The sequence below is a fragment of the Helianthus annuus genome, chromosome 1, assembly GCF_002127325.2.
Source record: "Helianthus annuus cultivar XRQ/B chromosome 1, HanXRQr2.0-SUNRISE, whole genome shotgun sequence".
NCBI lineage: Eukaryota > Viridiplantae > Streptophyta > Magnoliopsida > Asterales > Asteraceae > Helianthus > Helianthus annuus.
The window spans coordinates 79,065,520-79,137,608 of record NC_035433.2 but is presented as its reverse complement, the minus strand read 5'-3'; the positions used below and the strand labels follow the sequence as shown (position 1 = coordinate 79,137,608).

Below are 72,089 nucleotides of genomic sequence, written 5' to 3'. Positions count from 1 at the left end.
CAGATGCGGCGCTCCAGATGTTTGTGATATGGAGAATTAGGGTTTCATTTATAATGGTGTGTTCATGTGAGATTTTTCACTTTAACCCCTTGCCTGTTAATTATCCTTTGGCCCTTTCACTTGTATTGTATGTTTATTTGTTTAACACTAAATTAATATTATTTTCTTTTTTGAGTGAGTAAGACTATAAATTATATAGTCGTACAAATCATATGTGGTTATGATATAAAAAAGGGTCTACATATTTACACACCTTATTGCCTATTTGGACACCCTTTAAGACGCCTCGTATAGACCTATACGAGGCGTATAGCCTTTTTCAATTTCCAAGAGAATCTCTGATTATGTCATATTTTGTCTTATTTGCCTCGTATACGCCTCGTATAGGCCTATACTGGGCGTCTAGGGGAAAAAAGACCATTTAGCCCCTGATTTAGGCCTATACTGGGGGTAAATTGGTCTTTTTTGCCTCTCTTATATGCCTAGTATAGGCCTATACTAGGCGTATATAAGGGGTTTTTTTTTTAACAAACATTTTAACAATATTAATCGTTTTAGCAAAACTTTTATACAAAAACAAGTTTTTTTATTTTAAATAATTAATATTAGGACCCCTCGTTGGTTTTTTTTTAGTTGAAAAATGGATGTTTTGGTAGGGTAATTTGATTGTTTTTGAAGGGTGATGTTTTTTGAGTAAAAAAATGGGTGTTTTGAGTTGTTTTTTTAAAAAAAATTTTATTGTTTTTGTATAAAAGTTTGCTAAAACGATTAATATTGTATAAAATGTTTGTTAAAAAAAAAAAAAAAAAAAAAAACACCCTTCAAGACGCCCAGTATAGAGCTATACTGGGGCTATACGAAGGGTCCAAAAGACCATTAAACCCCTGAATTGCCCCCAGTATAGGCCTAATTCAGGGCTATAATGGTCTTTTGGACCCCTCGTATACGCCCAGTATAGTCCTATACTGGGCGTCTATTATTATTATTTTTTGTTTTCTTTTTTTAATATTTAAAAAGAAAAAACAAAAAAAAATAAAAATAGACGCCCAGTATAGGGCTATACTGGGGCTATACGAAGGGTCCAAAAGACCATTAAACCCCTGAATTACCCCCAGTATAGGCCTAATTCAGGGGTATAATGGTCTTTTGGTCCACATAGACGCCCAAAAAACATCACCCTCAAAAAACAACCAAATTACCCTACCAAAACATCTATTTTTCAACTAAAAAAAACCAACGAGGGGTCCTAATATTAATTATTTAAAATAAAAAAACTTGTTTTTGTATAAAAGCTTGCTAAAACGATTAATATTGTATAAGATGTTTGTTAAAAAAAAAAAAAAAAAAAAACCCCTTCAAGACGCCCAGTATAGGCCTATACGAGGCATATAAGGGGCAAAGGGTCACATATGAGGCCTATACGAAGGGTCCTATACGCCCAGTATAGGCCTATACGAGGCGTCTTGAAGGGGTCAAACCAGAAGTGACATGAGTCAGGCACTGATTTTGATGTAACCCTATACGCCTCGTATAGGCCTATACGAGGCCTATACGAGGCAAAGGGTGTCTAAATAGGCAGATAAGGTGTCCAAATAGATTGACCCTATAAAAAATTACATGTCTACGTTGGTTTTTAGATTACATAGTAGTGTATCTCTCTGTCATATTTTACGGAATTAGTTTCAAGCCCACATCCACGTACATAATTACATGGGTCATGGGTGGGATAGCCACTCTCATCACACGATTATGCATGTGTTTCAAAATCACATAGGATTATAGGAAGTTTATTTTAGCAACTATATATAACACATACGCCTGAATTCTTAGATGCTTCGTAAATTTTAAGAATTCAAATATAAAGAAGATTCTTATTTAATTTTATCTTCTGAGTGAAAAGAATAACACTGTGTTCCCGAGTTTCATTAAATGAGAGAAAAGAAAAGATTTGAAAGGAAATAATTTTTAGCTGTGTTCCAGAGTTTCATTAAAGGAGAGAAGAGAAGAGAAAATGTGAGGTTTTTTGCCTAAATTTGATCTTCCCAATTTGGAAAGAAACGGAGAGAAGAGAAAAGAAAATGAGAGAATCATTTCTTTTCTCCCCTTAACTCAACTCGGGAACACAGCGTAAGAGAGGAGTTTTGTGGTAAATTTTAAAAGGAGAGTAAATATGCTCTTGATGTGCTTTGACGTTGCCAAAATCTAACCTTATATGTTCTTGCAAAAATATGACAACACTTAAACATGTTAACAGCTTTTTTCCCTTGTGATACTAAATGAATTTAATTTATAACAAAAAAGTGTAATAAAAATAAAATGTCCAAATTTAATTTATCACATATCTTTAATAGTTTTCAAAAGATACTCTACTAGTGATTACATTGATTCTTCATCAGAGGCGTCTCTGAGAATTCACGTAGCCTGTTCGAAATTGAAAAAATGTGCCCTTCTGTTATGTTTTGTTATTATTTAAAAAAGATCAAATTAGTATTGGGCTTAATAAACTTAATTCCAAGTGTGCTAAATTCTAAACCATAAAAAATGATTTGTAAATTGGGTAAAGATTACAATACCAAGTTTTAGATCTTGTCGGGATTCATGTTTTCGGCTTGAGAGTGACGGTGGGTAAAGATTACAATACCAAGTTTCGCACTTTATGCTTTTGTTTGGATTTCGAGGTTCATACTTAAAGGAGGGGAATGCAATCATGATGTGTTATATGTGGTGATAGAAACAGATATGCAAAATCAAGGTGTTATTGAAAAAAGTAACATCACTTCATTTGAAGTTCCTTGTTAAAAATGAGTGCCAATTGGTTGTACACATGAACTTCTTTAAGGGCTTGAAGGGGAAATCAAGTATAAGGATAAACCTATTCTCTTTTATAAAGAACAATTCTTCATTTTAGAAAACCCTAGTAATAAACACATCATATACTTTAACAAAGAAAAGAAAACTATCTTCTACATTTAAATGTGGTTCTTCAAGTGATGTTTACTTTAGTTTTCATATAACATAGTTGTCTACCTTTATCTCAATTTTAATCAACTTTGTTAAAACACACATCCATGTATATAAAGGAGCACATTTTTGTGACATTCGCTTCTTCTACACGATTTTTTTTTCCAACTCACATGTAAATATGTATTTTTTGAGTAATAATAGAACATGTGCTAGGTCGAGACTAAGGCATTTTACTATAGTGACAACAATGAAATTAAGAAGCACCCAAGCGATTCTTAGATTCTCCATAGATTTGAAGATTGCAAATTAGATCCTATTAAGATTCGTGCTTTCCTTTTCAGAGTGATAACTTGTAAAGATTGAGTAGCATGTCGGGTTTTAGTGGTGTCAAGATTACTTTTTATCAAAAAGGGTTCCATATATATGTATTAATTAGATCTATAATTAATAAAAAACAAAGAAGAATAATATATTTTATCAATACAAAAAACAAACCAAATAGGATCATGGTTACAAATGTGTAAATACCGTACTCTAATTAATTTACCAATATGATAGATATACGGTAGTGATTAAAGATTAACCTATTTAGACATTGAGGTACAATGAACGCGCGCTAGACACGAACACGGACAAAGCGAGTGGTAGCTCGTGGCGGTAGCCGGTTTGAACAAAAAAGGGTGGTCACCCTTAATTTTGGTCGGCCAGAAAAAGCAAGTGAAAAAGGTGGCGTCGCTTTTTTTTTTTTTTTTTTTTTTTTTTTTGCGGTTGTGATGTTTTCTTGGGGTTTTGTTTGTAAAGGTTTTTTTTTTTTATTAATAATGATTAGGTTGAACATAATAACCCTATAATCATATGTTTAATAACCTTTCGGCCCAAGCTCAATTCACCTTGACTAAATCCAAGACATGATACAAAAGCTCGGTAGTTTAATTAAATAGTAATTAAATATTATGTTATTTATAACGTGTATAAATCATAAACCATGTTCGACAAGAGTATATACCTATTCCATATAATCATATATTTCGTTTCGTTAATCGTTGGTGATTACTAGTTAATCGAGTTAAGTTGATTTAATTTCGTTGCCCAAGATGTAATTCTTGTGGATCATAGCTCCGTCATCAATTGACTTATCGAACCCAAACATACAAATCCAACAATCTTCCACTTGGAGGCCCTTCGATAAAATCCTCAACGCAGATAGTCAGCGGTGCTCTAGTTGCACATGCTTCTCTCGAAAAGGTATGACATTTTATAGGCATTAACCAAGCATCTTGTTTTAGTAACAACTTACTATGACAAGATAATAGACTTATGGAATCGTTGTCTTTCGTCCTTCGTGTAAATAACATCAACTAATCAACTAATCAATGAGACATGGATCAACTTCATTCATATTCATATATTCATATATGGGGTTCAATTATTATTATTCTTGATCAAGCTTCATAGCGGTTCAATCAAACACACAGTTTGTTTGTTAGGGTAAGGCCTTGCATTTCACTAGTTTCAAGCACACATCCACGTACATAATTACATTGGTCATGGGTGGGATAGCCACTCTCACCACATGATTTTATGAATGTGTTTGAAAATCAAATAGGAACTTTATTCTAGATACTATAACACCTACGCGTGAATTCTTAGATGCTTCATAAATTTTAAGAATTCAAGTTCAAATATAAAGAAGATTCTTGTTTAATTTTATCTTCTGAATAGAATAGGGGAGGAATTTTGTGGTAAGTTTTAAAAGGAAAGTAATATGCTCATGATGTGTTTTGACGTTGCCATAATCTAACCTTATATGTTCTTGCACAGATACGATAACACATAAACGTGTACATTTTAATAGCTTTTTTCCCTTACAAAAAAATGAATTTAATTTATTACAAAAATGTTTAATAAAAATAAAATGCCCTAATTTAAAGATATGATTTCTAATCACATATCTTTAATAGTTTTCAAAAAATACTCTAGTAACAACCCAGAGAGAAGCACTCGGGTGATCACTTTGACTCTTCATATATTTTAAGATTTCATTTTAGATCCTGTCGGGTTCATGCTTTCGTCTTGAGAGTGACAGTGGGTAAAGATAACAATGCCAAGTTTGGCACTTTTTGCTTTTGTTGATTTCGAGGTTCATACTTAAAGGAGGGGAATACAATCATAATGTGTTATATGTGGCGATAGAAACACATATGCAAAATCAAGATGTTCTTGAAGAAAGTAACACCACTCATTTGAAGTTCCTTGTTAAAAATGAGTGACAATTTGTTATGAACATGAAGTTCTTAACGGGATTGAGAAGGGGAAATCAAGTATATCTATAAACCTATTCTCTTTTATAAAAACCATTTCTCTTTGTAAGGCCTCCTAATCCAAGATCTCACTTAGCTAAAGCAACCAACAGGTGTGCGGAATCCACCTGATGATCAGCCACTGTAGATGAAACACTAGAATGCAAAGATTTTGTGAGAGAAATCAAGAATACATAGAGTATTCTTGATGAAGAAGATGAATGACGTCACACACACAGTAGCCGCCAGACAAACACACACACAATGATTAGGGTTAGGTGCACAAAATTTCACACAGAATCGCCGCCTTGTCTATTCCACATAAAGGTATATATACAAGGCAAACCCCAGACTTTCAAGACAAACTAGAAAGCCCGGACAAAAAAAAACTACACAAAACTATGACTTTTGTCCTAAACAAAAACTCAGACAAAAGTCTAGCCTAAAACTTGGACAAAATGTCCAAGGTTAAAACTTGGACTAAGTTTCAATACATGAGCAATAAAGACCCTACAAATTGGAAGGCATGCACTTATCACCTAAAGTGCATTAACAAACTCCCCCTTGATCAGTGCATGGTCTTCATTGGTCTTGAGATCTTCATCCTTTCTTCGAGAATTCGCTTCCTGCCCATACCTTGTTCTTCACACAGAATTGATCTACCTTGATGAACCGATCAGCTAGCACACGATCTTCTTCAAGGTATTTCAGAGGCAGGCGTCGAAGCTTCTTCAAATCTTCCATCTTGAGATGAACGATCCAGACGCACACAGCTTCTTCAAATCTTCCATCTTGTGATGAACGATCCACACGCACACAGCTTCTTCAAATCTTCCATCTTGTGATGAACGATCCAGACCTAAAACACTTAACACCAGATTAAGAATCTTAACCCCGGAGACACTCAGCCCAAACCTGGATCCCAAAAATAAATTCCAATACCCCAGAATCAACAATCAACAATTGAAATATTAAACAACCAACATTTAATAATTTGTATTTCAAAACACGATCATTCAGAACAAGTTACTTCAAAACTTATACTTTTGGAAAAATATCACAACTTGGAACCAAATGTTATCGAACCCTTTTAAATTGACGAAGTTTCCCACACACACTTAGATGTATCTTACACGACCGATTTTCCATGAGAAAACTTATTTTAACTTACCGAACTTGATATTTAATATCTTATTAAATAATTTTCACAACCCTAGAGTATTCTTTAAGAAAGATAACTTGCACATAGAAACACGAAACCAAAATCTTTTTGTTGTTTTTCAATTTAAACTAAATTAACGAGGTTAAACCTAAGAATGTATTTACACTAATTATCTTTTTGTGAAGTCGGAGCAAAGGAATCATATCGGTTTTACTGTCAGTATCCGACACAAGAACCATAACATTTAAGTTTAATGTTTTAGAATGATATTGACAGTTCAAGACGTTCAACGGTATTGTGGTCCACTTAAGTTTTAGCACGCTTTCGAACACTGTTTTCGAGATATGGGATTAAATGTATTAATAGCTGACAGTAACTATGTTTACCAACCTCAGAATATACTCCCGTATCAAGGTATGCACAAGAGATCATCTAACTGGTGAGTATACCATTTATCATCTGTTTTGACGTATAAACTGATGTGAGATACTCACTTATTTGGAATTGAAAACAAGCCCTTTGTGATAGAATCACTTATTGAGGAGGAACTTGATTTTCAGATGCATAAAGGCACAGGAGCAAGTCCGTGAACAGGTTAGTATCATCGTACAGGCAAAGAGACGAACTTGACTCCCGCATAATTTTGTGGGACATGTGATTGTTTATCACTTATTGGGGTCGAATGCATCATGTATTAATGATATTTACACGTATGTATGGTATCATGGAAGATCTAGACTTGCGTCCCCGTTATTTTCGATAAAAGAAACAACCATGATACCCAGATGATTAACAGCATAAAGACCACGTATCTCAGAACCTCGGCAATCTGTCAAACGAAATTACGGTACCAAGACCATATATCCGAGAGATGTGCCACACAAGTTACACAGTTCATTATGTTTATATACCAAGAACAGGTTCTTATTGACGCGTAAAACCTACCGAAGCAACGTATAATGAAGCTGTCACAGTTAACGGTTAATTTTATATATAACCATACTCATGCACCAGATACGACTAACCGATGTACTATCATTTCCCTTATCTCTCAACACGACTTCATTTTAAATTTTTCATATGTTTTTGTATTTTTCTGAAATTTATCCTACAACTAAGTAAAATGTTTTTGGAGTTTTTCAGTTTTTCGAAAGCGGTAAGAACTGTACAGAAAAGATAAAATAAAGTTTCTATGCGAGTTTAGAAAAGCATTTTACTCTGGGTTGATCATGCCAATCATTCGGACCAGATTTTCAAATCTAGCCCGATCGAATGCCTTTGTTAACAGGTCGGCAAGATTATCCAAGGTGTCTACCCTAACCACTTCTATTAAACCCTTCTCAGCACAGTTGCGAATAAAATGATGCCTAACATCTATGTGCTTAGTGCGTGAGTGATTAACTGGATTGTTCGTTATGGAAATGGCAGAGTTGTTACCGACAACAATAGGAGTTCGAGTAAAATTCAAACCGTAGTCCCTCATTTGCTTCTGAATCCACAAAACCTGAGCACAACAGCTTGATGCAGCAATGTACTCGGCCTCGGACGTGGATAGAGAAACGGCAACTTGCTTTTTGCATTGCCAAGAGAGAAGACGATTCCCAAGAAGTTGTGCGCCGCCAAAGGTTGACTTTCTGTTCATCGGGCACCCTCCGAAGTCTGCGGCAGCATATGCCATCAAGTCCAGACCACCTTCAGCTGGATACCACAATCCAAGCTTAGGCGTCCCTTTCAGATATCTGAAGATACGCTTGACCGCTTTCAAGTGAGACTCCTTCGGAGTTGATTGGAACCTAGCACACACACAGACAGAAAACATAATATCTGGTCGTGAAGCAATAAGATACATTAGTGAACCTATCATTGCTCGATATAGAGTCGGGTCCACTTCAGGATCTTTCTCCTTATCGGGTGAAAGCTTGTGATTTGTCGGGAGAGGCGTGTCATAGGGTAAGCTATCTTCCAATCCAAATCTTTTGAGAATCTCGTGGACATACTTTGTCTGATGCACGTACGTCCCGGTTTTTCCTTGACTTACTTGAAGACCTAAAAAGAAGGATAACTCACCCATCGCGCTCATTTCAAATTTTGACTTCATCACCGCCTCAAACTCACGACACAATTCTCCATTTGAAGAACCAAAAATTATGTCATCAACGTAAATTTGCACGATCAGAAAATCTCCCCCTTTCTTCAAAATGAACAGTGTGGAGTCAATCGCACCACGCGAGAACCCATGCTCCAATAGATGCTTTGACAAAGTCTCGTACCATGCCCGAGGAGCCTGATGGAGACCGTAGAGAGCCTTGTCCAACAGATAGACTTTGTTGTCTGACCCTGGAGCTTCGAAACCCAGTGGTTGGGATACATACACAGTTTCATGCAATTTCCCGTAAAGGAACACGCTTTTCACATCCAACTGATAGACTTTGAAACACATGTGTGCAGCAAAGGCTAGAAACAAACGAATAGCTTCCAGTCTTGCCACCGGAGCATAAACTTCGGTATAATCAATCCCTTCCTCTTGATTGAAGCCTTGAACAACCAACCGTGCTTTGTTTCTGACAACGACACCCTTATCGTCTTTCTTGCACTTGAAAACCCATTTCATGTTGATTGCATGTTGGCCCTTTTGAAGATCGACCAAATTCCACACCTTTAACTTGTCGAACTGAGCTAACTCTTCTTGCATCGCCTCACACCAAGAATTATCCTTCAGAGCCATTTGATAGTTCTCCGGCTCTATTTGAGAGATAAAACATTCATGTAGGCTAAGATTGTAGATTTCTTCTTTCTTGATAGCAGAGAACAGACACTGCATCTCTGAAATACTCCTTTGCGTTTGCACTCCCGCATTTGGATTCCCAATAATATTATCAACAGGATGATGAATATTTGTTCTTGGAACTAGGATTGCCGGAGCTTGAAGATTGTTTCCCAAATTTGGTTGAATCTCCCCCTCAGCATTTGCATTACTACTAGAAGCTTGATCATTTCCAGAAGACGCATTAACATTTGGATATGCTGAAAAGTCAACGTACAGATCACCACTTGTAGTTTGAGCAGCTGCATTGGGGATCTGCTCAGCAACAACTTTATTTACGATCGAAGAATCAGCGACTGGAACATTCGAAGACACATTAGTAGGGATACTTGCTCTCCAGCTCGCATCCACTTCATCTTTGTTCACAAGATGTGAGTACACAACCTCCGAATCTTCTTCTGAAACATCAGGAAAATCAAACGAATCAAATAATTTATCATAATCATAACCGCTTTTGGGACCAAATTCGGACGGTGGAGGATCGAAACTCAAAGGAGTTATATCAACGCGGTTGTTTGGAGTTCCATTGGCATATCCCAAAAAGAACCCAACTTCACCAACTTCCCCCATTTTAGGAGTATCCTTGGTGCGTTTGATAACACACTTGATCCCAAAAGGTTGAAAACCAGATAGGTTCGGTTTCCTGTTTTCAAGCAATTCATAACACGTTTTATCTTCTCTTTTGACCGTAAGCACATGATTTAACACATAACATTCAGTGTTTACCGCCTCAGCCTAGAAGAAAATTGGCAATTTTGTTTCAGAAAGCATAGTGCGGGCCGCCTCAATCAGGGTACGATTCTTCCGTTCTGCAACTCCGTTCTGCTGAGGAACATATGGAGCGCTGAACGGATGAACTATTCCCATTTCCCGACATAACTCATCCATAAAGTGATTTTTAAACTCAGTGCCGTTGTCACTTCGGATTTTCTTAATAGGAAGTGAATAATTTTTCTCAAGTTGTTTGAATAAGTCTCTTAAAATACCAGCAGTTTGGTCCTTTGTTTTTAAGAACAATACCCACGAGTATGGTGAGAAATCGTCAGTGACAACTAAGCAATAAGACATCCCACCAATGCTAGCAACATGGATCGGGCCGAAAAGATCCATGTGAAGCAATTCAAGTGGTTTTTGGATTGAGTTAACTGTTTTCGGTTTATAAGGCTTTCGTTTGATTTTTCCTTTTTCACATGATTCACATTTGTTGTGCATATTGAAACTATGTAAAGGAACCCCCAACACTAAGTTGTTTTTCACTAAGTGGTTCATTTTTCGCAGATGCACGTGGCCCATTCTCCTATGCCAGAGATACGATTGATCTTCAGTCGCCTTCGAAAGTAGACATGTCACTGGAGCAGACGAGTTAACCAACGGGCGCATGTCCATGACATATGTGTTATTCACCCTTGGAGCCCTCATAACGATCCAATCTTCAGGAACAACAAATCCCGGACGCAAAACGAAGCAAGCTTTATCAGTGAACAACATCGTGTACTTGTTATCACAGATTTGAGAAACCGACATCAAGTTATGCTTCAATTCTTCAACGTAGTTCACTTTATGGAGCGTAATTTTTCCATTTGACACTGAGCCTTCATCGGTGATGTATCCACCCTTTTCACCGGCAAAGTTCACATAACCACCACGATTTTGTTTAAAATTGTTCAATAACTCTTTATTTCTTGTCATGTGTCTGGAACAACCACTATCGATATACCAAATATAGATAGCCCTCTTCAGCTGCTCCTACACTCCCCAACAAGATTTTTTAGTTAGAGTGTGGGACCCAAGCCATGATGGTCTTGGGTCGTTCCGATTCATCAACATAGGAAAACTCTTTGAAATAACCATCATTGCCTTTGTGTCCTCCATTTCCATTTCGGAAATTGTTGGAATGACTCCCCGCAAATCGTGGATTATATGGAGTTGATGATCTGTTGGTATAACCAGAGTTTCCATAACCTCGGCTTCCATAGTTTTGGTAACTGTAATTTTGATTCCTGGGTGGCTCAAAATTCCTACCAAATCTAGGAACATCATCGTGTCTTGAGAATGATCGTGGATGATTATCCGAATGCGGTCTTTGATTTGGAAATCGGGGGGGGGGGGTGGGGTGGGGGTGACGCATTTCGATCATTCACGAATCTGTTCTGTGCATGAGGTCTAACATAGTTGTTGTTCGAACCTCCAGAACGTTGGACATTCTCAAGTGCTTGGAAAGTAACATGATTTTGTCGTCTGTGAGGGGTTTTCTCACGAGTATCATGTCTTTGAGATGTACTTTCCGATCTGTCCCCACGGTTAATAACAACTGGTTTCTCCTCATGATCCTGATTTTGTTGTGATTTAACATTTGGTTTGACAACTGGTTTTACTTCTTGTTTAATCACTTTGTTTTTCTCAACCTTCTGACTTTTACCATTTTTCTTTTCAACATTAACTGCTTCATTTTGTGGTTTTTCAACAAAAGGTTTCTTTTGATCAGGATCAACAAGAGATTTACCCCTGTCATCTGGACAGTCTGCTGCTAAGTGTCCTTTCCCACGACACTTATAACATTTGCGAATTTTTGCAGCATTCTTTGGACGTTCCTTATGACTGGTCGAAGATGATGAGGCATTAGTGGAATTTTTCAAAATTTGGTTCACAAACTGAGAGTTGGAACCTGTTTCGATTTTCACTTCTTCTTTGATAAAATCCTCCCCTTTAACAAACTCAGTTTTAGGGATGTTTTTCAAAGCCTTTTTAGATTTCCCACGTGACTTTGGTTTTGACTTCACATTTTGAACTTGATTAAAAATTTCCAAAATTTTATTACTTATCAAATTCTCAATGTTATCAAGGTTTAGCTCGTTTTTCTTTGTAACTTCACTCACCTTCGACTGTTCTGAGTCAGAAGCCTCATCTGGCTCAGATTCTGACTCACTTTGCGGTTCAACCGTCAGAGGGGTCTTTGGCACAAAATTTGCCAATTCAGGATCAATGTTTGGCATCGATGTATAATTATGGTTTACCGGTGGAGGCACTTTCTTATAACCGATGCCGAACATCTCTTCCTCAGATTCTTTGAGACGTTGGCTGTTAATACAGAAATTCATCACTTCAGATGAATCCCCGAACTTTTCAATTTTTCGTTGCAAATCTAAAATCATATTATCTTTTTCCAAAATGATTTTGTTCTTTTCCAAAACACAATTTTGGTTCATTTCAAGTTCAGATTTTAATTCCTGATTTTTAACAGTTCCCTGAGCCACAAGTCTCTCAAATTCAGAGATATCATTTTTCAGCGCTTTTATCTTAATTCGGTGTTCTTTATCCGAATCAGACAAAACAACAATGAGTTCTCTGGATTTTTCTAAATCTGCAATTAAGTTTGTGTTATCAAGTGCATATCTATCAATCTTGGTGACAAACTCAACACATCTAGCACATCGCTTATCTACAGAAGGTGATTTTACCTCAATGCCAGCCATGAATGCACACGCTTCGTTTTCTCCGGAGTTTTCTTCCAACCTTTTAGCTTCTGCATCCGCAAATTGCTACATTTCAGCTGTGGAGATGTTGAACTCAAAGCGTTCTCCCTCTTCTCCATCTTCTATTTTGTTAGACTTTTCAATGGACTCTTCATTCGAGGGATCTTTATTCTCAGCAACATTCCCCGAGTCCAACTTTTCCCCAAAAACCTCAGCAACAACCGCAAGTTCCTCAATGCTAGTCTCTTCAACAACCTCTTCACACACTTCTTCGTTCACAATTTCAGCTATAAATGCTTGCGGCACAATAGCTCCTGAAAATGTCTTCCAAAGCATAACCCCAGTCATAAGGCTTAGTCACACTCTGTAGAGGTTGAGCCACCATAGCATTGTTTGTCGAAGGTGTAAGATTTTCAGACCCACTTGAACGAGCACTTGAGTTAGAGGTAGCAGTTGATGCATTGTTGTGAGGTCTTGAATTATTTCCTCGAGAGTTGTTTTCTCTATCAGATCTTTCCATTTTCGGCTTTCGACAATCACGTGCGAAATACCAGTCGATACCGCAGTTGTAACATTTTACCTTTGACATGTCGACTCCCATTCGAGTCTTTGTCTGACCTCCTATGAACTTCCTACCCGTTCTCAACAGAAATTTCTTCGCTCTACGGACTAAGAGTGCCATATTGAGTTGTAGATCAAGTTCTTCCATTTCGTCTTGGTCTATCTGATCAAAGTCCTCATCGAGACTTGACGGTTCAACGAGCTTTCCAAGACAGAAGTTCTCGTAGGCTGTCATGAAGGACGTCAAAAGACTCATGTTTTCTTCAGTCAACTTCAAACAGCTTGCGTCTATCTTAGGAATGTTCAAGCTTGTTCCTTGAGATTTCTTAGCTCCACTAGAAGAGTACATCCCTTGATTGGAATTGGTTGTTCCACTTGAACTGACATTGTTGCTTATAAAGGCGTGTTCACTTGTAGAATCTTCATTCTCCGAATACAAAGCAACACCGACTCCACCATTACTACCCTTACCCATTGGTTTTGAAGCCTTATATAACTGAGGATCTTGGATCTTCTCGAAATCAGATGCTTGATCTTCCATATTCCAAGCATAACCCCTTAGTTTTTGGACAGCTTCTTCCATTGAGAGCTCCTCATAGAGAACACCCTCTCTAATCAATGCGGTGTACATATTCCATTCTCTGGGAAGACAATTCAGAAACTTCTCAACCTTCTCAAATTCAGTGTAGATACCCTCTTGACTCCTATCAAGTTCGCTCACAAGGATGATAAAATCGGTTCACTGTGTCATCAGATGATTCATTTCTTAAAGCTTTGAACACAACGAATTGAGTCTTCAAAAGTTCGAGACGTCGCTTCTTGTATATTGCATTTCCTTCAAAGCGCTCGATCATACTATCCCACAACTCCTTCGAGCTACTTCTCTTACGGAACGTACGAAGTATAGATTGGGTCATAGCCATCGTTATCGTTATCATTGAGATAGCTTTCTCTTCACAATCATAAAATTTCTTCTGGTCGTCGCTATCATTGAGAAAGCTTTCTCTTCACAATCAATTGTCAACGTATGTACTGGAGTAGCTCCACATCCTTTAACGATAGACAACCAGATTTTGATGTCTTTTGCTCGTACATACCTTTCGAAACGCTCCTTCCACTCAGGAAAATCAAGCTCGTTTATCAACAAAGGAGGTTTGTCGTTACTCCCTACCTCAGCATTGTTCTTGAGGTTTTGCACCATTGCAGTCAGATTGTTGTTTGCCATTTCAGAAAACAATAGAAGGTTTCCAAGCAAGAACTGTGTAACTGAAAAGGTTTTCTAAGTCCAAACTCGGAGAGAAAACACGGAGTGAAATGTCTGAGCTTTAATCAGAGTGTAAAACCCGGATCAAAAAACCTGAAATAAAATACAAACCTCGGACACAACACTTAGAGTTTTAAAAGTCGGACAAGTAGAATTGTATAACACAATAAGCTCGGAATAAATTTAAATACTAAAACTCGGATCAACACCAAGAAAGTTAAACTCGGTCTCAGACACCGAATTTAAATACTCGGACCAAAGTAGAATTAAAATTCGGACAGTAGGAATATAAAATTCGGACTAAGTAGAATTAAGAATTCGGAGAGTTAAATTCGGACTTAACAAAAAATTATAACTCGGACCTAATAAAAAGGAAAAACTCGGACTCTGAAAGAAACTAAGGTAAAATTCGGAAAACTTGGACACAGGTAAAATTCGGACTACCTAAGAGACATAAAATTTGGACTAAGTTAAAATTTGGACAGAAGTTGATAATCGGTCAGGAGTTGAAATTCGGAACTTGTGAAACTCGGACAGGCGTTAAAATTCGGACATGAGTTAAAAATCGGACAAGAGTTAAAGATCGGGCAGGAGTTGAAATTTGAAACTCGGAACAAGTAAGAGTTTCTCAAAACTCGGATCCAGTAACCAATCTCCGGACTATCTCCCCAATGTGACTTCACACTGGTTCAACAATACCCCGGAAACCCAAACACCAAATTTAAACCACGGACAATGCTTCCAAAGATCAAACTAGGAATCTTTTTCACCCTTCAACACCGTATGAACAAGAACCAAAACCCCTGTAAAAACCCAAATGAAGATCAACACTAAAAATCACTAAACTACTCAAAATCCATCACCAAATCACTAGAAATGAACGAGGAATCATGATTAAAACACAAAAACTCACTAAACACTCACTAAACCCTATCAAAGTTTGAACTTTTCTCACAAAAATCTTCAAACTAAGAAACACCTACAGTAGTATGAGCACACTGCTCTGATACCACTTGTAAGGCCTCCTAATCCAAGATCTCACTCAGATAAAGCAACCAACAGGTGTGCGGAATCCACCTGATGATTAACCACTGTAGATGTAACACTAGAATGCAAAGATTTGTGAGAGAAATAAAGAATACACTAAGTATTCTTGATGAGGAAGATGAATGACGTCACACACACAGTAGCCGCCAGACAAACACACACACAATGATTAGGGTTAGGTGCACAGAATTTCACAAAGAATCGCCGCCTTGCCTATTCCACATAAAGGTATATATACAAGGCAAACCCCGGACTTTCAAGACAAACTAGAAAGCCCGGACAAAACAAAACTACACAAAACTCTGACTTTTGTCCTAAACAAAAACTCAGACAAAAGTCTAGCCTAAAACTTGGACAAAATGTCCAAGGTTAAAACTTGGACTAAGTTTCAATACATGAGCAATAAAGACCCTACAAATTGGAAGGCATGCACTTATCACCTAAAGTGCATTAACACTCTTTTTTTGAAAACCCTAGCAATAAACACATCATATACTTACGCAAAGAAAAGAAAACTATCTTCAACATTTATATGTGGTTCTTTAAGTGATGTTTAGGTTAGTTTTCATATCACATAGTTGTCTACCTTTATCTCACTTTTAACAAACTCCGTTAAAACACAGATCCATATATATAAATGAGCACATTTTTGTGACATTCGCTTCTTCTGCAAGATTTTTTTTTTCAACTCACATATAAATATGTATTTTTTGGGTAATAATAGAATATGTGCTAGGTGGAGTCTAAGGCATTTTACTATAGTGACAACAATGAAATTAAGAAGCACACAAGCAATTTCTTAGATTCTTCATCGATTTGAAGATTGGTGCTTTCATTTTCAGAGTGATAACCTGTAAAGATTGAATAGCCTGTTGGGTATTAGTGGTGTTAAGATTACTTTTTATCAAAAAAGGGTTCGATATATATGTATAAATTAGATCTATAACAAATAAAAAACACAGTGGAATATCATATTTTATGAATACCAAAAATAAACCCAATAGGATCATAGTTACAAACATATAAATACAGTACACTGATTAATTTACCAATAGGAAAGATATACCTTAGTGTTAAAGATTAACCGATTGAGACACTAAGGTACAATGAACGCGCGCTAGAGACGAACATGGACAAAGCGAGTGGTAGCTTGAGGCGGTAGCCGGTTTGAACCGAAAAACGGGCGGTCACCCTTGGTTTGGTTGGCAGGAAAAAGCAAGTGAGAAAGGTGGTGTCACTTTTTTTTACGTTATGATGTTTTCTTAGGGTTTTATGTGTAAAGGTTTTTTTATTGATAATGATTAGGGTGAACATAATAACCTTTTAGTCATATGTTTAATAACCTTTCGGCCCCAAGCTCAATTCACCTTGAGTTGGTCTAAGACGTGATACAAAAGCTCGAAACCATAGTTTAATTAAATAAATAATTAAACGTTAAGTTATTTATAACGTGTATAAACCATAAACCCTGTACGACCAGAGTATATACCTATTCTAGATAATTATATATTTTGTTTCGTTAATCGTTGGTGATTATTAGTTAATCGAGTAAAGTAGATTTAATTTTCATTGCACTAGGTGTAACTCTTGAGGATCATACCTCCGTCGTCAGTTGACTTATCAAACCCATACAAATAAATCCAACAATCTCCCATTTGGAGGTCCTTCGATAAAATCCTCAACGCAGACAGTCAATGGTGCTATAGTTGCGCATGGCTGCTCCTGAAAAGATATGACATTTTAAAGTCATTAACCAAACATCTTGTTTTAGTAACAACTTACTATGACAAGATAGTAGACTTATGGGAATCCTTGTTCGTTCTTTATGTATATAACATCAACTAATCAATAAGATATGGATCAACTTTATTCGTATATGGGGTTCAATTATTATTATTCTTGATCAAGATTCATTTTGTTTCAATCAAACACGCAGTTAGTTTGTTTGGGTAAGGCCTTGCACTTTACTAGTTTGAATCAACGATGGGGCCATGATGTCTAACTATTATATATCATGTAAGATTACAAAATCGCTTATATGATGTCAAATCTATTGGAGGAGGTTACGTCGGGTTTGTAGGAAACCAGGGAGGTATGATTGTAGGTGAAGGTACGTTAACTAACTGGGTGTTATCGTTCTAAAAGGAAACCAGGGAGGTATGATTGTAGGTGAAGGTACGTTAACTACAGCTGTATACCCAATACACAAATCCCTTATGAAAATCTTGCTCCATTTTCGGCACTGGAATGTTTTTTTATCGCTCTAGGTTTCTTTACATGCAAGATTGTTTCTTCAATTCCAGTCACTGGATCTACCCTCTTCTCTTTCTTTGGATAGTGTGGTTTCCAGTGTTTGTGTTTGAATCCTCTGAAAGCTTCAAATTTCATCAAACCCCAAATGGGTACATCATGCTTTCTTGAATCCTCTGAAAGCTTCGAATTTCATCAAACCCCAAATGGGTACATCATGCTTTCTGACAGGGCAATCCAAAGTTATAACTTTCGAAAGTTCTTCAACATCCCACCAGGGTAAAGACATGATATCCTGAATGTATTCAAAATATTGCACCCCATATTCTCTTCTGACTGTATACACATTAACTTGTTTCAAAAAGCCCCAACTAATAATATCCCCCAGTGAAACACCCATGTCTCTCTTATAAAACTTCAACGGCCTTTTAAACTTTCGTTCAGTTCTCTTTCTAAACCACTTCTTCCTTTCTTCATGACTTTCATCTTTCGTCGTTCCATCAAAATTCTTATCTTTCAAGCATTCTTCCACTTTCCATCTTAATTCATCGATGTTTTCTTGACTGAAAAACTAAACCAGCGTTGGAAAGTTAGACGTATCAGCATTCACACTTTCTTCATCACTACAATCCTCAACCTCAACTCTATCCTAATTGTCAGCCTCTTCAACATACTTGTACTGATAATCTGGCTGTTGGTTGATATCAAATGCATTCAATTCATCTTCAAAGTCAAACTTGAAATTAGGATCAACAATCTGCGTCATCTTGATAATATCAGCCATTGTATACGTATGCCTGATTTCACCTTCCTCAACATCAGGCTCTAAACGCAAAATCAATCTTTCACTTTCAACATTTTGATCATCAACGTTCTCCCCCTCACCTTTAGCATCCTCAGTCTCTTCATTCGCATCATCACGAAGATAATCATCACCATTTCCTTCATTCGATGCTTCAGTAACTTTAATGCTTGTACCACCTTGACCGTCGTCATCATCATCATTATCACTATGACTACTTGCAGAAAATACATCATCTGCATCATCTACTTTATCTTCATCATCATCCTCTTCATCATCATCCTCCTCGACATCTTCCTCATCATCAATAACATCATCAATTAACACGTCTTCTTCAAAAATACCAGACACTGCATATATAGGACGAGGATTCTGAACAGGTGATTCAGAAACAACAGATGGAACAATCGCCCTTTTAGTAACTTCAGAAGTACCTTCAACAATTTTACCCTTATTTTTCAACTCAGCATCAATCTCAGCTTGACGATGTGCTCTCACTTCCTCAACTTTAATTTCTTCAATTTTTTGTTCAATAGACGTTCCGATCAGATTTTCTAACACTTTGTTTATCATAAACATCTCGTGATCTTTCTTTGCGTTGGAAGTTTCTAATTCTTTGTTTTTAAACTTGAAATACTTGTTCTGCTCATCTCTGCAACCTTTTTCATCTTCCAACTCTGCAATTTTCACATTCATAATATCAATTTCAACCTGATCAGCTTCAACTTTCTTCAACAATGAGGATTTTTCAGCTTCCACAAACTTTACACGCTTTTCGAGTTTCTTCTCAAAATCCAACAACTTCTTGTTCTCAACCAATACTTCTTCAACTTTCTTTTCCAACCTTTTTACTTGCTCATCACTCACAAAACTAAAATGACCAATGTCATCAAGTGGAATATCCACTAGAATGTGAGGAAAATCTTTAAGGCTTGAAGAACCAGGAGTGGTTTGGACTTGTGGTTGTTTAGATGGTGGTGTTTGAAATATTGGTGGTGAAGTGAAAACAGGTTGTTCTTGGATTGGTGTTTGATGTGGTGGTGATAGATATAATGATGATAGATACGGTGGTGATTGATGTGGTGATTGAGGTGGTGTAGGTTGTTTTGGAGGTGATTGATGTGGTGATTGAGGTGGTGATGGTTCAGGTGGTGGTGATGGTGGTTGACTTGGTTTTGATTTCGGTGTGCATTTAGGCAACTTCACAATCAACTTTCTCGTTGCTGCTTTTGGAGAAATCACGTGCTTTCTTGCACTAGCTTTCTTCCTACCACCAGATGATGGAGGTGTTTGAGATTCTAGAATATGTTCAGGAGATGGATTGTACAATTCATCATCTTTATCCTCTCTCCTTTTTCTCTTTAATTATTTTTCTTTCTCAACTTCTGCTCTAATTCTTTCTGCACGTTCATTTTCATCAATTTCTTCTTCAGATGAACTTGATGAACTTTCGTCACCTTCATTGTCACCAGCTGCTTTGGCTGCTTTGAAACTTGCTTTAAGAGCTTTCAACAAATTACCAGATTCAGGAGATAAACGGTCTTGATCTCCTTCAGCATCACCTTCAGCTTCAGCTTCATCTTCTTCCTCTGATTCATCAACAAGCATAGTTTCAACAACCTTCTTTTGACGCTTCTTTGGTTGTGAAGATGAACCCTCCTCAACTTGTACTTTAGGAGTTGCTTTTCTGCTCCTCTTTTTCTATTCCTCTTTCACAAACCACTCGTTTCGAGTTTCTTTGAAATTTTTAAGTGTTTTCAACTCCTTTGCATAACCTGCTTCTTTCATTTCCTCGTCATTTCTCCATCTTTGAGGATCAACCGGATCTGGATCAACATAATTTTTGTCTTTGATAAACCCAAAGAATTCAGCTTTTGTCGTTGGCTCCGGATGATTTTTGTGATATCTTGCCAGTACTTTCAGCATTTCATTATCCATGTGGAACTGCACCAACAAATCATTGTTTTCATTTTTCTCGAAATCAGGATACGCATGGTCTAACATCATATGTACAAATCGTGGATAGATCCAAGTCTTGCCTTTTGATGTAATGTTCTCTTTCATGTAATGAAACACAATCTTTGAAAAGTTATACTTCTTATTCAAAAAAGTGCCGTCACCATGTTCATTTGATAATCCCGCATCACATCATAACCTCCCTTCTTGTGACTGAGAGCATGCAGCACTGAATGTATAAGAAACTTGTAAACCTTTGGAAAACATGACTTCAGATAATTTGCACTGTTTAGTGGACCATTGTAACCCATCCGTAGCATACAACCCTTCACCATTTTCTCTGGAAACTTTGTCGGAGAATTTTCATCGTCCGGAAAGTCTAACACCTCACGTACTAACTGCTCTGTGATAATGATCGGTTTGTCTTCGTCATTCAAACTCACAATTGAATTTATCTTTTGTTTTCTTCATCATATGTTGCATTTTTCCAGAACCGTTCAATGTGGGACCGAAAAACAAGATGTTGATTTTTTAAAGCCTTCTGAATCGGTAACCTTTCCATGAACTCTAGAATCCCTGTGAATTCAGCCATCTTTGGTATCTCCTTATCGTAAACACAACAAATGTTGTGTAGTGGATCATACTGAACATTTGACGTCTGAAAAACAACAACATACAAGCAAGTTACACTTAGAATAATTTTCAACACAAACACTTCATTCATACGAAATGACATTTACATGCGAAATGACATTTCAAGTTGAATAACATTATCAAACAAAAACACATTTTCAAATGAAATCAAGTTTCAAACGGAATCACTTTTTCAAACGGAATACCCTGATTTCAAACGAAAACAACTTCAAACGAAATAGCCTGATTTCAAACGAAATCAACTTCAAACGAAATAGCTATTTCGTGTGAATTTGACACTTTCATCAGTGTGCTATTTCGTGCGAAATAGCCCGTCGTTTCGTCTAAAAATGATAAAATTACAGTTTGAATATAACATGAACCGATGATGAAATTGATTCTCTGGGTTTGTTCTATGATGAATTCCGAACATATGGGTATGATTTTTATTCATTTGTGACCATAAACAACCCCTAGATCTAAGTTTTAAGATCTGATCTACCGACTTTATGCAAATCCATCTAAAATTGAAACCCTAAAGTAAATTTACAACACATTCCGAGTTCATAGGTATGATTATTGTCCGTTTTAGTTCAGACATAAACCCTAGATCTATGTTTTTGGTCCTGTTCATCGCTGTTCAACATCAAACAGCCGATTCAGTTCAAATTTTCATGAACTCTCACCTTTCCCATGATTATAAGTTGAATAAACCAACTTAACGGGTTGAAATCGATGAATTTCGTGTTTCGTGTGAAATCGCTTTAACATGAGCTTTGAAGAGAAATGACAATAATGAATGTTTCAAGCGAAATACCCCCACTATTTATAGACTTGCCTATTTCGTACGAAATAGGCACAGAGGCATTTTCATGCGAAATCACTTTTTCAAGCGAAATCAATTTTCAAACGGAATGGCTATTTCGTATGAAATAGTCATTTCGTTTAAAAATTCAATTTTTCAAAAAAATTCAAACTTTTTAACTTTTTGCCATTTTACCGTCACACCCAGTTAACCAAGTCCAAGTTAATGACCTTGGTCAACTGTTTAGCCTGCCAAGTCCAAGTTAATGACCTTGGCTGACCAGTTTATGAAGATGCTGATTTTCTGAAACTGATTTTAGTTCAAATTAATGAACTTTTAAACATGATCCAACTTGTTCAGCACTCAAGACTGTGATCATCAGATCCCTAACGTCAGTTGTCGAAAATAAGATGAAATGCAAATCTTTTTGTATTTTATAAAAAGCTAAACAAACAGACAATCTTTTTGGGTTTTTGATAAGCAACAAACTGTACACACAATATTTTTGGTGAGTGTGTTAGGGGATCATATCAGCTACCGACAAGACACAAATACCGTTAAGCTTAGATTTCATACTCAACATTAAACAATTCGCTTTGATTGTCGATATACTGATCCTCTTAAATTTTCACACAATTTTCAATCTGTTCAGGATACGGATTTAGGGTTTTAAGATCTTAACTTTTACGCATGTACCACCTCAGCATATACTCCCGTATCCAGATCACTATATCCAGTCTTACAGGTGAGTGCACACTAATGATATCTGTAAAAGGTGAATGCGAGGCCATGAGAGCTCAGGCTAGAACTTCCATTCAATCAGAGAGATGATGGCTCGACTTTTGGTGGGTTCCCTTTGGGAATCTTTTTTACAACAGCACATGATTAGCATTTTGCAATGTTTCATCATCTTTTATACCGAGGGGAGGCTTTACGAATAAAGTTGTGCAGAATATTATACGAGGACTAGGCTATTGCTTCCACAAAATCAGAAGTCCTGGTATAATACCCCAGATATCATCACGTATAAAGACCTAGTATGTCAGAAATAGGATCTTTCAAACGAGATTTCAGGGGTTACCTATATATCCTGGAGATGTTCTCCTCGTAAAAGCAAGTTGTTATTTTATGTTTATATCCCAAATAAATCTACTAAATGTGTAAAAACCTACCGTCACATCATCAGCGAGACTGTTTAATGCATTTTTAACTATAAAATTCTTTAGTGTACTTTATCTGTCTAGCTGATGTACTATCATTTCCCCTTTTTACACAAACTCTTTTCCAGTTTTTCAATGTTTTTGGATTTTGAAATTTTATCATGTTTTTGGATTTTGAAATTTTATCATGTTTTTGGATTTTCTGCAAACTTTCTTCCCCTAAAAACAAAAACATATTTTTGTGTTTTTGGTTTTTATCAAAAGCAGAAAATAAACTGTACAAAAACTTGACAACATGACGTGGATCACTTCAGATCGCCGTCCTCCTCAGTTTCACATTCAACAACCCTCCCAGAAAACAAAATTTTCAAACCATTTAATTTTAAAAGATAGTTAAATCTCGTTTTATCAAAAGGTTTGGTGTAAAAATCAGCCCTCTGATCATTGGTGTGTATATGTTCAATACGAATCAATTTCTTCTGGTGACAATCACGGATGAAATGATGTCGGATTTCAATATGCTTTGTTTTAGAATGGTGAACCGGGTTTTTGTTATGTTTATCGCTGCCTCATTGTGCACAAATATAGGCGTGTCCAAGAACTACAAACCAAAGTCTTGCATCTGCTGTTGGATCCAAAGGATCTGAGAGCAACAGCTCGAGGCTGAAACATATTCAGCCTCGCATGTAGAGAGCGCGACTGAGGTTTGTTTCTTGCACTGCCAAGTGACTAGTCGAGTTCCGAAGAACTGACAGCCTGCAGTGGTGGACTTAGCATTTTTTTTGCAGCTACCAAAGTCCGAATCAGCATAACCTGTGAGAGAGAAGTCACCCGATTTAGGATACCACAAGCCGGTGCTTGGGCAGCCTTTCAAATACCGTAAAATGCGTTTCACGATTGTCAGGTGTGACTGTCTTGGGCTAGACTGATAACGGGCGCATAAACACGTCGGATACATGATATCCGGGCGGGAAGCAGTAAGATACATCAAAGATCCAATTATTGACCGATAATATGTCTCGTCCACTTTCTCTCCACTCTCATCAGGATAGATCCCCATCGAACTCATTTCAAACTTTCTTTTCATCACCTTCTCAAACTCTTTACACAAATCATCATTTGTCGATCCAAAGATGATGTCGACGACGTAAATCTGCACGATCAATAGATGCCCTGCAACCTCTTTTGTAAACAACGTACTATCAACCGTCCCTCTGGTGAACCCGTTGGCCAGCAGATATTGGGAAAGCGTCTCGTACCGGGCTCTCGGGGCCTAGTGTAAACCGTAAAGTGCTTTATCGAGAAGATAGACTTTGTTTTTGTATACTGGATCTGTGAACCCAGGCGGTTGTCCAACGTACACTTCTTCTTTGATTTTGCCATATAGGAATGCAGACTTGACATCTAGTTGGTAGTCTTTGAATCCTTTCCAGGACGCGAATGCCAGGAAGATTCTTATCGCCTCGAGTCTAGCAACAGGTTAATATACTTCCGTAAAGTCAGTGCCTTCTTGCTGACTGAAACCCTGTACTACCAATCGTGCTTTATTCCTTACAATCACTCCTCTATCATCTCTTTTACACTTAAAACCCCACTTTGTTTTTATCAGCTTCTGATTTTCAGGAAGATCTACCAATTTCCATACTCCTAGCTTCTCAAATTGTTGCAGCTCTTCCTGCATAGCGTTCACCTAACTTTCTTTGGTTAAAACTTCCTTATACGTTCGTGGTTCGACCTGCAAGATGAAACACTTTAGTGAAAAATCAACTTGTAAAGGAGCGACAGATGTATAAACACAAGTAAGTGCTCTGTTGATCTGATCCAGTGTTTTTACTCCGCTCTGAAGATCACCGATTATCTGCTCTGAAGGATGATAAGACAAAGTTCTTGGCATTACAGTGTCAGGCATATTCACTTCCAATTGCAAGTTTGTGATGTCTTGATCACCGGTGTGATCAACAGCTTCTGTCGTTGCAACATTTGGTTTCTCGTCAAAAATCGGACCGTCTTCCGATTCTGAGTCGTCAGAATTATCAAATGATGGAGCTTGTTCTCTAGGGCTTCGTGTGTCGTTCCACTTGGACCTGCCTCATGATTATTAGTACCCCCGATGGGTTGAGAAACTACCAACGGTCTTGGCACCTGATCTTGTGACATGGATTGTTGCTGTTGGTACAATAATACGAGTTCCTCTACACTTTGTAAACCTCTGACAATCAACATGCTGAACTTGAATTATCTTCCCCAGGCACGGAACGATCACCCTCTTCAGCGGACTCGCATAACCTACAAAGAAACCCTCATTAGATTTTTTACCAAATTTGCCATCTCGATCTATAAAGGTACAAGGAGATCCAAACGGTTCTAAAAACTTCAAATTCGGCTTATAACGATGAAGAAGTTCGAAACAGGTTTTCTTGTATTTCTTCACTGTGAGGACTCGATTCAGTGTATAACACGCTGCTGCAACTGCTTCACTCCAGAAAAATATTGGCAACTTGGAATTGGCGAGCATAGTTCGAGCTGTTTCAATCAAGGTGCGATTCTTTTATTCAACTACACCATTTTGCTGTGGAGTGTAGGGTGCACTAAACTCATGAAGAATTCCTTTTTCATTACAAAACTCGAGCATGCGATTGTTTTTGAACTCTGTTCCATTATCACTTCGTATTCTCTGGATCGGCAATTTGTACAGCATTTCCATCTTCTTGAATAAGATAATCAGAGAATCAAATGTTTGATCTTTCCTCTCCAGACACATCACCTAAGAAAATCTAGTGAAGTCATCAGTGACTACTAAACAGTACAAGTCTCATATAATACTTTTCACATTAACTGGTCCAAAGAGATCCATGTGGAGTCTCTCGAGCGGTACCTTGATTGAATTCAGCAACTTCTGTGGGTGTGTCCTCTTTGTCTGCTTTCCCTTCTTGCACTCTACACAATCATCATTCAAATGAATTTTTTTAAGATTTACACCTTCGACTAGATCATTGTGTACAAGAAAATTCATTTTTCTAACATGAATGTGGCCCATCTTTCGATGCCACATTTTTGTCTCTTTTTCTGTTGCCTTTGTTTTTGTCACAAAACATTGTTTCTTATGATCTGTTGTTGTTGCGACGCTCATATCGAGTACATACAAGTCATTTTCTTGTGGAGCTCCCATCAACACCATGTCCTCATGAATTTTAAAACCAGGTTTTATGATTAAACATTCATTTTTAGTAAAGTGTACTGTAAAAGACTTGTCACTGATCTGCGAGATGCTCAACAGATTGTTTTCAAGTTCGATGATATAGTTCACTTTGTCAAACGTCACGACTCCATTTGTCAGAGTTCCTTCACCAACTATTGTGCCACCCTGATTCCCTGCAAATCCAACATATCCTCCGTTGATAGATTTGACATCATAGAGCAAAGCCAACATTCCCGTCATATGCCTCAAATCTCCACTGTCCATGATCCACTTTGAGATTATTGACCTCGGAAGCCCCTGAATCATTAAAGAAATCCATTCAAACAATGAAGCCATGACTTCTTTACCTTTGGAACACTACCAAAAATAAGATCAGATGACACATCAACTTTCAGAATGTTAAAGATGACATTTGGAACAGCAGGTTTGGCTTTTGGTTTTAAATCTCCCCCTTTAATTGGTGAAAATTCCTCAAGCAAATTGTCTAGTTCAATTCCCAGTTTTTCAACATCATTTTCCAAAACTTTTGATTCAGTTTTCAAAACATTTTCCATCTTCTTCTCTTCAACTGACTGTTTTGTTTTTGCCACCCATGATTGATTTTCAAAAATTTTCGTCTTCGGATAAACCTTTGAAGTCTTTTGGGTTTTCGAAGATTCGCCAATCTCAAATGTTGATTTCGGCTTTTCTTCGGGCTTCAAAGATTCACCTCTTTTCAAAATTTGAACGGGGAAAATCATTGGTTTTTTACCCTTAACATCAGTTGGAGTTTTAGGTTTGGGTTTTTGCAAAACTGGTTTCTCAAGCTTTTTCACACACTGCTTGGCCATATGACCAATTTCATTGTAGCGGTAGCAGATTCTTTTGTCATACTCGAAAAAAGTTGATCTGTAGGTCTCCTGTTTCAACTTCTTAGCTGCATTGAAATCATCAATGGCTTTTTGACTGAAGATATAGTCCTTTTCCTCAACAGTGTTCTTACCAGCAACAAAAAATCACACAACTTTTTCTTTGGTTTTACCTCATTTTTAGCCATTTTCTTTTCAAAACCGACACCCTTCTTTTTAAAGTTGTTACCTTGTCTTTTGTTCTTACCATGATTACCCACCCACTCTTTCTTTCCCGAGTTGGTTGATTGTTGTGTTACAAAAGACTTTTTCGGTTTGGAAAGAAATTTGTTGTTGTTGACCTCTGAAATGTCAATCTCAACCAGTTTAAACACCTTCTCAACATTTTCCAATCTGGCATTTTGAATTGGATACTCAAAATCAGAATAAAGTTTCTAAGTTCCGGTCATTGTGTAAACCATAATGATCGAATCATCATTCACAACTGTATCTGATTTTGGTATGAACTTGTCTAAGAAGTTACCATCTTCTTCAGAATCAGAAATGGAGTTTTCACAGTATCAAACTATGAGTTATCACTTTCTTCATCTAACACTTGGTCAACAACGGTTTTGATAACCTGTGACTCATTATCAGTTTCGGATGGAGAGAATGTAACATCAATATTCTCAGGCAACTCATTTTCAATGATTCTCAACTTGAGATTCAACGCAGTTTCCACCCCATCTGGATATTTTTGTGTATAATGATTCCACATTGGGGGTGGAACACTTTTGAAGACAGGTTTCGCATCAGGTTGTTGCGGAACGATTTGATCAATCACATATGATGAAGCAACATAACTCATTAGTTTCTTATCAACTCTCTCAGTTTCAATTCTCATTAACTCAAGTTCTTTTTTCAAAGAAGCAATTGTGTCCAGATGGATGTTAATCTCCATCTTTTTATCAATGACAGTAGATTTTAGCAAATTCGTGGCTTTATCATTTTCAAAACTTTCTTTTTTAATCATTTTTATTGATCGTGCCAAAGTGTCATATGCTTCTTTTATCTCACTGAGATCATATTTTACTTCATCAGTAAATTTCTTCAATTCTTGAAACTTTTTGTCTTTTTCAAGACATTCTATGCAGGGTATAGAACAATTTTTGCATGGAGTTTCATGAATTGAATCAACCGTTTTAGAAACCTTTTCTTTGTTATAAATTTTAACATCCGGTTACCAAAACCATCAAACTCTGACTCAGACTCTTCTCCTGATTTGTTCTCGTCATTTTCTGATTTTTCGTCAGACTCCTTTTTGACTGACTCCGTATCAACGGACACACTTTCCACTGACTCTGTTTCGACAGATTCTGTTTCTACCTCTTTTAGCTTGCCCATCAACGCCTTGTCAACAATTTCTTTTAGAGTCTCTTCATTCATTTCTTTGGAAATGTCTATTTTCTCTTAAACTGGAGCTTTCTCAACGTCGTATTGCGGACAGAGTCCTGAGGTTGGCTCACTGAAAAAACCTGCAAAAGATTCAAACATATTAGCAGGCATTATTGATTTGAAAGAACTAACAATAATCTCCTGTTCAGATTAACTTCTACAGCTACTTCTTCAAGATCAGCCAAACTCTCTTCAGTCACGACTTCATTGACTTCTTCTGTTTCAACAACGCATTCAGGCTCTTCCACAATCTCTGCCATCATTGCTATGCCCTCACTACCAGGGATATACTTATCCCAGCAAAAACCTTCAACAACCTTCTCATCATCTTGATTCACTAGAAGAGCTTTTTCAGGCTTGTTTTCGATCTGAGGTCTTTGGGTGAATGGTTGTTAACTTGTCTTGTGATAGATTGCTTGTCTGTAGTAGTCGTTTGAGAACGGATTTTGATGGTTGTTGACCTCTCTATTCAGACACTCACGCTTGAAATGTCCCCTCTCTTTACATTTGAAACATGTGACTTTTGATTTATCAAACCCGAGCTTGCTATCTGGTCCTGAAAGACTGTTCCGACCAGTTATTTCCATAAATCTTTGAGCTCTCCTCACCAAGCTTGCCATTCCCCATTTGATATCGATCAAATCTAGCTCCTCTGGATCAATCTGATCGTAATCCTCCTTTGTCATGTTGGGGTTACCGATCCTTCCAGCTACTAAACTCTCATATGACTCAAGAACGGAAGCTAACAGTGAGATGTGTTGCTTTGCAGCCACTTCTGTAAACTCTTGTCCATTTTTGATGTTTACCGCAATATTACACTGTATCCCAGAAACATATCCCTGATTATTTGAGCTTGATGAGCTTTGTGGAGACACTTGTTCTGGAACCTTGGGGTTTGGTTCATAACTTGCAAATGGTGAATGATTGTTGTTACTTGATGTACTTGATGAAACACCGGATGTTGAATCTGCACTGAAAGCTGTCTGGATTTTTGGGCTTAGATTCGTTGTTGCCGAAGAGCTTCCTTTGTAGTATAATGAAACGTCTTGTTGAACACTGGAAGAATTCATCTTTCTGATCTTTTTCAACTCAAGTTCATATGCTTCAATCTTCTCAATGAATGTGCTAAGGTTGAATCCAACATACTCCAAATTATTTTTCAATACCAACAAATAAGTACCCCATTCATCGTATAGTAATGCATCCGCCAACTTATCAACCCACTCTTCATCAGTTTTCTCAATACTCAATCGCTTCATCTCAACAACCAGATGGCAATATCGCTCAATCAATTCCTTAGTTGTCTCACCCTTGATTCCCGTGAAGATATCAAACTCCTTCTTTAGCAAAGCAGTTTTGCTTTTAATCATAGACACATTTCCAAGAAACTTTACTTTCAAAGCATTCCAAACGGATTGTGCAGTATCCTGATATTGCAGTAACACTAAGATATCCTCTTTGATAGCTTGTTGTAGGATACTCATCATCTTCTTTTCTGCCTTGAAGTCTTCTTGTTCAAGTGGAGTCAAACTGCTAATCGTTTTCTCAATCCCTGAACCATTCTTTGGAGGAACATATTTTGATTCGATTTTCATCCAACACTCGAAATGGTTTGCTTGCACCCATGTCTTAAACCTTCCCTACCAACCAGCATACTCGTCAATGTTCATCACTTCGGCGGTTTCTGCATCGTACCGAGTTCATTCTCCATGTTCACATTTTGCATGATACTAGCTGGGGTTTGTACTGCCGTCATTCCCCCACCGGCAAAAAAGTTGTAAAACTCTTGGTTATCCATTTTACGAAAAAAGTTTACGGAAAAAATTTTCAAGTTTTGAAAACTGGTCACTTTCAAGCGAAAACACCTTCTACACACAAAATGGACTTTCGTACAAAATCACACAAACGAAATGATCTTCAAGCGAAATCAGATTCTCACACGAAATACCTCTTCAAACGAAAACAGTTTTCAAACGAAATCAATCTTTTCAGACGAAATCAACTTTTCATGCGAAATGAAAAATCATTTCGTACGAAATCAACCCAGAACTTGTTTTCGTGCGAAATAGCCAAACGGAATGATTTTTTCAAACGAAATGAGTCATTTCGTGCGAAATAACCTCAACTTTTCAAACGAAATAGTGGCTCGTTCAAACGAAAACAAGTTTTTGGCCCATTTTTGTCACTTTTAGTCTGAATTTAGGTCTGATTCTTTCAAGGGTTTGTTAAAACTGTATTTTACACGTTATATCAGAGATCAGTCCATTTTGTCCACGAATTTGTCCAGAAGTCCAAGAATGAGTAGAAAAACATAATTTTAAGCACTGATTCAAGTGAATTGAGTCATCATGAGCTCTGATACCACTTGTAGGATCGTTTTGCGACCTATATGAGTCGTTCAGAGTCAACACAAAGCTGTTTGAAAGGCGGAAACAGTCAAACAACCTAGAATCAGTGATAGAAAGGTGTAGAAATAGAGAATTATACTTAAAACACATTTCTCATTGATATTCAACTTGATTACACAGTGAAAATTGGGCAGCACTTCGTTACACAGCAACTGATTTCGTACCAAATGAGAAACAACACTGCCATATATATAGGCAGTTGATTTCGCACGAAATGACCACTTGTCATTTCGTACGAAATACCCAACTTTGATTTCGTACGAAATAGTCAAATGCTATTTCGTGTGAAATCACTTCAAAACAACATAAAATTACATTTTTGACGTTCTGACCCCTATTACAAGCTATCAACATGACCTAGACTGTAGACGTAGGCTATAGACATTATGCACCAACATTGTATCATTTCCTTTTCGTGTCTTGGGTAATTTGGTAACAAAATCCATTGTTATGAATTCCCATTTCCATATTGGCATTTCTAGTTGCTACAATAAACCTGAAGGTTTTTGGTGTTCAGCTTTAACTTGTGAACAGGTTAGACACTTGGCAACATAAGCCGCTACATCCTTTTTCATTCCTATCCATCAGAAATTATTTCTTAAGTCTTGATACATCTTATCACTTCCAGGATGTATCGTATACTTAGACTTATGGGCTTCTTCAAAAATTCGGTGGCGTAGTTTTCCTTGTTTGGGTATCCAAATTCTTTTCTGATGGAATCTCCAAATTCCATCTGTTCGTTGTTCTAATTCCTTAATCATTCCTTTCAATTTTTCAGTATCATCCTTGATTACTGATTCCTGTACTTCTCTAATTTGTTCATTTAAATCTATCTGCAGATTTAATTTGAGAGAACGTACTCTTTTTGGCTTTTCATGATACTTTCGACTTAAAGCATCAGCTACTACATTAGCCTTTCCTGCATGATACTGGATATTACAATCATAATCACTAAGAATTTCCATCCAGCGTCTCTGTCTCATATTTAACTCCTTTTGCCCAAAAATATATCTTAAACTCTTATGATCGGTGAAAATGGTAAACTTACTACCGTAAAGATTATGTCTCCAAATTTTAAGGGCAAAAATTATGCCTCCTAATTCTAAATCGTGGGTTGTATAATTCTCTTCACGATTCTTAAGTTGTCCAGAGGCATAGGCTATAACCTTCTGAGTTGCATCAACACACATCCATAACTTAACTTAGAAGCGTCACAATAGACTACAAAATCTTCAGTTCCTTCTGGTAATGCTAGTATGGGTGTGTTGGTTAATCTTTGCTTAAGAATTCTAAAGGCTTTTCCTGTTTTGGTCCGCATTCAAACTTAATTGACTTATGGGTCAATTTTGTTAAAGGAATAGCTATTCTACAAAAATCTCGGATAAAACGTATATAATAACCGACCAGTCCTAGAAAACTTCTCACCTCCGTTGGTGACTCAGGTATTTCCATTTAGTGATTGCCTCGATCTTTGTGGGATCCACATGAATTCCTTCATGATTTACTAAATGTCCAAGGAATTGCACTTCTTCTAACCAAAACTCACATTTCGAAAATTTAGCATAAAGCTTTTCCTTTCTTAATAATGTAAGGAGTGCATGCAGATGCGCTGCATGTTCCTCTTTGCTCTTAGAGTAAATTAGAATATCATCTATAAAGACACTTATGAATTTATCCAGATATTGTTTACATATTATATTCACCATGTCCATAAATGCAGCTGGGGCATTGGTTAAACCAAATTGCATGACTGTAAATTCATAATGGTCATACCTTGTTCTAAAGGCAGTTTTAGGAATGTCCTCTTCCTGTACCTTTAATTGCAGTTTTAGGAATGTCCTCTTCCTGTACCTTTAATTGATGATATCCTGAACTTAAGTCGATCTTAGAAAAGAATCGAGCTCCATGCAATTGATCGAACAGATCATCGATTCTTGGCAATGGGTACCGATTTTTAATCGTGACTTTGTACAATTCTTGGTAATCAATGCTTATATGCATCGATCCGTCCTTTTTCTTGACAAACAAGATTGGTGCTCCCCATGGCGATGAACTAGGCTGTATGAATCCTTTCTCAAGAAGTTCATCCAAATGTTTCTGGTAGCAGGTGAATTCTGAATTCGACTTCCCTGTCTGGTGGTAGTCCCGGTAATTCCTCTGGAAACACATTGGAGAATTGAGATACTACAGGAATATCTTTCAATTCTTTTCCTTTAGTGTTAATGATTATGGAAATCATATACACTAGGGATCCTTCCTTGCACAACTTCTTATTTTCATAACAGAGATGAATTTCGTGGATCGAGGTTGTTTGTCTCCCTTAATTGTGATCTTTTCACCCTTTGGTGAATTTACTTGTATTGACTTTTGATAACATAAAATACTGGCTTTATTGGCTATTAACCAATCCATTCCTAATACAATATCAAATCCATCCAGATTCATTGGGTAAAGATTAGCAATAAAATTTTGGTTTAAAATTTCTATTCTTGCTCCCTGCAAGATTTCAGTAATCTTAATGGAGTCTCCATTTGCCGTTTCTACTAGACATTCTTGTTGGAGTTTAGTTAATGGTTGATTGAGAAGTTTGCAAAATGAAGTATTAATAAAACTTTGGTTCGCACAAGAGTCAAATCATACTTTAGCAAAAATATCATTAACTAAAAACGTTCCGGCAATCACGTCCGGAATCATCTTGGATTCTTCTATAGTCAGAACAAATGCTCTAGCATTCTTAGTAGTCTTGTTGTTCATGGCTGGAGGTAGTTTCGGACAGTTCAGCTTGATATGCCTTTTTTCTCCATAGTTGAAGCATACTCCATTACTAGGTTTCTTCCTGCAGTCTTCTTCCTTGTGTCCCGGTATTTTGCAGAAGTTGTAGTATGTGGAACATTTCCCTAAATTCTTTTTATTGCAGGACTTACAGTATGGTGTAGAGGTAGAACCTATGTTTTTCCCATGGTTCGAATTACCGCAGCGAAATTCTTTGGTAATCTTTTGAGCTAGGTTCTTCCTCTAGTTTTCTTCTTGTGTATGTACTAGTTCATCAGTCAAGGTATTGCCTAGTTCTACAGCTTCTTCTATGGTTTGTGGTCTAGCTGCCTTGACTACATGTCTAATCTCGCTGATTAATCCCCAGATATAACGGGAGATTAATATTGGTTCTGGTGAGGCTAGGGTTGGCACTATTCGAGCATATTCAAAGAATACGGTAGTGTAACCCTTACAGTCAACTCCAGTCATTCTAAGGTTTAAGAACTTATTAGCTATCTGTTCTTTTTCATTGGGAGGACAAAATTTTCTTTCAACCATGTTTTTAAATTCAATCCATTCCATATTTAAGACTCTGTCACTCCCCTTAGACTGGAGAATAGTGTTCCACCATTCTAGAGTTGCATTCTTAAAAAGATTGGAAGCAAACATGATTTTATCTTCTTCTGCATACTTGCTTATTTTTAAGACTGCCTCAGTCTTTTTTATCCAACGTAGAGCTGCAATGGCTCCTTCATTGCCCGAGCATGTTACTACTCACAGTGTAGCAACAAATTTTGTATACAAAACCCCAACATACCGACGGTAATTGTAGAATACAAATACTCAATCACTGTTAAATATAATTTAAAACAATTGAGGTTTTGTAAACACAATTTGTGAAAAGATCAATCACTCACATTGCTTTTTTAGGTATTTCCTTGTGACTTCCTGGTTATAATCTAATAAATTAAACAATGCATACGCGTTAGTATAATAACCCAAATTTACATTAGTTATACCCTCTCCGAGACAGAAATCCAACGAGTGAGTAAGGCAGAGCCTTGACATGCGTTATGGAGCAGTAGATCAATCGGGCAGCGTATCTAATACGTAACCGGGGGTTATAATACTTACAACGAGGTAAAGCTTCGCTAATTGGGGGGTATTATACCCGGTATTATAATTGCTATTCAGAGATTTAGAGAGGGAGATCGAATTTGAACGATTTGAAACTGAATACCGATTGCCTCTATTTATAGGGTTGTTCGGCTGCTTTCTCGCGCCCCGTGACGGATGAGGACAGGGCTTTCACGCCCAGCGAGCTAGGCTGGCTAAGGCCTAGCCTTGGCCAGTCACCGGTGGAGGTCCGCCGAGTGTCACGCCATGTGGCGGCACCGGGTGACGCCACATATCACTCGCTCGCGCTCCGCGACAGATCAAGAGGAGTCTGTCGCGCCCCGTGAGAGCCTCTTAAATCTTGTTTTTCTTGATTTTGTTAAATTAAAGGTATTACGGGCCTATTTTTCGTGTACGGGGTGTATTTTAGGACGTATAGGGATGTTCTAATAAATTTTAGGAGGCTTGTTATACCCGTGGCCAAATTACTTGTTGTACTATCGTAGATTCTGCAAATCTTTGAGTTGACCACGCCCCGTGTTGGCTTAGCACGGCCCTGTGTTCGATGCCATTTTTGTCTTTTACAGTTGTCTTTTTCTTTTGCCCAGTATCCACCTTTGGACACCACCTGTGTCAGGTGGATACAGCTCCGTGTCAGCCTTCTTTTCTTGTTATTTTGAGGTTTGGATGTGAGTCGGGGCTTGACGAACTGCAACAATTCCTTCTTCTTTTCATTTATGTTGGATTTTGCGGTCTTTTCGCTTCTTTTGCAAATTTAAGCTCTTTTATTCCTGAAAATATTTAAGGGGCGAAAACACGATCTTTTTCCAACATTAGTAATAAAAAAGGGTTGCATTTATGCCGTACTTGACATAACTTATATGTTGTATTTTGATCACATCAAATGCCCCCACACTTGAATCTTTGCTTGTTCTCAAGCAAACTTCTATTACGTGGCTTACACACCCAAATGGAATAGGTAGAAGAGAAGGTTTTTGGGTCTTATCTTTAGAGTGTCGGGTATCCAAGTTTTAAATCTATTTTGTTTTTATTTTATTTACAATCCTATTCGTCAAGATTTATTTAAAACTCAATTTACAAAAAGTTATTTACTTTGGGCATAATATACCTTTATAAATTTCCATTTAGTTATATACAATTTTACACACCTCACAAGTATTTACTCAACACTCGGACAATCTTAAGTGAAACGCTCGTGCCCGATTAGGAACTTACTCCTACCATAGAATTGGCGATCGATCAAACCTCCTCCTTTTGACGTTAAATCCTTATAAATATCAAGACGACTTTGAAGGGTAGGTGGTGGTTCAGGTTTGGTAGGTTTTATTCGAGAAAGGGGTAAAAACGTAAACTATCGGTTTTTTTCTATTGTTTTTTGGCTTAGCAAAAATACCTTAGCATGTTTTTCAAATTTTTCTGATTTTTTTTGTTGCCAAGATTGAAACAGAGCCGTAGTCGTAATTTCATAACCGATAAATTTACAAAAATGAAGAATGAAAAATGAAAATGGTAGTTTTTGTAGGTTTGAAATAGAAAAGGTTTTTAAGGCTCAAAGGGTTTAACTAGGGGGGTGTTTTTGTATAAATCAAAGAAAATATAGGTTTTATTTTAAAAGTGGGTTTGTCCTAATGCCTCTATCATTTACTTACTTGAATTTTTGTCGATAAGGATTTGGAACGTATCAGGTTGTCAAGTTCTAGATTCGTAAGAACCAAACGGGCTATTCACATAAGAAATGAAAATTGAGCAATTAGTAAAGATGTGAACGCACCATTATAAATCAAACCTAAACGGGTTTGTCCTAATGCCTCTATCAATTACCAAACGACAATTTTACCAATGGACATGGACAGGAAATTCAAGAAACAAAAAGAAAACATTTTATTATAAGTTTTGGTTAGATTAGCTTCGGGGTAAAGGACATAAGGTTTAATATTTTAAAACATCAAGTAAAAGCTAATCAATTTTAAAGATAAAGAACACCATCACCTGAAATTTTCTATACAAATTAAGTACAAAACTTGTAATTCACTATATATATATTTAAGATTCACTTAATATTAATTTGGTTAAATAAGATAATATTACACAAAATTATACTATGTTACATTTTATGAAACCATTTTATAGCATATCATATCTTATATTTTATTGTGCTATATTACATTAGATAGTATTGTAGTGCATTGTATTTATTGTGTTGTGTTGTAGTGTATGGTATTCTACTCCTTTTGATATGATATGATAAGATATAAGTGCTATGATATGATACGATACGATATGGTATTATTTAATATGATATGATAAGATAAATTAAGATACCACATACTATTGATAACGTATCATACGTATCATGTCATATTATATATCATATCATTTCATATCTTATCATATAACATTATATCATGCTATCACTACTTCCCAAACCAAATATCACACAGAAGGAAAATTATGGTCATCCGAGAAACCAAAAATGGAAAATTAAATTTTATTTTTTTTAGATAACCTAACAACTAATCTCTAAAACAAATAAAAAAAATATTTGTTAATTGTTTTTGAATTTTTACCCACGTCTTACTGATTTATAAATTTTAGTTTTTATTAGACAACCTTCCAAACCAGTATGGTATCATATTATATGATCTAGTACTTATATCATTTCATATCATATCATTTATCATTATCTTATGCTATCACCACTTCTCAAACCAATATCATAGAAGGAAAATTATCGTCATCCTAGAAACCAAAAATGGAAAAATAAATTTCAGCTTTTATTAGACAACCTACGAACTAATCGGTAAAATAAATAAATAAAAATATATGTTAATTGTTGTTGATTTTTACGGACGTATCATGGATGGATAAAAAATATATTTTTATATTACGTGGATATTCGACTATAGATTACCAATGGACATGGACAGGAAATCCAAGAAAAAAAAGAAAATTTTCTTTTATAAGTTTTGGTTTTAAATCTGTCACACAAGAGTTCATTTAGATATTTAGTTTTTTCTTCTTAAAGATTAGCTTTGGGGTAAAGGACGTAAGTTTTAATATTTTAAAACATCCGGTAAAAACTAATCAATTTTAAAGATAAAGGATACCACCACCTGAAATTTTCTATAAAAAATAAATACAAAACTTGTAATTCACTATATATATATATATATATATATATATATATATATATATATATATATATATATATATATATATAAGATTCACTTAATATTAAATTGGTTAAATAAGATAAGATTATACAAAATTAGACTATATTACATTTTATGAAACCATATTATAGCATATCATACCTTATATTTTGTTGTGCTATATTGTAGTGCATTGTATTTATTGTGTTATGTTGTAGTGTATGGTATTCTATTCCTTTTGATATGACAAGATATGATATAAATGCTAGGCTACGATATGATATTCTATTATTTAATATGATATGATATGATATGCTATTATTTAATATGATATGATATGATATACTAAGCTATTATTTAATATGATATGATACGATATAGTAAGATACGGCATACTATTTGTAACGTATTATATGGTATCATGTCATATTATATATGGTATCGTTTTATATCATATCACATAGCATTATATCATGCTATCACTACTTACCAAACCAGTATCATACAAAAGGAAAGTTATCGTCATCATCATCGGAGAAACCAAAAGTGGAAAAATAAATTTTAGTTTTTATTAGATAACCTACCATCTGATCCCTAAAATAAATAAAAAAATTATTTGTTAATTGTTTATGGATATTTAGCGGCGTCTTACCGATTTATAAAAGTATATTTTTATATTGCGTCTATATTCAGCTTTAGATTACCAATGGACGGGAAATCCAAGAAAAAAAGAAAATAATTTTTATAAGTTTTGTTTTTAAATCTATCCAACAAGAGTTGGGTTAGACATTTGGTTTTTCCTTCTCATAAAGTTTTTTTATACGGTATGTTACGATAATTTCATACCTATAACGAATTTTTAGATTCGGTTCAATTATACGCGATTCGGTTAATTCAATTTGGTTTAACACCATATATATATATAGTGATATATATATATATAAAAAGTATATCGTATATTACGGCTTAACGTACTTCACGCACAACAACTGCATGATTTGTTCTATAACATGCGTGATTAATGTTTTCAATATGCGTGATTATTGTGTTTCAACATGCGTTATTTTGGATTTTTGAGTTATAACGTGCGTGATTTTAAAATGAACGTGCGTAATTACCTGTCGTACGTGATGTACGTTAAGCCGTAATGTACGTTAACCTTCCAATATATATATATATATATATATATATATATATGTATGTATATATATATATGTATGTATATATATATATGTATGTATATATATATGTATGTATATATATATATATATATATATGTATGTATGTATATATATATGTATGTATATATAGGGTCAGGATTTAGAGAAAACGGTGAAAAGTGTGAGAACGGTGAGAACGCTTATGGGTCGTCCAATCAAAACAATCTATGGACTAGATTGGCGCGGTGGCATTTTAGTAAATAACACCAATTTTATTACGTGGACGCGCGTCATTAAGGGTAAAAAAGTAAAAAACCATTCCTCACATAAAACGTCATTGAAAAATAAAACGCCATAAAATATGAAACGCCATTATCTATAACGCCAAAGTTTACATCCGATAAATGTTAATTACATTTTTTGTTATAAAAATAACATCCCGCCTAAACTAGGCGTCAAAAAAATTCTATAAATAGAAACGCCTCACCACCTTCCGTTTATCACACAAAAAAACACACATTGGTTGCTAAAAAAAATTACAACTCAATATAAAACGCCAAAAAATACAACGACAACAAACATATTTTCTTTGATCCACAGTAATGTTCATGTTCTGTATGAAGCTTCATTTAATGATTTGTTACGTGAGTCTAGAAAGATTTTGCTGCATGAGATGGACAAAATTGAAAAAAGAGGGACTGATGACACCCATATATCATACTGTCATCTTTGTTCCTGAAGAAGGTTTGGATGATAAGAAGAGATATATACCAGTGTAAATGCTACTTTGGCCTCAATGAATATAATGAAGACCACAGGCAGATAGCTTCCACCCACAGGGGGATCACTCTGTGTATCCAACATCCACAAAGACAATACAACACATGAACAAAGAAAATAAACAATGCCAAACCCAAAACGCCATTTATTTGTCATATTTCTTGTAGTTTCAAAAGAAAAAAGAGACTGAGGACACTGAAGATTTTAAATCATAAATTGCTTCTGCTTTGTTTTTTTTTTTATTTTCTTTATCTATTGTTTGTTTTGTAATGTCAGTCAATGAAAAATATAGTAAAATGCCAAATTTAGCAAATACGCGTAAAACGCCATAATGCCATAAAAAAGCCCCCAAAAAACTACCAAACTATAATAAAATTAATTTGAACAACTAATATTATTAAAAAAAGCGTGAAACAATGTGCAAAGAATTTAAAACAAAAGAAGTCCAATAGTTATCTAATCACCGTTGGAAAACAAAATGCCATAATTACAGTCATCAAAAGATTTGACGTGTTACACCATTAAAACAGTTGAGTCTGAAAACAAAATACGGTAAAACTGCAAAAAACAGTAAAATGAGATGACGGAAAACATAATTACTAACATTTATTATATTAAATTTATTTATCTTTTTCAAAACACCATAATTACCTGACATACGCGGGAAAAAAAGTCAATATAAAAAAAGACCATCAGAACCCAAGCTCAAAACACGCTAAAAAAGACTAAAACGCCACATATTCTCCAAAACGCCAAAAAATTTAAAAAATGGCTAAGGTTATTGCATGGAGGTTTGAAAGGAAAGAAAAACGATTCATCATAAAGTTCTCTAACAGGAGAAGGGTAAAGGTAAGAACAATAAAAGCCATGATGGGAATGAATGAAAACGTTCAGAAGGATATCCTGGCCCTTGGGGTTCCAAGAGACAAAGATTGTGAAAGAACAAGAACTATAATAAAAAGACTGGATCCAGCAGAAGATGATGATGATATTGAAGATACTCATATACCAAAACTTAGAGTTGGGTATTGCATGAGGAAGAAGGGACACTTAAAGCTACTTATCAAAACGGGGTGCAATATTCAAGACCAATGGAAGAAATGTAGAGGACAGGGTTGCTATCTATCATTGAACAACTCTGTGATTTAACACCTTCAAACGATCCAAAATCCAAGGATGCAGTGATATTCAAGAATAGGCTGCAGGAAAGAAGAGACGAGCTAATGGCGTTATACGCAAAAATAAAATTTGATGATGAAGAATCTGAAGAAAGTGATGGGTACATCTCAGATGTAATCCCACCTATGGAAGACTATTAGTTTATTTTGATTTTCATTTTATTGTAGTTTTATAAAATACTAATTTATGGTAATGAATTATTAACAAAAAGATACAAAACGCCAAAAATGACATGGAAAAAGCCGTAACGCCAAAACATTAACTATGTGACACAAAAATAATTAATTCAACGAGAAGAATCTGAGAAAAACAATAAAACGCCAAATAATTAATAAATCTGCATAACGCCAAAATTATCTTGCACGCAAAAAATAAAGAAGCATGTCAAACACGAAAATCGTGAAAGGAGAAGAACACTAAAAAGACAAAAAAAACCCCTCGGACCCTGATCATGCCCCACGCCACGTCTTCGGCCAGGATGCGTTCTCACCGTTCTCACACTTTTTACTGTTTTTTCCTGATCTCGTTTCTGTATATATATATATATATATATAGGGGAAGGATGTATAGAAAACCCACTTTAATTTAGAAAACCCGGGAAACTCAAAGCTCCCGATGTTTTTTTGCTTTGAAAAAATTTACACATGTTATATGCATGTTTTTAAGGGTTTTGGGAAAAAAAAATCAAAAAAGCGCCGAGCAGATATTTTTTAAAAAAATAAACAAGTTTTGGTGTAACACATGTTACATTCATCTGACATATTTGTAACATGTGTTACACCAAAACTTGTTTATTTTTTTTTTAAATATCTACTCGGCGCTTTTTTGATTTTTTTTGCCCAAAACCCTTAAAAACATGTATATAACATGTGTAAATTTTTTCAAAAGAAAAAAACATCGGGAGCTTTGAGTTTCCCAGGTTTTCTAAATTAAAGTGGGTTTTCTATAGATACTTACATTATATATATATATATATATATATATATATATATATATATATATATATATATATATATAGGGGAAGGATGTATAGAAAACCCACTTTAATTTAGAAAACCCGGGAAACTCAAAGCTCCCGATGTTTTTTTGTTTTGAAAAAATTTACACATGTTATATGCATGTTTTTAAGGGTTTTGGGCAAAAAAAAATCAAAAAATCGCCGAGTAGATATTTTAAAAAAAAATAAACAAGTTTTGGTGTAACACATGTTACATTCATCTGACATATTTGTAACATGTGTTACACCAAAACTTGTTTATTTTTTTTTAAAATATCTACTCGGCGCTTTTTTGATTTTTTTTGCCCAAAACCCTTAAAAACATGTATATAACATGTGTAAATTTTTTCAAAAGAAAAAAACATCGGGAGCTTTGAGTTTCCCGGGTTTTCTAAATTAAAGTGGGTTTTCTATAGATACTTACATTATATATATAGTGTAAGTATCTATGAAAAACCCATTTAATCAAGAAAACTTGGCAAACCTTAATTGTGTGGCCAAGATTGATCCACATCATCTTTTTAAAACACATGTTAAAAGGGCATATTGGTCATTTGATCAAGATATCATTTCACTCTCTTCACCATCACATCAACTCATTTATTACCCATCATTTCTTCCCTTTTTAAACAAAAAAATACATACAGAATCCATCTCTTTCTTTCTTCTTCATACCCCATTCCTTTCTCTTCAGAACCCTAACTCCATTGCTTTCACCCCATTCCTTCCAACCTTTGAAATATGAAGATCGAAGCCACCATCAATGCTCTGCCACCATCAAAGCTCTCAAAGATCGAAGATCAAAGCCACCATCCCTTCCAACCTTGAAATCTGAAGATCGAAGCCACCATTGAAGATCGAAGCCACCATCAAAGCTCTCAAAGAAAAGGAAGCTCGGTGTCATTTTAATCACATCTTTGTTTCTGTTTTTTAGAGAGAGAAAGCTAATGTTTTGGAAGGAGAGATAACAATTTTCATGTTGTTCACCTAGACACCAAGAACACACGCACAAGTGTGTGAGAGAGAAACAGGTTTAAAGATCTTACTTTTGTTAATTTATGTAATTTGTTTAGATTTATACTTTGTATAACGTTTGGTAGATTTAAAATCAGAGCTAGTTTGTTTATTTTATTTTTTAAATCAAGATCTATAAGAAATTTTTGTATGTTGTATTTCTCTCTTCAAAGTGTATTGATTTTTTTATGAAGATTAAAGTTAAATTTCTAAATTGTTTGTCCAGCGATTTTGAGTTAATGATTGCTTTTAGTTGGATTTTTGTGTGTGTGGGGGGGGGTGATGTGGGTGAGCTGGGTTTTTTTTAGGGTTTATGAATTGGATTTGGTTTGATTTGTGTTCTAGTTTTGTTTAAATTCAGCATCACCATTGATGGTAGATAATTAGTTTGAAAATCCATAATTTTTACGATGTATGTTTCAAATTTCTTTGTTTTTTAGTTGTTTTTTTGAATAAATTCACTCCGATATTACATTTTCATTACCTTTAGAAAGTTCATAATTTAATCGGATATCGGTTTTGTTTTACAAATAGAAATTCGTGTCTTTTACTGGCATAATTTGTTACATATGTTACATTTCTATCAGCTACATTTATGCGAAGAGTATATTGATATTTTTTACGAAGATTAATGTTGACTTTCTAAATTGGTTGTACAGAGTATATTGTTATTTTTACGAAGATTAATGCTAAAATTTCTAAACTGTTTGTCATATATGTTGTAACACGTGTTACACTGCGGGTTACATATGTTGTATATAGGGTGTTACATGTGTTACACCCAGTATATGAGACCAGCTTATTGTTTTTTTTAGATTGGCTGTTAAATGTTAAAACGTACAAACTTCATAATTTATTCGGAATATCTCGTTTATTTTACAAATAAAAAGTCGTGTTTTTTTGTGGGATAATTAGCTACATATGTAGTAACAACATTATGCAAGTTACTTATAGATACCCCAACCCTTTTTTGGACACAAAGGGGGGGTGCACATATGTAACACATGTTTGTAACATGTGTTACACTAGAGAGGTAACACATGTATAGCCACGTTACACATGTTACATAGAAGATTAATAAGTTTTAACTATAGAATATTTAATAGATGTACTTGTTTTGTTCATAGGTGGAAAGATGTTTTGTGTTCAAGATGAAGATGGTTATCAAGAAGCGAAACCCGCGGAAGGATTACAACGCATCATCAGGTTTTCGTGGTGACGATGGTGTTGTTGTGAAGGCAATTTTTAGAAGACCATTTTAGAAGCATTACAACTATTGATATAAAATTTATTTTTATTTTTATTGTTAGTATGCCAATATTTGGATGAATACGGATGTTGTTGTGAAGGCAATTTTTTTTTGATGCAACAACTATATGTAACATGTGTAACCTTGACGTTGTAACACATGTAACACCTATATGTAATATGTGTAAGATTGCTATACATGTGTTACATATATACCCATATTGTAACATATGTTATAAACATGTGTTACATATGTCAGCCCCTTTGGTGTCAATTTAAACTTAGCAAATTACATATGTAACAACATTACATCATCCAAAATGTCATATCAATGAACAAACAAGTAATATATGTAACTATAAGTATATGAGACTAGTGTAACAAATTAAAGGGACAAACGATACACTTCATGTTACATAAGTACCTAGACTTGTTATTAACAATGTTATTAGTAGATAAAAAAACTGCATTAACGTATATTTTTTACATTGAACCCAGCTTCTTGGTTATAAGCCTTACACATGGCAAGAAGTTCTTCCAGTGTGACTTATGATTTAACAATAATAGGATGATATTGCTCGTTGACATTCGGTGTCCACAATTTAGTGCCATTAGAATACTAGTAAATATGGTAACGTGGAGTATGTTCTATATCATCTGTGGACATAGGGACGGATGTTAGTATAAGTTTACGTGTGTTATGAACGTTGTAATACGTTTAGCACCCTAGGGTAACAAAAAAAGATCACACATGACACTTGTCGTGATGTTACACATCTTAATTGTGTGTGCACATGTAACATCTTCTCTACAATGTATGTAACATCCTTAAAAGTTGTGTTCCTACTCTGCTTTATATTTTGTAAGTACTTATAGGTAAACATGTTTTAAAGATACAACCTGTAAAATGTGTTACACCAAAATGTTACACAAGTGTTTCTAGTTTTACACATGTTACATCTTCTGTAACTCTGCTTTATACATTGCAAGTGTTTCCTGTTTCCAGTTTAAACATGTTTTAAAGATACAACCTGTAACATGTAAGTACTTATAGGTAAACATGTTTTAAAGATACAGTCGTATCACCTTACAAGTTATATGTTTTACTGACAAACGCCATTTCACACATGTTACACACTATAGAGTGAAACAACAGTATTGAACGTTGCTACACATTTCCCATTCTATCGTAACATGTGTAACCTTTTTGGGGGTATCAATGTTGTAGGTTTATACAGACTTAAATATATACAAATGATCCAAAAATGATCATACATGTGTTACCCTCTAGTGTAACATAAGTTACAAACATGTCTTACATATGTGCAGCCCCGATTTTTGGTAACAAAGGGGTTGAACATATGTAACACATGTTTGTAACATGTGTTACACTAGAGGGTAACTTCTGTACAACGTCAAAGGTACCCACCACCTGCCCTTCATCGACTTCTTGTTCCCATTCTTCATCGGTTTCTCCATCTACCTTCTTTCGTTATCGTTCTGTTTCTTTATCGTTCTGCTTTCGCTTATTAGCCAGCCTACCCGTCACGGACCTGGTCATTCTCCTCACTCCTGCAAATACAACCGCCATAGTAAATACATAATAGCACAAGTAATATTTCCGGAGTTATTTGTAAAATAAACGAGATATTCCGAATAAATTATGAAGTTTATATATTTTAACATTTAACAGCCAATCTTAAAAAAACATTTTAACATTTAAACTTACTATTACATTAAGTAAAAACCTTTTGTAACACGTAACAAACCTAACACGTGTTGCATTGGATGTATCTTCAAGCTGAAGATGAGATAATAAAAAGGAAAATGCACAACACTAAAAAAGTTGTAACACGTGTTACAACGGTTGTTTTAAGAACTTTCAAATAAAAAAGTGTTGCAAAGTGGATGTTTTTAAATAACTGTTTAAATCAACGTAATAGAGATGTGTAAGTAGGTAATTTCCTTTTGTAACACGTGTTACATTGGATGTATCTTTACATTGAAGATGGGATTATAACACGTGTTACAACGGTTGTTTTAAGAACTTTCAAATAAACAAGTGTTACACCGTGGATGTTTTAAAAAAACTGTTTTTCATCCATTTGTAATAGAGACGTGCAAGTAGGTAAAAACCTGTTGTAACACGTGTTACATATGTGCAGCCCTGATTTTTGGTAACAAAGAGGTTGAAGATATGTAACACATGTTTGTAACATGTTGTCACACCCCAACCGATGGCGGAAACATCGAGATGAGACGTACAAACTGTTCAAAGACATCATAACACTAGTGGTGACAATAATTAAAGTTTATTTCATTGATATTCATAAGTTTCATACAATACATGGAAATGAAAAAGTACATAACATAGATTGTAAATTTAAATAGTTGATGGGTTTCTAAGCCATCCTAGCCTTTTCTTGTTTTCTTGAATCCTCAGCCTGCAGTATGCATTTAAAATACAATCAACAAATAATTGTTGGCGAGTATACAGGTTTGAATATAGCATAATAGAGTTAAATAGTTTATCAAATCTATTCCATGTGAACAACTGATATTAATTAACTGTTGTACTCGTAACGATGAAATCCTCATGTCCAAACCATAGTTACGCAATTAACATAGCCTAACCCTCGAAAGGGTGGTAATAGAGTTAATAGATTAAACCTAACAATACCCGTATATACGGGAGGGGCGTTACAACCTACAGCTCTAAAATTGGCGGATGTTACAGTCTCCCCTACTTTAGGAGATTTCGTCCTCGAAATCTAAGATTAACGTATTTCATAAAAATTTAGAACAATCCGCATGCCATACTTAGTTAACAAGATTAACGTATCCCTGGCATGTGAATACACAGGTCAACCCATCGAGTATGTTAAGGTGTGGCTTCTTACGAAGTTAATGACAAGTTTATCACATAAAGTTTAACCCAAGTAACACGAATCCAGTATATCGTATTAGCATGCACGTGAAATAAATTCTAAAATTTTTGAAAAGGAACGTTCAATCATAAAATTTCATTGAGAACGAATAAAAGTTGGTAACTACCTCCGAGGTAAGAGAATCACCTCTAGCTCGTTGGTGAAGTTAGAAAGTGAGTGGAGCTAATCATCAAGGTTTGGGAATCACCCCTATCTTGATGATAAGTTTCCATTTTTTTTTTTTGGGAATATGAGTATTAACAAGCATCAAGATGTATCAAAGTATTCATATATAATGTATTATTTTGTGCATTGCATAAGAAAATGTTCATGTTTAAATGGATAGATTGTGCAATGAAAGTGTTTATCATTGTGTTTTTGATAAGGAAATGCATACTACACCCAAACGTGTAAAAAGAAAATGGGTCAAGTATACTCACCTTAGGTTGCGTTGCGTATATTGGAAAAAGATAATAGAATCAGGGATTTTCCAAGAAGATCGTGCACAAGAGAATTACCCTATTAATTTGAGGATTTGATTAATTATTTGGGAATTTATAGAATAATTTAGATAATAAGACATAAATAATACAAAATTCCTAAAGTGTTGGAACAATAAAATAAATAGGAATTTAAATAGATAAATAATTATTTTAACAATCTAAAATAATTACCACAACATTAGTTAATAATCTTATAAACAAATAACTTATTTATAAAGTTTCTAGTTTATAAAATACTTTCTTTAAGACTGTAACATCCGCCAATTTTGGAGCTGTAGGTTGTAACGCCCCTCCCGTATATACGGGTATTGTTAGGTTTAATCTATTAACTCTATTACCACCCTTTCGAGGGTTAGGCTATGTTAATTGCGTAACTATGGTTTGGACATGTGGATTTCATCGTTACGAGCATGACAGTTAATTGAATATCAGTTGTTCACATGGATTAGATTTGATAAACTATTAACTCTATTATGCTATATCAAACCTGTATACTCGCCAGCAATTATTTGTTGATTGTATTTTAAATGCATACTGCAGGTTGAGGATCCAAGAAAAACAAGAAAAGACTAGGATGGCTTAGAAACCCATCAACTATTTAAACTTCCAAATCTATGTTATGTATTTGAACTTTTCTATGTATTGTATGAAACTTATGATTATCAATGAAATAAACTTTAATTATTGTCACAATTAGTGTTATGATGTCTTTGAACAGTTTGTACGTCTCATCTCGATGTTTCCGCCATCGGTTGGGGTGTGACAGATTGGTATCAGAGCCATAACTATAGGGAATTAGGATTGCCTTGCTTTACCTAGTCTATAGTTTAAGAGCTTTCTCATTTACTTGCTGTTAAAGACATTATCCTTTGCTTTCTTCTTTGCTTCTCTCTATTCTTTTGGACTTCTAATATACAAGCCTTTCCTAAGGCTAACACAATACACACTTGGAAGCTTTGAAGACACTCTTATAACACAATCGAAATGATTCATCAAGATAGGGGTGATTCCCACACTTGGTGATGATTTTCACTCAGCTATACTTTGATTTTGCACGAAATCTACCCTCAAGTTAGGAGTGATATCCAAATCTTGATGGGAGTTTTCCATTTCCTAATCTAGTGGACCCTCATCTTTGGATGGGTACTAACCACGTTAGGGTACGATGTTATCAAGTTAGAGGTGAAACTCGCATCTTGTTAACTAGTCCCATTCCTTGATTTTCGATATCGCCAAAGTTTCGATTTACCCAATCGATTAAGGACGTGTAGTAACTGGAAGGACAAACATCGTTAGTCGCTCCTCGATGAGAATGTTTGTCTATTAGGCCAAAGCACGTTTCCTTAATTCGAAAAGGACTTCGATTCACTTTGGAATAGTCTATGTTACGTTCCGTGACACTCCATATTTATTGATAAAATCTCTTTTTATGCTATCTCAATTATCATGTGATTTATATTTGAGCGTTATCTTCAATTCAAATTTGGGAACACGAAGCACGTTATTATCGCAATCCAAAACAATTAATAACTACTCTCTTTCGTGAACAAACTAAATTTATATTGCTTTCATTATTCTATGTGAAACATCATTCTATGTGTAATACTATGTTAAACTATGTGAAACTATTTGGTGATCCATGTGAGAAACTATGTGCTATGTGATGCATACATGAAGTCAATTTTCCTAAACAAAAACATTATGATTAAAAGTCTCATCCATTTCTTGTTTTGAATTTCTAGATGTCATCATCTCGTCAGTACTCTCACTCTCCCAGAAAATCCAAGTTCCTTTTTATCAGATGTACACTTTATTATCTTCGACCTTTTATGATGAAACTCTTTCTTGTCAATTTTGAACCATTTTTAGGATTTCACTTTTGCGCATACATCATACGATTATACATCATTAGCATGCATAATTTCACTTAATTTTAATTACACTTTCGTAACAACGAGTGAAGACATATCATCGAGATAGGAGTGATTTCCTTACCTTGACGATTAATTTCGCTTCTTTTCTCATCTTACAACGACCTCACCAACGGATTTGGGGTGATTCCCTTACCTAGGTGATCGTTACCAATACTTTCTTTAATAGATTATATTGCGTAAACACGATCATGTTTATACCTAAATCATTTATTATGTATTTCAAAATGCTTCATTTATTTAGACGTATCTCCTATTCTATAATCTATTTTCACATCGCTCGCATACACAAAAATTTTCAATGTTACCAAAAACGCGTATTCCTCGATTTCAAAAATTTCACAAAATACTACTGTCACCCTAATCAGTTTAATAAATCTATTGCCCACAAAATTTCGTATTCCACGTAATTACTAAAACACACTCATCTCGCATCACTATACTAAAGAATTCTAAATTTCCAATTGAGAATCAAACCAACTTTTCATACAGAATATTACAAATATTATCCGATCAGTTATCAAAACTCTTTTCAAGATCAACAAAAACATTTTATTAAGGACACCTTTCACGATCACCAGGTTCATATACCAAAATTCCTTTTCCTAAGGTTAAACCTTTTCACTAGAATCTGTAAACTTCGAAGTTAGTAATACAAAAAAAAAACTTCTTAAAACGATGCAAACTTTTTAATTCGAAGAACTTTTCAAAACCTCGCTTGATACGTTAATTAAATTCAAAACACGTGGGCAAGGAAACTTGATAAGGACGACAAATTTTCAGCTATGAAAATTTTTTTTTTAAACCATAATAGCACTTCCATTCTTTTACAAAGTATCCTTTCGCATAATCAAAAGATGTTTTCCTTTATATTCTCTTTACAATTCACAAACTAGATTCTACATTCCTGACAACTCAATCTAATTTAACTTCACGTTTTGCACAGACAACTATATATGTATATCATTTTACACGTTTTAGTCAATATCTCACAACAATCTCACGCGTGTCACTCGTTCTCTTTTTCCTTTCATATTCAAAACTTTAAACCTTTTATGCGCATAAACTCATGTATTTTAATTTTATATTATAAACAAAATCATTAATCCCTACGTCCATACTTATACGTTTTATGCTTTCACTTATGTTCACACTTACGCATTTATGTTATACTCACGATTCAAAACTCATACGTTTTACGTTTATACACACACTCACAATTATACATTTACGTGATACTTAAATTCATATTCATACACCTTCGTTTTACTTATAATCATATACACATTCATACGTATGCAATTTGCGTATACGCTTATACCGCTATGTTTATACTTGTATTTATATTCAGACACATTCTCACGTCTGTTATGATCCTCGTATTTATATACTCATAACTACCACGACACGTTTCGTGTCTATACTTTGACTCATATTTACACACGTACTCCCCACAATACGTTCGTATGCTTACACTTGTACTCATATTTATACTCATAGTCGCAGCAACATACTTGTACTTGTACTTATACGATCACGTTTACACTCATATATATATATATATATATATATATATATATATATATATATAGATATATATATATATATATATATACACTCATACATTCCATTCGTACTTAAACATTCATGTTTTACACTTAATTTTCACATTTACAACCATACTCATGCATCTTATGTTTATACTCATATTTATACTCGTATTCACACTCGTACTTGTGTTCATACTCTCATTTATACGAATTTTGTCCATACTCACGTCATTCGTTTGTGCTCAAATTGTGCTCACATTTATGCTCATTTTAATACACGTTATGCTTATACTTTTGCTCACACTCCTGGCATGCGTTTTATGTTTATGCTCACGTGCGTGTTCAAATTTAAACTTATACTATGCTCATGCTTTTTACTCAAAATTTATACATTCGCACATGTACACGGGCGAAACCCGAAGGATTCGTTTACGTTAGTCTTATACTATTTGGAACGCGAACATGCTTACATGTTACATTTTTATACGCACACAATCTTATTTTCAAAATTTATGTATACCTTGATTCATACGCAAATTAGTACAAGCTATGCGGATCATGCGACGATTGGTATAATCGCGGGTGCACACGGGATTATAGTAATAAGCGCATGAGAACCATAGAGTGTACTACTGTGTATGGTAAGACATGGAACGTAACATGACACGAATAACGAAACGGACGTAACATGGTCAAAACATGGTGGATACACCGCTGGTACATCCTATATATAAGTGTTTTCACCACGTTACTAAACTTTCGTGAAACGTGCCATGAGAAATTCAGTGTTTTGCACACCTTTTTGGACCTAATGCAAACTTTAAACAACTTACAAACGCATTATGTCCGATTATCCAAGACGAAACTCCATTCTTACTACGCAACTTTTGTATATCCAATACTTATGCCATTCTTATACTTGCATCCACTTAGAGTCAAACGTTCACTTCCATACTCCCACTATTCTCTATTATTCCATGTCTTTGATATGACTCCCATTCACAATCAAGTTTCATCTATTCCCTCTGTGGAATCCTTGGATGCCATCTTTTCAACAGTCTTCCTCTTAGATTTCGAGGACGAAATCTCCTAAAGTAGGGGAGACTGTAACATTTCGTATTTTCAAACTTTCCATTTTTGAAAAGTCTGCTTGTACTTTCTACTTTTGTAAGTTGTACCTTTGTTGTACTTGATTCAAATTCCAAAATTGTACTCGAGACTTGAAATCATAATGAAATTGCATGATTTTATCCATATTTTGTGTTTGAATACTATGAATCATTGAAACTATGAAACTATGTTAAACACGTTGAAACTATGTTAAACACGTTGAAACTATGTTAAACACGTAAAAACAGAGGAATTCCATCTTAATTTCGACTCTTTAATTCATCGTTGCCAAGAGATTACCCTAAACCGTACGAAAATTGGGAATTTATACGCTAAGTCGGTAAAAATATTGAAGTTTGGGTTAAATTTGATTATTCTATTATTTTATTATTATTTTAAATGAATAAAATAACAATTTAAATTAAATAAATAAGTATTTTATGAATTTTTATTGATTTTCAAGAATTTTCGTTAACGAATCTGACTCCGTTGGTGAAAACCGGGTTAAATCAGCCTAACCTGGTTAGTTTTACTAAAGGGCAGCACTAACTGAGTAACTGAGTTAGAAAACTCAGTTAGTGGCTAACCCAGTTAGTTAAAACTAACTATACTAAAAAAAGGGGGATTTTGGTGTGGCCGGGACTCGAACCCGCGACCTACACCTCGTACACAAGCGGCTTAACCAGCTGGGCTGGGTCTTGGACTGGTGAAAGAACCAAGACCCAATCCGTTTTAAACACTCATTTAATGCGTTAAAATAAATTCCAAATAAAAAGGGTGCCTCACCCGGATTCGAACCCGCGACCAAGGCTTCATCAACAACAACACAAACCAACTGAACTGCCATACAACATGTGAACTAATTGAGAGTTATTTGTATTTAAGCATTAATTACGTGATTTAAATTCAAACATTAACCGCCCAGGGACTGTTCATCGTCTCCCCCGATTGTCAAACGATCGGACCGACCTTCCACGTTCATAACCGACGTCCACCTCCTATTTATACCCAACCAACACTTCTAAATCGTCCCTTCCTTTCATTTGATCAAAACGAAACAACCCAAACCGCGAACCGTAACCCGAAGTCATTTCGTTCACGTCGCCGGAAGAAGTCACGCACCACCGGCCACCGCCGTCTGCCACCACTTCGCCGCCGTGCACCGCCGATCGTCGTCCGGTACGAACCGTTTCATTTCCGTTCTTTTTCCGTAATCTTTTTCCGATTGTTGTTATTAATACTGTTATTATTATTATTATTATTATTATTATTATTATTATTATTATTATTATTATTATTATTATTATTATTATTATTATTATTATTATTATTATTATTATATTATTAAAACTAGGTTATTATATTATACTAATATATATATATAATCAGGGTTATAATATAAATGTTAATATATAATTCTGAATAATTATTTAAAAATCAGAATTTTTATAAACAGATATATTATTTTCTGATTTATTAATTAAATCAGAAATTATCTAAATTATTATTATTTTCTGATTTATTCTTTAAATCAGAAATTTATTTATAAATCAGAATTATTTATAGGAGTATTATTTAAGTTATTTAAAATCTGAATTAGAACCTATATTAAATTAAATCAGATTTATTGGTTTATTTAAATCAGAATTTTTATTTCTTATTAAAATCAGAAATTATTATTATTTCAGAATTATTCATGATTAAAATCAGAATTCTTATTTTTGTTTTGTTATTTATATAATCAGAATTTTTAATTAAAATATCAGAATTATTTTTCAGAATTTTATTAATTATTTCAGAATATTAGTTATTTCAGAATTTTTATTTTATATTTCAGAATTATTGTTTATATATTAAATCAGAATTTTTATTTTAATAAAAACAGAATTTATATTGCATTTACTTATAAATTCCAAAATTTATTATTTAAATTTTCAGATTTATTATCTTATTTCAATATAACTAGAATTTTATAAATAAGTTTATTATTTATAGAATTGTTAACTAATGTTAGATTATTTATTTTAAATTGTTAATCTAAAATAATTATATACCTATTTAATCTAATATTTTTGGAATTCTATTTGTGATATTTTGGTAAGATTAATAATTATTTTACCTATTTATTTGCCATATGAAAATTCCCAAATAATTAACAAACCCTTTCAAACTTAATAGGGTAATCTTCTTGTGCACGCCACTCGGGAATCTATTATTCTTATTCTATCTTATTCCAATAAACGCAACGCACTCTAAGGTGAGTATACTTGACCCATTTTCTTTTTACACGTTTGGGTGTAGTATGCATTTCCTTATCAAAAACACAATGATAAACACTTTCATTGCACAATCTATCCATTTAAACATGAACATTTTCTTATGCAATGCACAAAATAATACATTATATATGAATACTTTGATACATCTTGATGCTTGTTAATACTCATATTCCCAAAAAAAAAAATGGAAACTTATCATCAAGATAGGGGTGATTCCCAAACCTTGATGATTAGCTCCACTCACTTTCTAACTTCACCAACGAGCTAGAGGTGATTCTCTTACCTCGGAGGTAGTTACCAACTTTTATTCGTTCTCAATGAAATTTTATGATTGAACGTTCCTTTTCAAAAATTTTAGAATTTATTTCACGTGCATGCTAATACGATATACTGGATTCGTGTTACTTGGGTTAAACTTTATGTGATAAACTTGTCATTAACTTCGTAAGAAGCCACACCTTAACATACTCGATGGGTTGACCTGTGTATTCACATGCCAGGGATACGTTAATCTTGTTAACTAAGTATGGCATGTGGATTGTTATAAATTTTTATGAAATACGTTAATCTTAGATTTCGAGGACGAAATCTCCTAAAGTAGGGGAGACTGTAACATCCGCCAATTTTGGAGCTGTAGGTTGTAACGCCCCTCCCGTATATACGGGTATTGTTAGGTTTAATCTATTAACTCTATTACCACCCTTTCGAGGGTTAGGCTATGTTAATTGCGTAACTATGGTTTGGACATGTGGATTTCATCGTTACGAGCATGACAGTTAATTGAATATCAGTTGTTCACATGGATTAGATTTGATAAACTATTAACTCTATTATGCTATATCAAACCTGTATACTCGCCAGCAATTATTTGTTGATTGTATTTTAAATGCATACTGCAGGTTGAGGATCCAAGAAAAACAAGAAAAGACTAGGATGGCTTAGAAACCCATCAACTATTTAAACTTCCAAATCTATGTTATGTATTTGAACTTTTCTATGTATTGTATGAAACTTATGATTATCAATGAAATAAACTTTAATTATTGTCACAATTAGTGTTATGATGTCTTTGAACAGTTTGTACGTCTCATCTCGATGTTTCCGCCATCGGTTGGGGTGTGACAGATACTGTAACATTTCGTATTTTCAAACTTTCCATTTTTGGAAAGTCTACTTGTACTTTCTACTTTTGTAAGTTGTACCTTTGTTGTACTTGATTCAAATTCCAAAATTGCACTCGAGACTTGAAATCATAATGAAATTGCATGATTTTATCCATATTTTGTGTTTGAATACTATGAATCATTGAAACTATGAAACTATGTTAAACACGTTGAAACTATGTTAAACACGTTGAAACTATGTTAAACACGTTGAAACTATGTTAAAGACGTTGAAACTATGTTAAACACGTTGAAACTATGTTAAACACGTTGAAACTATGTTAAAGACGTTGAAACTATGTTAAACACGTAAAAACAGAGGAATTCCATCTTAATTTCGACTCTTTAATTCATCGTTGCCAAGAGATTACCCTAAACCATACAAAAATTGGGAATTTATACGCTAATTCGGTAAAAATATTGAAATTTGGGTTAAAATGGTTTTTATATTATTTTATTAATATTTTAGATAAATAAAATAACAATTTAAATTAAATAAATAACTATTTTCTGAATTTTATTGGTTTTTAAGCAAATCCGTTGGTTAATCTAACCCCGTTAGTGAAAACCAGGTTAAATCAGCCTAACCTGGTTAGTTTTATTGAAGGGCAGCACTAACTGAGTTAGAAAACTCAGTTAGTGGCTAACCCAGTTAGTTGAAACTAACTGTATTAAAAAAAGGGATTATATCCCAAGAACATGCGTGACCCGGGAATCGAACCCGCGTCCCTCAACAACTCAATCCACGCACAACCAACTGGGCTATTGCCCAACATGTGAACAAACTGGATCGGAATCGTATTTATACACGCATTAAATGCTGAATTTGAATCAAAAAAAGAAACCGCCCGACTGTTGATCGTCTTCTCCGATTGGCAGATGACCGGACTTCGACCCTTCAACTCTGTAACCGACCCTCTTCACCCTATATATATATACGACCACATTTCAGCATTTGTTCCTTTATACTTAGTTCCCGATTACGAATCAAACCGAAATCGATCACCCGAAACCGAAGTAAACCGTGAACCGAGTCCGAGTCCTCGTTACTTCGTCGCCGCGCCGGAACCATCTCCTCGCCGGAACTTCACCGCCGAGCACCTCCACCTTCAACCACCGCCAAACGCCGGTAACGTATCCGATCCGTTTCTTTCTTTCTCCGATCGTTTGTATGAACTGTTATATTACTATTATTATTATTATTATTATTGTTATTATTATTATTATTATTATTATATAATTCAGTATTATAAGATATAAATACATAAAATCAGGTTTATATATTATAAATATTAATATATAATACTGAAAATTTTTATAAAAAAAAAAAAATCAAATATATCTATTTAGAAAACAAATATACTAATATAATTATTACTAAACATATTTAATTATTTTAAATCTGAAATATTTATTTAAAATCAGAAATTTAATAAAACAGATTTATTTATTAAAATAATCAGATTTATAATTATTATCTATTTATTAAAACATATTTATTATTTCGGAATTTTATTTAAATATTTCAGTTTTATAAAATCAGATTTATTAAAAATCAGTTTTTATTTATTTATTTATTTCAGAATTTATTTCTGAAATTTAATAAAATCAGATTTTATTTATTTATTTATTTCAGAATTTATTTCTGAAATTTAATAAAATAAGATTTTATTTATTTATTTGGGAATTTATAGAATAATTTAGATAATAAGACATAAATAATACAAAATTCCTAAAGTGTTGGAACAATAAAATAAATAGGAATTTAAATAGATAAATAATTATTTTAACAATCTAAAATAATTACCACAATATTAGTTAATAATCTTATAAACAAATAACTTATTTATAAAGTTTCTAGTTTATAAAACAAATAAATCTGAAAATAAAATAAATAAAATTTCTAGATTTTTATTAAATAAACAATAATTCTGATTTAAAGAATATAAATCCTGAAATTAATAAATATGATCAAATAATAATTAAATAGTAATTCAGAATTAATTTATAATTTAAACAACATTTAAAATAAATATTCTGAATTAATAAAAACAATATATCTGATTTTTATGATAATAATTCTGAAATACATAAATAATTCTGATTTATAGATTCTGAAAATAAATAAATAACCTGATTTTAAAATATAATTCTGAAATAAAATTCTGATATACAAAAATATGATTTCTAAATATTATTAAATAATAATTCTGATTTGTAAATTCTGAAATAAATAACTAGATAAAATCTGATTTTATTAAATTTCAGAAATAAATTCCGAAGTAAATAAATAAATAAAATCTTATTTTATTAAATTTCAGAAATAAATTCTGAAATAAATAAATAAATAAAATCTGATTTTATTAAATTTCAGAAATAAATTCTGAAATAAATAAATAAATAAAAACTGATTTTTAATAAATCTGATTTTATAAAACTGAAATATTTAAATAAAATTCCGAAATAATAAATATGTTTTAATAAATAGATAATAATTATAAATCTGATTATTTTAATAAATAAATCTGTTTTATTAAATTTCTGATTTTAAATAAATATTTCAGATTTAAAATAATTAAATATGTTTAGTAATAATTATATTAGTATATTTGTTTTCTAAATAGATATATTTGATTTTTTTTTTTTATAAAAATTTTCAGTATTATATATTAATATTTATAATATATAAACCTGATTTTATGTATTTATATCTTATAATACTGAATTATATAATAATAATAATAATAATAATAATAACAATAATATTAATAATAATAATAATAATAGTAATATAACAGTTCATACAAACGATCGGAGAAAGAAAGAAACGGATCGGATACGTTACCGGCGTTTGGCGGTGGTTGAAGGTGGAGGTGCTCGGCGGTGAAGTTCCGGCGAGGAGATGGTTCCGGCGCGGCGACGAAGTAACGAGGACTCGGACTCGGTTCACGGTTTACTTCGGTTTCGGGTGATCGATTTCGGTTTGATTCGTAATCGGGAACTAAGTATAAAGGAACAAATGCTGAAATGTGGTCGTATATATATATAGGGTGAAGAGGGTCGGTTACAGAGTTGAAGGGTCGAAGTCCGGTCATCTGCCAATCGGAGAAGACGATCAACAGTCGGGCGGTTTCTTTTTTTGATTCAAATTCAGCATTTAATGCGTGTATAAATACGATTCCGATCCAGTTTGTTCACATGTTGGGCAATAGCCCAGTTGGTTGTGCGTGGATTGAGTTGTTGAGGGACGCGGGTTCGATTCCCGGGTCACGCATGTTCTTGGGATTTAATCCCTTTTTTTTAATACAGTTAGTTTCAACTAACTGGGTTAGCCACTAACTGAGTTTTCTAACTCAGTTAGTGCTGCCCTTCAATAAAACTAACCAGGTTAGGCTGATTTAACCTGGTTTTCACTAACGGGGTTAGATTAACCAACGGATTTGCTTAAAAACCAATAAAATTCAGAAAATAGTTATTTATTTAATTTAAATTGTTATTTTATTTATCTAAAATATTAATAAAATAATATAAAAACCATTTTAACCCAAATTTCAATATTTTTACCGAATTAGCGTATAAATTCCCAATTTTTGTATGGTTTAGGGTAATCTCTTGGCAACGATGAATTAAAGAGTCGAAATTAAGATGGAATTCCTCTGTTTTTACGTGTTTAACATAGTTTCAACGTCTTTAACATAGTTTCAACGTGTTTAACATAGTTTCAACGTGTTTAACATAGTTTCAACGTCTTTAACATAGTTTCAACGTGTTTAACATAGTTTCAACGTGTTTAACATAGTTTCAACGTGTTTAACATAGTTTCATAGTTTCAATGATTCATAGTATTCAAACACAAAATATGGATAAAATCATGCAATTTCATTATGATTTCAAGTCTCGAGTGCAATTTTGGAATTTGAATCAAGTACAACAAAGGTACAACTTACAAAAGTAGAAAGTACAAGTAGACTTTCCAAAAATGGAAAGTTTGAAAATACGAAATGTTACAGTCTCCCCTACTTTAGGAGATTTCGTCCTCGAAATCTAAGAGGAAGACTGTTGAAAAGATGGCATCCAAGGATTCCACAGAGAGAATAGATGAAACTTGATTGCGAATGGGAGTCATATCAAAGACATGGAATAATAGAGAATAGTGGGAGTATGGAAGTGAACGATTGACTCTAAGTGGATGCAAGTATAAGAATGGCAGAAGTATTGGATATACAAAAGTTGCGTAGTAAGAATGGAGTTTCGTCTTGGATAATCGGACATAATGCGTTTGTAAGTTGTTTAAAGTTTGCATTAGGTCCAAAAAGGTGTGCAAAACACTGAATTTCTCATGGCACGTTTCACGAAAGTTTGGTAACGTGGTGAAAACACTTATATATAGGATGTACCAGCGGTGTATCCACCATGTTTTGACCATGTTACGTCCGTTTCGTTATTCGTGTCATGTTACGTTCCATGTCTTACCATACACAGTAGTACACTCTATGGTTCTCATGCGCTTATTACTATAATCCCGTGTGCACCCGCGATTATACCAATCGTCGCATGATCCGCATAGCTTGTACTAATTTGCGTATGAATCAAGGTATACATAAATTTTGAAAATAAGATTGTGTGCGTATAAAAATGTAACATGTAAGCATGTTCGCGTTCCAAATAGTATAAGACTAACGTAAACGAATCCTTCGGGTTTCGCCCGTGTACATGTGCGAATGTATAAATTTTGAGTAAAAAGCATGAGCATAGTATAAGTTTAAATTTGAACACGCACGTGAGCATAAACATAAAACGCATGCCAGGAGTGTGAGCAAAAGTATAAGCATAACGTGTATTAAAATGAGCATAAATGTGAGCACAATTTGAGCACAAACGAATGACGTGAGTATGGACAAAATTCGTATAAATGAGAGTACAACAAAAGTACGTGTATAACATAAATCGTATAAATGAGAGTATGAACACAAGTATGAGTGTGAATACGAGTATAAATATGAGTATAAACATAAGATGCATGAGTATGGTTGTAAATGTGAAAATTAAGTGTAAAACATGAATGTTTAAGTACGAATGGAATGTATGAGTATATATATATATATATATATATATATATATATATATGGGTGTAAACGTGATCGTATAAGTACAAGTACAAGTATGTTGTTACGACTATGAGTATAAATATGAGTACAAGTGTAAGCATACGAACGTATTGTGGGGAGTACGTGTGTAAATATGAGTCAAAGTATAGACACGAAACGTGTCGTGGTAGTTATGAGTATATAAATACGAGGATCATAACAGACGTGAGAATGTGTCTGAATATAAATACAAGTATAAACATAGCGGTATAAGCGTATACGCAAATTGCATACGTATGAATGTGTATATGATTATAAGTAAAACGAAGGTGTATGAATATGAATTTAAGTATCACGTAAATGTATAATTGTGAGTGTGTGTATAAACGTAAAACGTATGAGTTTTGAATCGTGAGTATAACATAAATGCGTAAGTGTGAACATAAGTGAAGCATAAAATGTATAAGTATGGACGTAGGGATTAATGATTTTGTTTATAATATAAAATTAAAATACATAAGTTTATGCGCATAAAAGGTTTAAAGTTTTGAATATGAAAGGAAAAAGAGAACGAGTGACACGCGTGAGATTGTTGTGAGATATTGACTAAAACGTGTAAAATGATATACATATATAGTTGTCTGTGCAAAACGTGAAGTTAAATTAGATTGAGTTGTCAGGAATGTAGAATCTAGTTTGTGAATTGTAAAGAGAATATAAAGGAAAACATCTTTTGATTATGCGAAAGGATACTTTGTAAAAGAATGGAAGTGCTATTATGGTTTTAAAAAAAAAAATTTTCATAGCTGAAAATTTGTCGTCCTTATAAAGTTTCCTTGCCCACGTGTTTTGAATTTAATTAACGTACCAAGCGAGGTTTTGAAAAGTTCTTCGAATTAAAAAGTTTGCATCGTTTTAAGAAGTTTTTTTTTTTTTGTATTACTAACTTCGAAGTTTACAGATTCTAGTGAAAAGGTTTAACCTTAGGAAAAGGAATTTTGGTATATGAACCTGGTGATCGTGAAAGGTGTCCTTAATAAAATGTTTTTGTTGATCTTGAAAAGAGTTTTGATAACTGATCGGATAATATTTGTAATATTCTGTATGAAAAGTTGGTTTGATTCTCAATTGGAAATTTAGAATTCTTTAGTATAGTGATGCGAGATGAGTGCGTTTTAGTAATTACGTGGAATACGAAATTTTGTGGGCAATAGATTTATTAAACTGATTAGGGTGACAGTAGTATTTTGTGAAATTTTTGAAATCGAGGAATACGCGTTTTTGGTAACATTGAAAATTTTTGTGTATGCGAGCGATGTGAAAATAGATTATAGAATAGGAGATACGTCTAAATAAATGAAGCATTTTGAAATACATGATAAATGATTTAGGTATAAACATGATCGGGTTTACGCAATATAATCTATTAAAGAAAGTATTGGTAACGATCACCTAGGTAAGGGAATCACCCCAAATCCGTTGGTGAGGTCGTTGTAAGATGAGAAAAAAAAAACGAAGTTAATCGTCAAGGTAAGGAAATCACTCCTATCTCGATGATATGTCTTCACTCGTTGTTACGAAAGTGTAATTAAAATTAAGTGAAATTATGCATGCTAATGATGTATAATCGTATGATGTATGCGCAAAAGTGAAATCCTAAAAATGGTTCAAAATTGACAAGGAAGAGTTTCATCATAAAAGATCGAAGATAATAAAGTGTACATCTGATAAAAAGGAACTTGGATTTTCTGGGAGAGTGAGAGTACTGACGAGATGATGACATCTAGAAATTCAAACAAGAAATGGATGAGACTTTTAATCATAATGTTTTTGTTTAGGAAAATTGACTTCATGTATGCATCACATAGCACATAGTTTCTCACATGGATCACCAAATAGTTTCACATAGTTTAACATAGTATTACACATAGAATGATGTTTCACATAGAATAATGAAAGCAATATAAATTTAGTTTGTTCACGAAAGAGAGTAGTTATTAATTGTTTTGGATTGCGATAATAACGTGCTTCGTGTTCCCAAATTTGAATTGAAGATAACGCTCAAATATAAATCACATGATAATTGAGATAGCATAAAAAGAGATTTTATCAATAAATATGGAGTGTCACGGAACGTAACATAGACTATTCCAAAGTGAATCGAAGTCCTTTTCGAATTAAGGAAACGTGCTTTGGCCTAATAGACAAACATTCTCATCGAGGAGCGACTAACGATGTTTGTCCTTCCAGTTACTACACGTCCTTAATCGATTGGGTAAATCGAAACTTTGGCGAGATCGAAAATCAAGGAATGGGACTAGTTAACAAGATGCGAGTTTCACCTCTAACTTGATAACATCGTACCCTAACGTGGTTAGTACCCATCCAAAGATGAGGGTCCACTAGATTAGGAAATGGAAAACTCCCATCAAGATTTGGATATCACTCCTAACTTGAGGGTAGATTTCGTGCAAAATCAAAGTATAGCTGAGTGAAAATCATCACCAAGTGTGGGAATCACCCCTATCTTGATGAATCATTTCGATTGTGTTATAAGAGTGTCTTCAAAGCTTCCAAGTGTGTATTGTGTTAGCCTTAGGAAAGGCTTGTATATTAGAAGTCCAAAAGAATAGAGAGAAGCAAAGAAGAAAGCAAAGGATAATGTCTTTAACAGCAAGTAAATGAGAAAGCTCTTAAACTATAGACTAGGTAAAGCAAGGCAATCCTAATTCCCTATAGTTATGGCTCTGATACCAATCTGGTATCAGAGTACTCCTACTATAGACTAGGGAAAAGTATAGCAACTCTACCTAATTCCCTATAGTTATGGCTCTGATACCAATCTGTCACACCCCAACCGATGGCGGAAACATCGAGATGAGACGTACAAACTGTTCAAAGACATCATAACACTAGTGGTGACAATAATTAAAGTTTATTTCATTGATATTCATAAGTTTCATACAATACATGGAAATGAAAAAGTACATAACATAGATTGTAAATTTAAATAGTTGATGGGTTTCTAAGCCATCCTAGCCTTTTCTTGTTTTCTTGAATCCTCAGCCTGCAGTATGCATTTAAAATACAATCAACAAATAATTGCTGGCGAGTATACATGTTTGAATATAGCATAATAGAGTTAAATAGTTTATCAAATCTATTCCATGTGAACAACTGATATTAATTAACTGTTGTACTCGTAACGATGAAATCCACATGTCCAAACCATAGTTACGCAATTAACATAGCCTAACCCTCGAAAGGGTGGTAATAGAGTTAATAGATTAAACCTAACAATACCCGTATATACGGGAGGGGCGTTACAACCTACAGCTCTAAAATTGGCGGATGTTACACATGTGTTACACTGGAGGGTAACTTCTGTACAACATCAAAGGTACCCTCCAGTGTAACACACGTTACAAACATGTGTTACATATGTGTAGCTCTTTTTTATGTCCAAGAAAGGGCTGGTTTTAACATAAGTAACACGTGTAACCTTATTACAACATATGTAGCTAATTATGCCAGCAAGACATTTCAACTAACAACCCATTTAAAATAACATTTCAACCCATTTAAAAAGATATAGATTTGTAAACACAAAATGTTTTGTTAGGTTTCTTCCCAGTCCCAGTCCTGCCCAAGAAATGAAAAACACAAATATTAGTAGTCAGCAAAAGAGTACTTGCTAAGATGAGGATACAACAATTACCATTCACCATTTCAATATCCACTTATATCAAAACAAAATGTGTAACACAATGTATGCACCATATATTGTCCGAAAGTGTAACATATGTTACAACATACAGGACAAACAGTTTAGAATCTAGCTGGCAGAAATGTAACATACGTAACTAGTTATGCCTGCAAAAATTTGAAACATTTAACACTAATTATAAAAAAAGAACAACTTAACCAACAACATTTTGAAACCTTTACTGTAACAATTATGGATTTTCAAACTAATTATCTACCAATAATTGGGATGCCCAATTTAAACAAAAAACAGAAAACAAAATAAAGCAAATCCAATTTATAAAACCTAACACAAACCCAACCCATAAATTATTGGTCAACAAACTGAAAATATCAAAAAACTAAAAATCATTTTAACATAAAAACAAAAACCTGCGAAATACATGAACATTAACCCATTACTAGAACACTTTGAGCACACAAAAAGTTATTGACAACCTTTTTAACAAAAAAATCAAGTGTGTTCTTGCAATTAGTAGAACACTAACCGGATCTAGACCCGTCTGATGAACACGATGAAGATCTTCAAAAATGATTCTCTCACACACACTTGTGTGTGTGTTCTTGGCGTTCTAACAACTTTCTCTCTCTAAAACCCATGAACCAAATGATTTCTGACATGCTTCTCTCTCACACACTTGTGTGTGTTCTTGGTCTTGGTGTTCTAATAACTTTCTCTCTCTAGAAACACATGCAACCGAATGATTCAGGCCTGCTTCTTTCTCACACACTTGTGTGTGTGTTCTTGGTGTTCTTCATGAACACGAAGGGGTTTTAACAATAACGATTCTCTCACACACACTTGTGTGTGTTCTTGGTGATTGAAACATGAAGAAAGAGAGAGGATGAGAGAAGGGATGATGATGATGGTGAATGCACAGAAGTTTTTTTGAATTCTCAAAGAAAAGAAGAAAGAAGAAAGAGAAACAATGATGATGGTGATGGTGACAATAATAAAGAAGAGAGAGAATGAAGGTCTGGGAGAGAAAGAGAGAAATGGGAATCTTGGTTATAGGTAATTGTGCTTCTCTCTCCTTTTCATATCATGAATGTCTAATCAATATGAATATAATATATAAAATGTCATAATATCATAGGTAATTTTACCCATATGCCCTTGAAGTACCTTTTTTACTTTACCACTCTATTTAATTTAATTCAAAAATGCTTCAAATTTTATGAGCCATTGGATGATCATGATCAATGGTCTAGATTGGGTTTCCTAGGTTTTCTTAGTAGAAATAAGTTTTCTGTAGATCCATGCCCTATATATATATATATATATATATATATATATATATATATATATATATATATATATATAGTGAAAGTGTAAAATACAATATCGCTTGCCTATAGTGAATCGCATCTTCTAAAAAAGCATGTTGGAAATCGCATGTTAGTTTTTTTAACGAAATCGCATGTTTTTTTTTTTTTTTTTTTTTTTTTTTGTAGCAATTTAGCATGTTGGTAAATATGATGAAATCACATGTTGGTAGATAAAGCAATTTCGCATGTTGGTTTTTTAGCATAAATCGCATGTTCAAAAATGAATTTGCATCAGATCGGACGTCTGAGATGAGCGCGTACATATTGTACGATAAGAGCTACTGTACGTTAACCTAACCCTATATATATATAAGGGAAGATTCATTTAAGAAGAAAATTAAATTAAGAACACAATAGGTACAAATGTAAAACATTGAATAGCTTTTCTCTCAACTCATACATTATTATCTTTGAGTAATTAATTAGTCATAAACACTATCATCATCCACGCTTAAATTTTTGCTTAGACACATCAAAATTTATACTATACATTTTGAAATTTATTCTACACATATTGAAATTTATCCTACACAGCTTTTAATTCATCCTACACACCTCGTAATTTATGCTACACTTTATATATATATATATATATATTCTTTTCTTTGAAAAATATGTTTTTTTTGAAAATAAGTTAAAAATTTAATGTAGTTAGCTATTAAAAAGGAAGATTATCAGTTAATGATCTATCTAAGTTTACCAATATACCCTTACACTAATATTAAATACAAAATTTAAATGAAGTAAATGAAACATTCTTATTAGTTGAAATTTATTTTTTTATTCTTGTAAAAAAATTTCTTATCATTTGAACTCTCCACTATATATATATACTATATATATATATATATATATATATATATATATATATATATATATATATATATATATATATATATTGAGTGAGAGAGATATACATTACATTATATTATCTTACATTATGGGTTAGGATATAATAGGAAGTTTATTTGGGTAGGAAGCCTAGGAAGTAATCTTGACCATCTATTTAATTAATAAAAGGCTAAGATTAAATGAATGAAATTGAAGGAAAAAAAGGAGGCGCGTGGGTTTATCTAGGGGCATTCTAGTCAATACAATGCAATAATTTCTCTCTCCTCCAATTCCCCCCCCCCATTTTTTAAACGTTAATAACTCTTTCATACGACATTATTTTTTTACAAAAATTGCACAAAAAACAAGCGTTTTTTATCTTTAAAATGAGTATACTATTGCTATATTTTTTTAATTTTTTTTTTTTTGAAAACCCAGTTGCGTAAAATGCAATGTAAAAAAAAAAACCTAAAAATGACATTTTTCTAAAACGCAATGCACCAAAAAACACAAAGAAATGTCTTATTTTGTAAAACGCAATGGTCAGGAAACACAAAGAAATGTCTTATTGCTAAAACGCAATAGCCTAAAAACACAAAAGCAAGTGTACTTTCTAAAACGCAATGGACTAAAAACACATAAAAATGTTTTTTACCTAAAACGCAATTGTTGATACACTTTGTGTGGACGTGACTCGGCTCGGTTCGACTCGGCTCGGTTCGACTTGGTTTCGACACGGTTAGGTCCGGCTCAAGCCCGACGTCACGACATTCCTCCGTCGTGCGCCCCAGAGTTCGACACGCGAAGCACGGAGAGCCACGAACAATTCACATGACACATCACCCTGACATCATCACAGTGATGTCATGATGATGTCATAGTTGTCATATTTGTGAATTTGTGAACTTGTAAAAGCAAACGACGAAACACAGTATGTTTCGTCAACTTTGTAGTGGCCTAGCCCTGTTTCGTCGCCTGTTGGGCTTCTTCAGGCCCAATGTTTGGCCCAAAGGTGTTTCGCCGAGTCCTTTTCTGTTTCGTCAAGGTCTGTGTCTGTCTTGTATAAATACCCCTCATAGTTTCTGTGTGAAACTGATGAGCACAGAGAGACTTAGTGAGAGTCATTTAAACATTGTTTGTATATGTTTGTATGTATATGTTTGTATCATTCTCATCCCTAATCAATAGATATTGAATCTTTTGGTTACGTGTGTTCTTGTTAACTGTATTTGGTTTGCACCGTCACGGGGATTCCGCACCCGTTACAGTGTTTCTTATAAACAAGGATATGTTTTCGTTATCGATCCACCAAAAAAACGGGACCTACAATTGGTATCAGAGTGTTGGCTCTAACCATTGTTTAAAACCAAACTTAGTTCGGTTTTTATCAAGTTTGAAACCGATTTTTTATGTTTTTCCAAAAAAATTGTTCTTGAAAGTTCACATATTTCTGGAAAACTCATCTTAAAATCTGTTAGATATTGTCATGTGCTAAAAGTTTTATCAAAAACCTTGTTGTCTTGATTGTTCACGTTGAAAAACCGGGTTTTAATTGAAAGTTTTGTTCAAATTTGTTGTTCGGAAAATTTATCGGTCACCGGAAATGTCACACCACAACCGATGGCGGAATCATCGGGGAATGGCACTGAGCGAAACAGACTGTCCAGGAGTTTCCATAACAATTATCATCACTGTTCAGTTTAAATTAACACGTCCCATACCGTGTCCCAAATAACAAACAAATTATTACAGGTAACAACTAGTCAAATACTCTGTTCTGACAACTCACATTTAAATCAAACAAATAAATATTGTTCAAATGCTCCTAAAGACCCATCCAGACAAGATCTACAGACAACTATGCTCTAGTTGCTCTTTCCTGACAGACAACTATTTGTTGGGGGCCTCTAGAGCTTTATTCTAGCCTCGCTTTCCTAGCAAGCAAACATCTTAAACACCTGTCACATACGTTAAAATAAAGTCAATACATATAATGTAAAGGTGAGAATACAAGTTTGATAATAGCATAATAGAGTTCGAATAGTTTACGCATAACCAGCACGTACACATAGGAAAACGAAGCATGTTAATTATCGACATGGACCTATCGATACCAATGACTGCGGGTTGACCGTCTGAGACGGTTCGCAATACATGATTACCACCGTAATCCATGCAAGTAATTGTCCTTAACAACCCCCGTGTGAACGGGTGCTGAGTCCAAACTATAGTACTACGTCATTAAGGCAGGTAGACAGCATTCCACGTGTAAACACAATCAACAAGCATTCATTTAGTCACGTAATACATGCGAATCGGTTAGCGTTCAAACAATTGAGTAGTGTGTTCGATAGTGATTTTGATAAGTAACGTACGTAACACCCAAAAGTTCTAAAAGCAAAAAGGGATCGAGTATACTCACAGCGATTGGTTGATGGATTGAAGGGAGCGCTTGAGAGTAGGGTTAGCCTGAACATTTTGATAGCATAATGATGAATAACACGTAAAGTGGAAACAAGTGTAAATGGGTTGGACAGCCTGGTCGATCGAACAGTTGGTTCGATCGAGTGGGTTGTTCGTTCGGCTGGACAATCCGTTCGGACAGCCTGTTCGACCGGCCGGTAGGCTCGATCGGTTGGACTATTCGAGTGGATTGTTTCTTCCTTTGTGAAGGATGTGTTTGTGTACGATGGCTTGTCCTTTGGAAGTTTTCATTGTCGCATTTGAGAACACTGGAGTGTTCTTACCTTTCAGGTCGATCGATCGAACGATCCGTTCGATCGGTCGGCATAACCGATCGGTTAGGAACTCCAGTAGTAGTCCTCATCAGGATGTCACTCGATCAAACAGCCTACTCGATCGAATAGCATGCTTGATCAGGTGGCATTCCTGTACAACAAACGGATTGAAAATCGACTAAGTGTTGAAGCATAGTATCTTATGATCCGAGGAGTAATGTTGACGAACAGCTGTTCGATCGAACAGTACCCCGTTCAATACCATACTTCATGAAATTGTCAAGTTGTGGGGCCATATGCTAGTCTATCGGCTGGCCCGGTCTATCGGCTGGCATGTCCGATCGGTTGGGCTGTTCGTTCGAACAGCCTAACCGTTCGGCCAGCATCCTGACCTGGTCGGCCTGTCCGTCTAACATTTGACTGTTATGATTATTTGACGTTATATCAAGGTAGTTTGACAACGAGCTCAACTAGAGAACATTCGTTCTTACTTGTTTCTCCTGCTCGGACAGGAATCACCCAAGTCCGGCTGGTGAATGGTTCGGAACTGGCGGTTTGACGTTAAACCCGAAGTCGGTGAACCTCGTAGATAGAATCCGGATCTTGAATCACACAACCATTGGAGTGATTAGTGAGTTGGCTCAAGCTCCGTTTCTATCGGTTTAAAGGCATTGAGTGTAAAAGAGTTGAAAGAAAGTTGGAATTCCTTCTTTCAATCCTTCACATTGTGTAAATGTTTAGATCTTCGGTAGATCTTAGCTTGTTTATGTGGAAATCGGTTGGATCCGAGCTATTTATGGTGGATTGAAGCCTAAACATGGTGTTCTTGAAGAACACCATGATGACATCACCCAAGAATGCCTAGATCTTGGTGATTTCACGGTTAGAAATCAAAAATTGAAAGATAGAAAGGTGTAGGAGCATGCTTTGATCAAGAAAGCACAAGATTTAGGATGGAAACTTACCGGAATCGAAAGAAATCTGAGAAAAGAAGAGGAGCACGGGCTGGTCGGTCAGAGCTTTCCAAAAGTGGTAAAGAGTGACAATGACAGCCCTATTTATAGGCTCCAAAAGAGGAAAGGGTTGGTCGATCGGCTGGCATCCCGATCGGACAGCCTGCTCGATCGAACAGTCTGTTCGATCGGCTGGGCTGTTCGATCGGCTGACAGCCTGATCGATTAGCAGCCTGGTTCGAGTGTTCGTTGCGACGATTTTTGATATTTTGATTTCGATTGAAGACGATACGAGTACGATAGAGTTTTCCTATTCAAATTACTTTCAGTCCCAACTACTATATCTAACATACAATCATCTATAATTCACCCTATCCTAGCGTTACCATTTGTCGTAGTTCGATTTCGATTGCATTCGATTCGAGTTTCGAGTTTCGATTCGAGTTTCGATTGGTTACCACTCAAAACGTAAAGTAAGCACGCACAGGTAACACATAAGGCACACACACACGTATAACAGCAACTAAAGTTCGCGTAATTCGAGATTCGAGTTCGATGATAGTTAGATCTGTTTGATTACAGATTAGTTAACTTTATCGCATTGTTACTTCCTACTATACACAGTCGTAAGTCGGTTCGCGTTAAAACATTCGATTACTTAGATTCTTTCTGATTACAACACTTACTCCACATAATACGAATAAAACTGAAAATAGACTATTTACAGTCAAAGAAAGTCACAGTTGACTTGGACTTTGACTTTGACTTTGACTTTGACATTCGAAAACACGGGGTGTTACAGCCTCCCCTTGTTTAGGGAATTTCATCCCGAAATTAGGCTCGAAGCTGCACAGCACCATGAATTACCAATTTGACGCTTCAGATCTTCATTTGAACAGCTGCGGGTACTTGGCCTTCATGTCGCTTTCGAGTTCCCAAGTGAACTCCGCGCCTCGTTTGCCTTCCCATCGGACTTTCACGATTGGGATGCGTGAGCGTCTGAGTTGCTTGGTTTGGCGATCCATGATTTCGACAGGCTTTTCCACGAAGTGTAGCGTTTCGTTGACCTGAAGATCGTCGAAAGGTACAATCAAATCATGGTCAGCTAGGCATTTTCGGAGGTTCGACACATGGAAAGTCGGGTGGACGTTACTGAGTTCCTCCGCTAGTTCGAGTTTGTAGGCGACTTTTCCGATCCTTTCCAGAATCTTAAAAGGTCCAACGTATCGAGGTGCTAGTTTCCCTTTCTTGCCGAATCTGACTACACCCTTCCAAGGTGATACCTTTAGGAGTACGTAGTCGCCAACGTCAATTTCAAGGGGCTTGCGTCTTTTATCGGCGTAACTTTTTTGTCTATCCCTGGCCTTTGCCAAGTTGTCCCGAATCTGGTGGATTTTGTCAGTGGTTTCTTG

General features: G+C 34.7%; 1 protein-coding gene and 1 long non-coding RNA gene across 2 annotated transcripts in view; both read right to left on the bottom strand.

The window, feature by feature from the left end:
• The window catches only part of LOC110937412, an 807-nt gene extending 795 nt beyond the window's left edge, over window positions 1–12 (bottom strand). The window contains exon 1 of the mRNA XM_022179834.2: window positions 1–12. This exon is cut by the window's left edge and continues 80 nt beyond it. The gene's annotated coding sequence lies outside the window, so the exon portion shown is untranslated.
• A 45,515-nt stretch (window positions 13–45,527) lies between these two features.
• Window positions 45,528–65,782, bottom strand: LOC110869824. The gene is made up of 2 exons (XR_002553097.2): window positions 65,315–65,782; window positions 45,528–46,083 (listed from the first exon to the last, which is right to left on the bottom strand). It is a non-coding gene; the product is annotated as an uncharacterized LOC110869824 (long non-coding RNA).
• Between the last annotated feature and the right edge of the window lie 6,307 nt (window positions 65,783–72,089).